The sequence below is a fragment of the Epinephelus lanceolatus genome, chromosome 24 (assembly GCF_041903045.1).
Source record: "Epinephelus lanceolatus isolate andai-2023 chromosome 24, ASM4190304v1, whole genome shotgun sequence".
NCBI lineage: Eukaryota > Metazoa > Chordata > Actinopteri > Perciformes > Serranidae > Epinephelus > Epinephelus lanceolatus.
In genome coordinates, this window is record NC_135757.1 from 18,338,153 (window position 1) to 18,389,447 (window position 51,295).

Genomic DNA, 51,295 nt, shown 5'->3' on the forward strand with positions numbered 1-51,295 from the left:
GGGCTGAGGACACATACAGTGCATGTGCCTCAGCAAGTATACAGAGAGAGGTTTGTATGCCAGAGGTCATCGTCATTAGAGTACAGTCAGTCCCCAAAACTCTGCCTGGCCTTTTGACCATATCACAACACTTTTCCTTATATACAGCTTTGTTGTCAAGCATTCATGATCTGTTGAAACTGCAGTTATGGATGCTTCATATGATGAGTTATAGTTGTTGACAAATACGTTAAGCTTTGGGAGGAGACACAGCAGCTGAACAGGGTAAAAGTTTAGCTAATATATCACCATGGAACCCAAGTTGATTACTTACATTAAGACAATTCATTTTTATATTATCAGTTTTCTGAAATTTTATGTTTAATATCAGGGTTCCCACAGTTATGGAAAACCTGGAATTTCACAATCATATTTTCTTTTGATTAGTCTGAAGAAGATGTTATGGAAGCAAATTCTCAAATTTGCCTAGTGCATGAAAAATTTTGTTTTCACATCCGTAAATCTGTTTACAGCTAGAGTTGTTTTGATACCAATACTAGAATCAAAAAAGCCTCCGATACTGCCTAAAATGCTGGATTACCTATTGCACCGATCCAATACCACGTAAATTATTCTTAAACTCTTAAGTAGTTTGACGCCTGAACGAAACAGCTGCTTTCCTGGAAATCAGTTCTCTAGTGTAGTAGCCATGCAGCCACTGGCTACTACTGTTTGAAAGCAGCAAAGAAGAACTGACATCTGGTAAATAGTGTAACATTAGCTGTTAGCAAAATATCAGTAATTTGATGATATTTTACACTGAGAAGGCACCATGTTCAGTAAGCAAGGCTTCAGTTTGGAGGGGTTGCACTTTAATCTTTTTTAGAGGAAATATTTATTCCTGAGCTTTTATTTCATTGTTTTAAATCACTGACAAATTAGACAATAAAAGATGGAACTCATTCTTTGTATGTATTTGTTCATGCAATGCCATACAAGAATGAGAACAACAATTGCACGTTCATACAAGGTTGGTAGTGTACAGCTGTTATTATTATTTTTAAATGCAATTGTGTCAGATTTGTACTCGGTATTGGCTAACACAAGTTTAGGTATCAGAACTTGTATCTGAAAGGGAAAAAAGATATCATTACATTCAGTGTCATTGCATTTCATTTCATTTTATTTGACTCATGACCATATCACATGGTATGGAGTACAAACATTACGTACATAACAAAACAATGGCACACGGCGTGGCTAAAGTACAACCAATGTTACCTAAACAAAGGAAGGACATTCTTTAAAAAAGCACCTAGTTTATAAATGACATCACAGAGGTTATAGAGCCGGTCAGATCATAACATATCTGTTTACAAATGAAGCTCTTGCAAAAGTTCAGTCACATGATCACAAATAATTTCCCTTTAGCGCTAAAGACTTTTGTTGAATCTCATCAGTACAAATCATCTGTTAATCTATACACTTACATTTCATCTTTATTTCATTATTCTGTCTCTCCTGATTGAACTGAAGTAGGCCATAAATCATCTATTAGTGGATCATATGCTGCTATACTAAAAGGGTGGCTAAAATAAAGTGTTATGTCAAATACTGTCAGATATGATGCATATGATGCAACTTTTCTAACACTAAATGACACCCAAATTTAGCTGCAAACTTTCATTAATTCCACTTTGTGCTTTGATATTCTGTCCTTGAAAAATAACCTCTTAGAACAGGCCACATATTTGAACCCCAATCAGTGACACAAGCAGTGACATAAACCACTAACTACGCAATCACTGTATGTAACGCTGCACTTCATCCAGCCTAATTTTGGAAGATGGCAGCAGCCTGTTAAAAAGAAAGAAAAGCTGCCAACACTGTACTGTCCTCTCATCCTATTTTATCTTATGTTATAAAACTTAAGCCAATAATTTCACAACTGTCTCTAAATCCAAAATGCATATTCCTAAAGCAGGAAAGTGTAGAATGACTGTAATTTTGGTTCTACACTGGTTTCTTATCAGCTGAATCAGGTCCCTGAAGGCATCCCCATGTTCATTTTTCAGGCTTTGATAATGAATGAGTGCACTGTTTAGTGTTTGGCTTTGATTATACTTAATTAAGGCCCCCTTTGCTTGGACTACTGATTAGATAAGTAGAGGCAGTGAGCACAGGGGTTGGAAAAGTAATTCATCATCTGATTAGTGGGCCTGCATAAAATGAAGTCACACTTACAGCAACTTAACAGCTGGATTATGTGTTTATTCCGAGCTAAAATGTTTTAAATCATGATGTGTAACATTTTTTATTTAATGCCACACTGCAGGAGTTCATACGGATAAGAAAACTAGCTCTCATGCGTGCACAGTTAACCAACCAGTGCAACGTGCAACATCGCACTGAATGGAAATGTTTACCAAATTACAGTACATAAATCCTTACATGGAAATGTTCACATCACAAGTCCCAAATGGAAAAATGCTTATGCGTGTGTTTTTTTGTATGTGTGTGTGTGTGTGTGTGTGTGTGTGTGCCCGAGTGTGAGTGTGTTTGTTTGCTGCCTAGCAACAAGTGATGCATGTGCAAATTAGGAAAGTTCTTGCTTTATTTGCCCATGCAAATGTTTGTGAAGTATCTGTTATGGAGCCACAGCATTACGTATTCCCCAGTGAAACACAAATAAAGACCTGCTGAAAAGTGCTCTCCTAATGTGTCGAGTTAATGCGTGGGTTTACAGTCCAGAAGTTGAGGTTATATGCTGATGTCAGCATTACACTATTCACTGACATTACTGTTTTTCCGGCTACAAAGTTCATGCCTTCTAGGAATAGGCATTTCAGGTCACAGTGGCTCTCTACTATTTCCATGAAAACGGGAAACGACATTTTGCAAACAGGCTTGGTTTAATCTGCTGTATTTCTACTTTCTTCAGCTATAACACACACACTCCTCGGCAAACCAGCTACCCAGCTCTGTTTTTTATTGGTGCCATGACTCGGATATGGTTTGACCAGGTTGGTAAATTTGACAGCTGGTATTTATTAAAAATCTCAGCCACCACGAAGCCTGTGCTTGGGTCTTAAAAGCTGGGAGGCACAAAAGATCTGGTATTCGCCTCTGATGAGTCTTCAGGCTGTCTAAAAGAACAAAACACTGTTATGTCAACCACTCATGCATGGTGCAGCTGCTCGCTTTTATAACATGGGAATGGTTGGATGGATTCAGTGTCTTTGCTGGTGGTAGTAAGGACTCAGTTTGACGTTTTCATTCGCTCTCATGTTGTCATGTGTGTTTACATTGTGAAATGTGGGATCCTTGCTAGAGTGCACCACCCAGTGGCCACCTGCAGGAACTAGTCAAAAGCAGCACCATCAACCTAAAAGACAAAGCTGCACAGAAATGTACTGATTTAGTGTGATTTTCAAGTTTCAAGTTCTTTATTATTAATTGCATGGATGGATTATGAGACAATGGGCCCCTGGGCACAGATATGCAAAAGGCCCTACCACTTCTCTCATAGGAGCAAGACACACAGACTTTGTGGTTGTTTTGTTTGTCTGTGAGGCATTTTGTGTCTTTTTTTGGTCATTTTGTGTCCTCTTGTTGTTGTTTTTTCTTTTCTGTAGTCATTTTGTGTCTCTTGTTAAGTCATTATGTGTGTCTTTTGGTCATTTTGTGTCGTTTTGAAGTCATTCTGTGTCTTCTTGTGGTTGTTTTGCCCATTTTTGCACTTATTTTGTGTCTCTTTGCAGTTCTTTTGTATATATTTGCGGTCATTTTGTGTCTCCTTGTGGTTGTTTTTGTCTTTCTGTTGTCATTTTATGTCTCTTTTCAAGTCATTTTGTGTCTCTGAGTTAAGTTTGTGTGTGATTGAGGTCATTTTGTATCACTTTGTAGTCATTTTATGTCTCCTTGTGGATGTTTTTGTCTTTCTGTAATTGTGTGTCTCTTTTCAAGTCATTTTGTGTCTCTGAGGTAATTTTGTCTATGATTGCGGTTATTTTGTGTGTCTTTTGGTCATTTTGTGTCTCCTTGTGGTTGTTTTACACATTTCTGTAGTTATTTTGTGTATCTTTGCTGTTCCTTTGTATCTCTTTGAGGTCATTTTGTGTCCCTTTGTGGTGTTTTCTGTGTTTCTGTAGTTGTTTTGTGTCTCTTTTCTAGTCATTTTATGTCCGATTGAGGTTATTTTGTCTGTCTTTTGGTCAGTTTGTGTCGCTTTGAAGTAAATTGTGTCTCATTGTGGTTGTTTTGTGTCTCTGTGAAGTATTTTGGGTCTTTTTTTTTGGTCTTATTGTGTCTCCTTGTGGTTGTTTTTGTCTTTATGTAGTCATTTTGTGTCTCAATTCAAGACATTTTGTGTCTCTGAGGTAATTTTGTGTGTGACTGAGGTCACTTTGTGTCTCCTTGTGGTTGTTTTACACATTTTAGTAGCTATTTTGTGTCTCTTTGCAGTTCCTTTGTATCTCTTTGTGTTCATTTTGTTTCTCCTTGTGGTTGTTTTTGTCTGTCTGTAGTCAATTTGTGTCTGAGTTAATTTTGTGTGTGTCTGAGGTCATTTTGTATCACTTTGTAGTCATTTTATGTCTCCTTGTGGATGTTTTTGTCTTTCTGTAATTGCTGTGTGTCTCTTTTCAAGTCATGTTGTGTCTCTGAGGTAATTTTGTGTCTGAATAAGGTCATTTTGTGTGTCTTTTGGTCACTTTGTGTTGCTCTGAAGTCATCAGAACAAGATATAACATGCTGGTGAATACAAGATGAAATAAAGTAATATAAATTTGCTAAATAATGCTAAAGTCTGAGATTTTATATGATTATAGCCATACATTGTCTAACGTGACAGCATTTGTCAATCAGTTTTGATGAGTAAGGAGGAGAGAAAAACACTAATTAAAGGGCATTCTCTGAGTTTACATAAGCTAGTTTCTCCTCCTTGTGTCTTTTAAGCAGTGGGAGATAAAGCTCTAACTATATGCAACAATTAAATAAATTAAAAACTGCAATTTCATATTTTATTTGACAGTTCAGCTGAGGGAGAGGAGAGGCTGCGACTTATTCTGAGTGACAATCCTTTTGGTCTATCGGGGCCACCATAGAGGCTTCAGGCAAGCTGTCATGTGACGAAAAAAAAGTCAACATCACCGTGCACAGTGCAACGAAACCAATGAATTTACCCCGGAAAATTTGTTTTTCTTCATGTACAAAAATGAACACGTTTTAATACTGCTCTGTGAAAGTAAAACTGTATGCTAGGTATCCATTTTGGGGCTGTCACTGCACAGGTACGTCGCTTTTAGCTTCGCTACCAGGAAATTGGTTAGCTAGTTTACATTAGCTGAGCTATCGTTAGCTGCAGTGAGGGCAGAGTTCTGTTGCTAATGTTAGCTATGACTTCAATGACACTTACACGAATAAAGGTGACACGCTAAAATTGTTATATACTATAGAGGGAATATGTTTCTTTTCTGTCGATGTATTTTCGTGCTAATAGTAACGTTATGTCTTGTTTGAAACGTTTTAGGATGGCTGCACCTCACAGTGGCCAGTCCTCCCTTGTACACAGCTTGGCCACACTGCTCCGAAATGATGGTATGTTACAGTCAGATACAGTTCACTCTCACTTTTCCTTAAGTGTAGTTAAATACTAATTTATTTTGGGGACTAAAGGGTTGTGCAAAGTGTGCCAATTCAGCCAAAACAACAGCAGGGTGCTGTGTGTCAGTGGTTGTCTTCACTCAGACTTAAGACAACGTGAACTACAGACTATCCAGATTTCCTTTGTGGGAAAGCCTGATATGGGAAAGAGTCTTTCTTTGTACTTGTGAAAATCTGATTTTGTTGTGCTTTGGTCCTTTGATCATGCTCAGACATATCTGATCAGATATGGATTTATGTGATACTGTATGTATAAATGGAAGGTGAATGAAATGATTCCTGAGTGGGTTTGATTTTGATGCCCACCTTCATTCAGTTGAACACTAAGTGACACTATTGCTGAGTGCACTTGTTTGCCCAACTTTTGAAGACTAACTTAAATTTATTTGTTCTATCAAAATTGCACAGGGATAGTTTTTACATAGGTAAATTTGCACAGGGTACACTCAGTATATATTTAGTAGTGACTGTTGCCTCTGTGTCAACTCAGAGTTTTGCTTGTGCATGGTTATGGTGTTGAATTTATTCAATTTAAAGGGTAAGTTCAGTATATTCTTACCTGGACCCTATTTTCCCAAGTTTTTGTGTCTAAGTGACTAATGGGAACAACAGTTTCTGAAACTGTACTGACCAAGTGTGCTGCAACCAACAGCAGTGAAACAGGCTGCAGTTTAACCACTCGGGGCATGTTTGCACCATTGATTTATGTCCTCTTAAAGCGTTTGTTTTCGCCACTGACGGGCTCAGATTGTTATTGTAAGTGTCTGACAACATTATGGAAGGTTCCCTACAGAGATAGACCTTTTTGCTTAAGGGTAAGATCCTTTTTCTTCAACAAGAAACACTCTGAAATCACCGACACAAATTTTACCAGAGTCCATTTAAATAAACAGTAATTTTATCATGTATAGAGTCAGTGTATTTTCACATCTAACCGGGTGAATTGAGGGTTTATTTCAACCAAACCAGAGTTGTCAATTGTCAGAACAGTGGAAAGACAAACCAAGACATTTTTTGTAAGTTTTATTTTGTTTCTGTCGACTTTGAACGAAGTGTGTTTTACAGTGGAGTCTGGTGGAATTGTCATTTTGCAATTTCAGGGCTGTTTCTTAAACAAAAAGGATCTTACTCTGAAACAAAGAGGTCTATCTCTGGAGGGATCCTTTCAATAATGTTGTCAGACATTAGAATAACAATCTGAGCCTTTCAGTGGCAAAAACAAGCACTCTTAGTGGACGCACATTGACGGTGCAAATATGCACTGAATTGGTCATTTAGACACAAAAACTTGGGGGGAAAGGGTCCAGGTTGAAGATTGTTGATGGAATTGTGCAGTTAGCTTGATCTTGTCATTTAGCTTAACACTTCGTATATTTAGCTGTGGATTAAAATTGGATTCTTAAGAGTTAAATGCCTTGTCTCTCCCAACCTCCAGGCGACTTGGTGCTGGGCGGCACCAGCACTCTGACCTTGCCTGCGGCCAGCTTGCAGCAGCTCACCAGGCTGTTTGAACAGCACTTGCTGTCCAGGAGCCAGCAGCATGGCTTCCTTGCGCTGCCCTCCCACCCTGCTGACACTGATTCTCTGCTACAGCTGCAGTTCCTGTTTGACATCCTGCAGAAGACCATCTCCCTTAAGGTGAGCAAGGGTGCCTAAAATTGGGTCTGGTGTTTTCCATGTGTTTTCCAAGTGTGTTTGTCAGCAGGTGTGAATAGTGGTGACAGTTGCTTACTCCCTGGCCTGGAGTTCTTACTTATGACATGTTGTGTGTCTTGATTTGTCAACGCAGCTCATCAACCCACCAGGGGCAAGACTTCAGTCTGTGGTGAAAATCTTCCCGTTCAAGTCTTTAAAGTGTTTGGAGGTAACTGCAATCCTTCATTGCTTCTTCAGTCTCTTTTATTCCATCCCTGCTTCTTCCTCTATTTCCACCACTTCAACCTTTCCATCTATCTGTCCTAAAAACAGGAACATTATATGCTTTTTTTGGTGTCTCTCTTCCTCACCAGCTGAAGCGAGTGCCTCCACACTGTCTTGAGGGACTCCGCGGAGTTTACTCCCAGTTGGAGGTCTTTACATGCTCAAAGAGCCTCAGCTCCCTGGAGGTACTGTCACTGAGTGTATTTAGGCCATGTCTTCCCTTAAAGAGTCAAATGCAGCGTTATGTATGTCTGTGTCTGTTTTTTAGGAGCTGCTTTCCCTGTGTGGAGGTGACCTGAGCTCTGCACTGCCTTGGCTTGAACTGCACACCCTCAACTTTAGCTACAACTCCATTGTTTGCCTTGACCAGTCACTAGTGAGGAAAACACACACAGATGCATCATTCAATTTCCTCAAATTAAACAGTGATAAAACAGAAATGTTAATAATTGGCTCTAAATCCACTCTCAACAAATCCAATAACTTCACCATTCCATTCGACCACTCCTCCATCTCCCCTTCCCCTCAGGTAAAGAGTCTGGGTGTCATCCTCCACAGCACACTCTCCTTTACAGCACACATTAACAACATAACCCGGTCTGCCTACTTCCACCTCCGAAACATCAACCGCCTCCGCCCCTCTCTCACCCCTCACTCCACCGCCATTCTGGTTCACAGTTTAGTCACCTCCAGACTTGACTATTGCAATTCCCTTCTGTTTGGCCTCCCCCAGAAAACCCTCCATAAACTTCAACTGGTACAGAATTCAGCAGCTCGCATCATTTCAAGAACACCATCCACTCACCACATCACACCCATCCTGCAGCAGCTCCACTGGCTCCCCATCACATACCGCATTCAATACAAAATCCTACTCCATACATACAGAGCCATCCACAGTCTTGCCCCTCCATACCTCTCTGACCTCATTAATATCTCTGTACCTACCCGTACCCTCCGATCCTCTTCCTCCATCCATCTCTCTGTCCCCTCTGCTCGCCTCGTCACCATGGGGGGCCGAGCATTCAGCCGCTCGTAGAACCCTTCTAAGATTGTACCGGTTTATTATTATTATTATTATTATTATTGTTATTAGGGTTCTAACCCCGAAGCGGTAGAACCCTTCTAAGATTGTACCGGTTTATTAGGGTTCTAACCCCGAAGGGGTAGAACCCTTCTAAGATTGTAGCGGTTTATTATTATTATTATTATTATTATTATTATTATTTTTTGTTGTCTGCCGCTTGAGCTCAAATTCCCGTGAGCTGGAATAAGCCAGAAACCTGAAACTTGGCCCAATGATTGGAAATGATGTGCATCAACTTTTATTAAAATATGAGCCCATTCGGCCACATGGTGGCGCTGTAATTAAGGCTTAAAAATGACTTTTTTGGGAGGCCACGCCCCTCACACCATAAGTCTGATTGACTTGAAATTTGACACACAGGTCCAGCTCAATGTGCTCTACAAAAAAGCCTCTGGGACCATTAAGCTCCGTCTGACTAGATTTTTTGCTAATTTGCATAATTTGAAAAACAGTAAAGTGACATAAACTTTTACAATTTTGACTCCATCAACACCAAATTTGGTACACGGCTTTAGGGGATGACAAGACACATTTCTATTATAAATGAGCCAGATTGGTCAAAAAACATGGCCGCCACGGACCAATGAATCTTTGCTGTGGGCGGAGCTTAGAATTGATTGGCCATAACTCCCACACCCTTTGACCTATCATCACCAAACTTGGTGGGTAGGTCCACAATGAGACTTGGAAGCTGCCTACCAAAGCATTTTGAGCTCAGCCTATAGGGGGCGCTATAAATGCCACACATCTGTATCTCAAAGACCATTGGATGGAATTTCACCAAATTTGGTATGCATGCTCTAGGGGTGGCTATTAACTCATATCTTGAGTGCCATGTTGATAGGTGAAAGTGGGCGTGGCCTATTCATCATTAACCGTCATAATTTGCGTTTTATTAATTTATGACCAGCTGGAAGGACCTAGGGACATGAAACGTGGTACATGGACTATAAATGACATCCAAATACTGCTCAAAAAATTTGGTCCCAATCGGCCTTATGGGGGCGCTATAACATAGAGTGTAAAGCTTGAAAGGCTCTGCCCGCCGCACCACAAGTGCTATTGACTTGAAATTTTGCACACACATCCTCCTGATAGTCCTCTACAAAAAAGCCTCTTGCACCATGAATGCCACCCTTACAGAATTTTTGCTAATTTTAATAATGTTAAAAACAGTAAAATGAATAAGCTTTTGAAATATTTGTGCTATCAACACCAAACTTGGTATGAGGCATCGGGGGACCGAGACACTCATTTCTATTATAAATGAGCAAGATCGGACGAAAAACACGGCTGCCGTCAAGCAAAGTGTCCTTGGAAAGGGCGGGGCTTAGCGAATATCGGCTGTAAAATGTTAACCGTTTTTCCGATCGTCACAAAACTGGGTAAATATCATCAGAAGGGGACCAAGAACACACCCAAAAAAAGATTTTGAGATTGGCACATAGGGGGCGCCACCGCCAAACCATTTTCTCCATTGAAAATGAATTACGGAATCTTCAAAAATCACAAAATTTCAAACGGTAACTACGGATTCATACTTTCAGCTAGAAACTCCATTCAAACTGGAAAATATTCAGCAATTCCTTGACTTTTTACATATGATTCAACTTTTCAATCCCATTTAAACTTTCCAAAATATTCAGTGTTTTCTGAAACTTGGTTATAATGGAAGTCAATGAGAAAATCCTTCAAACTCACTCATCTTCACCCACACTTCACGAACTCATACATTCACGTAGGAACTCCATTCCAACTCTGAAATGTTGACATTGCCATCGACTTTCAGTGACTGATTCATATTTTCCATATCTCTTTTAGTTTTTCTACACCAGCTGTTTAAAAATCATGAAATTTTCAGCCCTTCTCAGAATTTATAATGGGTGTGTATTGCGTGGAATGTTGAGAGTTAGAGTGGGTGATGTCATCGCTAGAGTGCACAGCACCTCTGAAATCATCAAGAAATTTTCTCTTAAACTCACTGGTGCGGCCACATTGTTCACTCTACATACACAAATTGTACACCAAATTGTAGGAAAAGCCGTTCCGGTCGCAGAGGTGTGACCGCTGAAGAAAATGGATTTAGGGTTTTGGCTGCAGGTGGTCTAAAAGGACAACAAGTCCAACCAACTGCCCCATTCACTCCCATGTTAAGTGAGAGCCCAAATTTCTGGAAGAAAGCAGACCATTCCACTTATGTCCATCATGGCTCTGGCCTCATTTTTCACACCACAGAAATGAAATTTACACCTTTGTGATCCGCATCCTGTCCTCTCACTCACGGTGTGCTTTTTGTAGCTGTAGCACTTACGGTTTTTCATTAAACAGTTGGAGTTTGAGAGGAACTTTTGGCTCAGTTTCTGCCTTTTCTTGGTGTATTTAAATTTGACTGTGCCATTGCCAACTGGTGATTGGCTGAATCAACTCCAGCCGTTCGGCCAATCGTCTGTGTGTCACAGCACAGTCAAATTTGAATATTTCAGCAACCTGACTTCTTTGCAGTTAAAGCCTCATCATACAGAGGTAATTACATATGTGTCAGTCTGCCTGTCTGGGTCTGTCTGTCTCTGTCTTTCTGTGTCCATCTTGGACATTTTAGACTGCAGTCTTTTTTAGCTGTTAAGTTAAGCTGTTTTTTCTATCTGTAAGTGGACATACACACAGACAGACAAACAGACTCACACATACACAAACGCGGCGACAGCACGTGAACATACACACATTCAGGCATGCACACACACACAGACACACAGTGATACATTTACTGCTATTAATAATTAGCGTATTGGTATGGGGATACTAGTTGGCAGCCAGCATCAGGCACACTCAAAATTTAATGTGAAATTTTCTAGTTCATTCATTCACTCATTCATTCATTCTTGAAAATGAAAATTTCATTCATGAAAATTTCAAATGCTCTGCAGAGACCAGATGAAGGCCACAGGATTTGTTTAAAGCCAATTTCCCAATTGCATATTTGAACCTAGCAACAGCTTTCTTTTTAATTTCACTCTCAGGTCCATGCGTTGATTTACCAGCGATAACCCAATTTTTAAAAGCTTCTCTGGCTTGCTGGTGGAGTTCATCCACATACTCATTCCAGCCTGGCCTGAAGCTGTACTTCTTTGCTTTTCTCTGAATGAGTGGTTTACTAGCCTCATTCAGACCCTGCACAATTCTGTCATATATTACACATACAGTGCCCTCCAAAAGTATTGGAACAGTGAGGCCAATTCCTTTATTTTTGTTGTAGACTGAAAATATTTGGGTTTGACATCAAAAGATGAATATGGGACAAGAGATCAACGTTTCAGCTTTTATTTCCAGGTATTTACATCTGGATCTGATACACAACTTAGAAGATAGCACCTTTTGTTTGAACCCACCCATTTTTCATGACAGCAAAAGTATTGGAACATGTGACTGACAGGTGTGTTTTGTTGCCCAGGTGTCTCCCAATTACATTGATTATTCAAACAATAAATAGCACTGGATGTCTGAGCTCAGTTTCAGATTGGGTACGATAGGTTTTGCCTGTGCAGACTGCATTTAGAGGTGGAACCAACATGAAAACCAGAGAGCTGTCTATGGGTGAAAAAGAAGCAATTGTGAATCTGAGAGAAGATGGACAATCAATCAGAGCCATTGCACAAACATTGGCCATAGCCAGTACAACCATTTGGAATGTCCTGAAGAAGAAAAAAACCACTGGTGTACTAAGCAACAGACGTCGAACAGGTACACCAAGGAAAACATCAGCAGTTGATGACAGAAACATTGTGAGAGCTGTAAAGAAAGACCCTAAAACAACTGTTAGTGACATCAGCAACAACCTCCAGAGGGCAGGAGTGAAGGTATCACAATCTACTGTTCGCAGAAGACTTCATGAACAAAAGTACAGAGGCTACACCAGAAGATGCAAACCACTCATTAGCAAGAAGAATAGGAATAGGAGGCTGGAATTTGCCAAAAGGTACAGAGATGAGCCTCAAAAATTCTGGGAAAAAGTTTTATGGACTGATGAGAAAAAGATTAACTTTTTCCAAAGTGATGGTAAGGCGAAAGTTTGGAGAAAGAAAGGATCTGCTCATGATCCCAAACATACAAGCTCATCTGTGAAACACGGTGGAGGTAATGTCATGGCTTGGGCTTGCATGGCTTCTTCTGGGACGGACTCTTTCATCTTCATTGATGATGTAACACATGATGGCAGCAGCAAAATGAACTCAGAAGTCTACAGAAACATTTTGTCTGCTAATTTAAAGAAAGATCCAACCAAACTGATTGGGAGATCCTTCATCATGCAGCAAGATAACGACCCAAAACACACTGCCAAAACAACAAAGGAGTTCATCAGGTGCAAGAAGTGGAAGGTTTTAGACTGGCCAAGTCAGTCTCCAGACTTAAACCCAATAGAGCATGCATTTTACCTGCTGAAGAGGAGACTGAAGGGAGTAACCCCCCAAAACAAACAACAACTGAAAGAGGCTGTGGTGAAAGCCTAGAAAAGCATCACAAAAGAAGAATGCAAAAGTTTGGTGATGTCAGTGGGTCACAGGCTTGATGCAGTTATTGAAAGCAAAGGATTTGCAACTAAATATTAAGTCTCATTCACTTTAATCTATTTTAAGTTTATATGTTCCAATATTTTTGGTCACCTAAAAATTTTGTGTTCCATTACAAATAATGCTATCTTCTAAGTTGTGTATCAGATCCAGATGTAAATACCTGGAAATAAAAGCTGAAATGTTGATCTCTTGTCTCATATTCATCTTTTGATGTCAAACCCAAATGTTTTCAGTCTACAACAAAAGTAAACAAATTGGACTGACTGTTCCAATACTTTTGGAGGGCACTGTAGCTCTTCTTTCTGATTTGGCATACCACAGTTGAAATTATCACACATTATAGCATCATATGGAATTTCAGTGTTACCTATGGTCTTCTCAGTCAAGTCATGATAATGTAGCAGGTCGTTCTCTGAGAGTTTAGCCCACTTAATTTTCCTACCATGATTAACCTGATTATCATCCGTGGTCATTGTAGGTAGGTTTTCTACATTGAGCATAATGGAGACAGGCATGTGGTCCATTGTTGCAAACCCATACAAAATCTCAACTTTATCCACACATTCATGGGCATCAGCTGTGCTTCCACAATGATCTAGCCAGGATGTTGTATTCCAAGCCTCACTGACATATGTATAGCTATCTGTTGGCAAATGGATCTTACTTGTTAACAAGAGCTTATTATCATGACAAAATTCAACTAGGTATCGGCCAAACACAGACTTCCTATCAGAGATATCTGCATTCAAATCACCCATTACATAAATACGGGTACATTCATTTTCCTCAATAAAAGAGCCAATAAAAGCAAGCTTTTGAAGATATTGGTCCTCGTTACTGGAACATTCATAAGGTGTGTAAACATTCAAAATGATAAGAACATTACCATTATAAGAAACTTTTATTGCAACACACCAGTCTACTCTCAATCTAATCACACTGAGCAGAGGGTCATATTTTTTATGCCACATAATGGCCACACCTCCAGGTATTCTGCCTTGAACCAACCCCAAGCTCAAATCTGTGGTTGACTCCCCCACCCCATGGAAGTTACTATGAACAGAGTTAAGCTTGTCCAGGTCCTGTTTAGCAAGAAAAGTTTCTTGTAGACAAAGAATGTCAGTTTCCTCAAGGAGTTTGTCAACAACAAGTCGCCGTGCCTTATCCGCTGCATTGTGTCCTAGACGCAGGCCGCGTGTGTTATATGACACAATTCTCATGAGAAGTAGACAAATCTTATGCATGTCACCCAAGTAAGCAGCGATGGACGAAATGATTACTGCATGTCATTTACCCAAGCTTTCTCTTTACATCAGATTTCTCTCCACTCTCCTTTCTGCTTACATGTATAACTCCTTGTATGTTCACACAGTTGATCCTGGGTTCCAACTCCAATGTAGTTACTCAGTCTTGTTAATCATTAATGATATGGTGCAGATTTTAAGTTTAATACTATTATGGCCAGGACAGCCTGACAGACTGACAAACAGACATTGCAGGTCTCTCTCACTCTGTGAGTTTTGCTAATATTTGATGACTTCCCATCCTACAACATAAGTGAAACAAACATGATGTCAGGACATTTTTTAGCCTTGAAGAGGGCGGCACATGTAGGCCTATTTTAGATTTAGTAAAATGCCACAGATTAGCCTATGTTTTTGGAACTTCACCTGGTTGAACAATATGGTAAATAGGCCTACTATCATTTTGATTTCATTTGATTTGGAAACATAAAACATTACATAACATTTTTATACACTAGTGGTTGTTCAGGTGGGGTTAAGAAAGATAAACACAAAAAGCAATGTTGTAGGAATTGAGCAGAGAGAAAACAATGACATAGAGTACTGGGCCTATCCTATTTGTACCTAGCTAATGCATCTGGGTCTCGTTTCAATTTGGTTTTTCCGTAATTTGGTTTTGAAAGAGAAAACGGGAAAACGGAAGCACTTTCGTTATTTCGTTTTGTGTCTCAAAACGGAATAACGGGAAAACGGCCATATTTCCGTAAATCCGTTTCATTTTGAAAACAAAATATCAAACTATCAAAAGGTACACGGACCCTCACTACCACATAATACCACTTCATGCAAATGAAGCTATTATGTCATGTTTGAATAAAAAAGCCTGCATGTGCACATGTTGCTATAGTTATGTGACTTTTGAGGTCACATGAATATATTTAGAATGGTTTGATAATTTGACACTTAGACCATGGGGAGGAGACCAGCTGAGTAAACTGATCTGTGGATGAGAAACTTGCAACTGAAGTAGTTACCCCCACCCCCCGGCCTAGACACTGGGGAAGGTAGGGAATCTTGAGGTCACCGGATGAGGGAACTTCTCGGTTGAAGATCCAGATTAAGATGGTCTGTATCTTGATGGAGGTGGTGCAGGGGTGGAGGTGGGCTGGGAGTTTTGCTGAAATGACAGCTGGATGACAGCAGAGAGAGAAATTTGACAGCTAATGACGGATTGGTAGAGAACAGGGAGAGGCTGGCAGACTGTGACTTGTTGAAATATGTGAAGAAGAGTGGAGCAAGAGGATAGTGGGAAAACAGAGAAGTGGCTTTGAGGTATACTTACGTAAAGAGATGATCTTCCTGTCTGAACTTTCACTTACCTTCATTTAGGTAAAATCATAATAGTACACTCACATCTGTGTCTTTAGCCTTACAGAATATTTTACAGCCTCTCCCATACACATCCATTATTATCTCCAGATTTCTCTCAAAATTATCATGATCATGGAACTGTGATTGCTTAAACATTAAAATACCTATTGAAACTTTGAAATACGCATCAATAGGTAAAATTTCAATTTATGTTTTGATGTTCAAATGGAGTCTCTATGTGAAAGTATACCACAAATGTTATTAGCATGTAGGCTAGCTGAAAACCCGATTTCAAGAAATGTGTGACTTGGAAAGAGTATGTATTGCTTGGAGCTTTCAGGGACAGAGTGGGGAACGTCTTGCACTACGGCAGATGAGGGTCACGGTGAGTGGTGAGGGTCACGGTGGCTGGTTTGGGGCAGAACAGGTTAGAACCCGCAGATTGCCGCTCGCGGCTATATTTTATTGTTTGTTTTTATCCCTGTTTTTATGCACTTCTGTACTTTTGTAAGGTGACCTTGAGTGCCATGAAAGGCGCCCTTAAATAAAATGTATTATTATTATTATTATTATTATTATTATTACTGATTCACTGGTTGATGTTATCATCACCTGACTTCAATCGTCTCTTCTCTTTCTTTCACAGAGTTTACTGAACGTCCTGAAGTCTTTAGATTTAAGCCATAACAAGATTCAGGAGTGTGCTGAGTTTCTCAAGGTGTCTGTTTTTTTCATTATAATTCATCTCAATTAAAAAAATATTTCCCTGCCGGTGACAACACCTTGTTCTGCCTCTGGCGATGTCTCATTTCCTCATTGCTTCCTCTCAGCCCTTGAGTGAACTGGCACACTTGAACCTGGGCTACAATTGCCTGCAGAGGGCGCCAACGCTGGGCCTGAGTGCCAGAGCCAAACTCCTCACACTCATCCTCAAGAACAACGAGCTGGAGACCATTAACGGTAAAGTCAACTGATAAAGATATCTACAGATATTCTCATATTGTTATTTGAACACAGGGGATCAGTCCCTGGTTGTAGTCGGCCAATAAAATCACAGATCTCAGGGAGGAGTGAGCCACAAAACTTAAAAACTTGAAAAACAGGAAGCTGATCACTGTGCGGTGAGTCCCACCTCCAACTGTTTTGGGAGTCCTTCTGTTTGTCTTGGATGTTGTTTATCATCACACAGTGAAGCATTAGATAACCTTACACCTGCCTGTTTGTTATGTCTTTTGGATGAGAGGGGAGAGAAGCATGAGAATCAAGTTAGGTTTGTTTTATGTAGACGTATTTATGCTCTTGTTATGCTGTCTTATTCAACAGGTGTGGAGCAGTTGTCCTCACTCCAGCACTTAGACCTGGCCTACAACCTCCTGTTGGAGCACTCCCAGCTGGCTCCTCTCTCCCTGCTGCACTGCCTCAACACAGTAAGGAAACACATGCACACAGATGCAGAAGTATATATTTTGTGGACACATTTATTCTCATAACATATTTTTGCTTGACAAATTGTTTATGAGACTCTTTAAAAAGTTACATCTTCTTTTAGCTTAGCCTGGAGGGCAACCCGCTGTACTTCCAGAAGACCCACCGCACCTGCACCGTCCGACATCTCTCCCCAAAGGCTGCAAACCTCAGAGTGAGTCATGATTCTAGCTAGACATGTGAGCCATGAAACACTGAAAAACAATTCTAAAAGTGTCCTGCGTGGACATTGGTCTCAGACATCAAGGCAGCAGTGTAGTATATAATATACAGTACAACGCAGCAGCTGAAGACAGAAGCGGATCACATAATGTTCTGGTCCAAAAGCATAAAATAGAAATGGAAAAAGTTTTGGGAAGATGTTCAAGTTCCGAGGTAGCCTGTGATGTTCAAACATACTGTTCCCATAATAGCAGCTGTTGGCTCATCTTTGTATCAACAAAGGCATTATATTGTATGTCTTGATTTATCTGAAAGCACAGCTTCTCTAAACATACAGAACTGCTCCAAAACAGCTTCCTGTCTGTCGACCATTGTGAACTCCAAGGTGTTTCTTTCTTACATAACTACACTTTTTGTGTGTGTGTGTGTGTGTGTGTGTTTGTCTTTTCAGCTTAAACTCGATGGTTCCCCACTGTCCTCATATGAATTATCAGTAAGTTTCTGTTATTTTTTTCATATATATATTTTTTATTTTTTTACCAATATGATCTGACTAGCGATCGGAGCCGATAAATTAACTAAAGACAAAAGCCAAGTGTCAGTGGATTTCTGTCCAGTGGGAATAGTCTAATATTAGACCACTCTTGTCTGCAGGTTCTGCCAAAACCAGGCCAGCTGATCGCCCAGGTACAGACTGCACCTCCTGTTGCCATGCCACCAGAACGGGGTAACCAGGAAGGGTCCAGTGGTGCAGGGGAGCTCAGTGACAGCATGTCAGTTGAAGTGGGAGTCTCACGCATTCGGAGGAGGAAGGTAAGAGAGCTGCTCTGTGATGTGAAATATGTCCTATATGTAAAAGCTACATTTTAAAAGGATTTGAACTCACAAAATGGTTTTCTTTACAGATCTATCTCGACAGGTGAATACTGACAAACTGAATGCTGTGGCACATTTTTCTGATCTCAAACCGTTTTGTGTTTCAGAGTAAGGTGAAAGTGCGGAGGGCCAGCATATCCGAGCCCAGTGATACAGATTACGAGCCCAGGCAACTTTCCTCCTCACAGAGTGGGTTTTAAAAGCATCTCTGTCCCATGTGATTTTATATTTGTTTAAAAATTCACATCCTTTTGTTCCTGGCTTCCATTGTTTTATCCAAGTTTTCCACTTGTAGTTTTAACTATTGGCTGCATTTATTGTTGGTGACTTAAACTAAAGTGTACTCAGCTGTTAAATAAATATTTAAAAGATAAATGTTAATATTATTTCTCCACTAGGCCTTGTCCTTCCCCACCAGCAGGAGATTGAGCGCATGTCCAGCTTTAGAGATCAGCTGGGTGAGGACTGGCTGAGGTACCAGCACCATCTCGATGGAGCTCCCTCCTCTACCATCACCACCACTGTCAACACTGACCAACCAGCTTCTCACCCTCAACCCCTCCCCAACGGCCTGAACACCACCACACATCCGTCCATCAGCTCTGGGCGTCAGCTGTCTCCACCGTCCCTGGAAGTCCCAGAGGTCCTCCCCGAACCGCTGCTCTCATCTGAGCCCAGACTAGAGACGTCTGTGGATGCAGAGCTGGAAACAGAGTCTACCCTGCAGTGGCCCGGTCATAGCTCCACCTTGGAGGAGAACACAGTGGATGGAGTAGTGGCGAGCCAGGGAGCGGTGAGCTTACCTGGACCGAGTCCGGAGTCACAAAGGTCGCTGAGAGGGCAGAGCGGAGACACTAAGGAGGAGGAAATGGAGGAGGATCTGGGAGGTAGGGTAGAGAAAAAGCTGTAATATCAGTAGCGTGACAACACAAAGAGACAAGCATTACTCATACATGTATCTCTTTTTCTGCTGTTAGTGGACCTGTGTCACCCCCTACTTGTGGGAGTTTTATCTGACCAAGAGGAAGAAGACGGTGAGGGCCAGGAGGAGAGGAGGAAGAGGAGGAGGGAGGTGTTCCTGTGCATCAAACAGGGCCTGTTGCTAGAGGTGGACACCCAGCGCGGTCGGGAAAGATGCCGCCTGGAGCTCAGCAGCCTGGCTCAGGTGGAGGCCACAGAGGCTGCCTGGACCCGAGGGGTAAGAGGAGGAAGGAGAGGGTGGAGAAAAAGATCCTGGGGTTTAAAGGAACAGTTCACCGAATGTTGCATATTAAAACATCGCCAAATAAACTTTGTATATTGTAATATTGATTTCAAGCGTATTTGTCAGCTTTAAGGGCATAAATGTATAAATAAAAATATTTTCTTTTTTTCTTTCAGGAGACAGAAGAGATGCTTCCAGCTGTGGAGCTTCAGTTCGCCTACATCAGCAGGGAGAAACAGAGGAGACGCTATGTCCTGCTTGATGATGACCCACACCAGGCACTGCAGGTTGATTACAAGTACTTGTACTTGTTTCTATAAGACGGCACACAAAGCTCACACTCTTGCAAAAGACTTAGAAACTAAACCCAGAGATGTTAATCTACACGCCCACATATATGATAGGAACAGAATGCAAGACACTTACAGAGAAGCAAAGCACATCCACGAAAATGAGAACAATACCCACCTTCTGACTCCTAGGACGTCCTGTACAGGTCTGGTCATGCTCACATGCTGCCTTTAACTCAAACCCGGATACCTTTTGTTTTCAAATGTGATGTCACCATCCGGCAGAACACTCTGTACCATGTTTACTATCTTGTTTATGACTTATGTCTTCTTACATTGTGCAACATCAAATCTGTGCCAGATATAATTTTAACACAGAAAGGCATTTCCAGGATGTCTTCAGATTTGTGGTGAGCAGTCAGGGACTGAGGAGTCATGTTTTATAAACAGACACATAGCTAAAGTGAAAAGTGTAAAACCTCAACAAACACCTTCGACTTTACCAGAAACTCTTAGTCATTATGTCAGTACCAGAAATGATTTAATCCTGAAATTATCCTTCAGCTGGACTGATTTTTGGCCCTTTGAGAAGTTCTGTGGAGCTCCTACAGTTTCTAGTTTTTAGCTGTAAAGTTTTGAACATTTAGATAGCTTACTTGTGTACTTGTTACACCAGGAAGCTGGCTCATCAGACTAGCTTCTAAGTCAGCTATGGCCAACTTCTCACAACTGACAACTGTTTTCTCCACAGGCAGTGGTTGACTTTAAAGGAACACAGACAATTCTTTGTGAGTTGAAGTCATAGGGGTCCGCCTTTAACATCAGCAAAACTAAATCAAGACATCCATTACAAACTCTCACAAAACCACTGCAGTATAATACAAGTGTCATTTATCCATCCGTATGTTCAGTACTTCCCTAATAGACAGCCCTTTACAACAGGATATTGAAAAAAAGAAAAAGAAAAAGCCAGACTCCATTGACAGAATCCATAATTTTACACAATAATACAAACAAACTGATCAAGGCAGTGGCAGATCAGCAGATCCTGTGTTCTGCGAGTTAAAAATACTGTTTTTGTCAATGGAGTCTGGCTTTGCAGAGAGCGTCGGTAAGTTTCACTTTTAGTTCAGTTCCTTGTAAGAAAAGGGCGATCTGTTTGGGAAGAACTGAGCATAAGTTATGTGAGAGTTTTTAAACAGATGTTTTGATGTAGTTTCAGTGTTGTTAAAGGTGGACCCTTATGACTTTAGTTCATCAAGAATTTTCTCCATTTTTGGATTCTTCGTTCACTGGGGAGGCTTGCAAAAAAAAAACAAAGTTTTCTCTCTGAATTTAACATAACACAGGCTGAGGAATTAATATCCAACTGGTCATTTGGGGAGGTGAACTATGCCTTTAAAAACATTACTTTTTGCTGACTAGGCTCTGACTGACGTGCTGACTCCTGTGGCGGAGGAAAACCAGCAGCGTGACTTTGAGCTCCGCCCCAGCTGCGTTCGCCTGCAGTGCCTTCGCTGCAGGTCAGAGTTCACGCTTAAGGGAGAGGGCAGTGAAGAGGAGGCAGGAGGGAGAGGGAGGAGGAGGAGAGGGGCTGCACTGCTACCAGAAGGTGTGGAGGAACAGAATGAGGAGGAGCTGACGGAGGTCAATGATGACAGCAAAGGTGAGAGTGATGAAAGAGGAATTTACAGCAACACTTGGACAAATGTTGCTCTGTTTTCGCTTTTAAAAACTTGTGTGTTAATTTCAAATGTATTTATTTGGTGGGATCAGGGCCAACTAATTAACTATTAAACTAATTTACATCTGTAGAGCCCGGCACCCTAAAAAGTAAAGTGACATAACAAAGTGATTATACCCTAAAGAAAACATACCTATGACACACTGGACCTTTAAACACAGCTCATAGGTGAAAAAACTCCCAAGCAACGTGATGTTTGGCTTTAGTTTATATCTGAAACTGTCAAAGCATCCCACACAAATGCCACAGCCTTGACTTTGAAAATCCTTTTTCTGATTCATACTCATACTGAGTCACGCACCGTTTCAGATGAGTCATGCTTAGGCTCACCATCCCAAAAAAATAAAGCACCACACGCATTTAAAATTTTTCCACTTAAATCAGTACTTTCACCCTCAAACATCAGCTGGGTTTGTGAAAATTGAAGATAAGGGAGAAAAAACACAAAACAAGGTCACACATTACACCTGGACTGCTGTCACAGTCATGCAAAAAAAGTTTATCGTTTGACATCAAAACATGACAGCTCCTAAACTATCAGGTTCCCAGTGGTAATTTGCACCAGGCTGCATATTTCCCAAAACAAACTTCGGGGTTCAGATGAGCCCCAGTGAAGCATCCCAGGAGTTATCTCCTCTATTTCATTGCCGAGCGGGCCGCTGCGCTCAGTTCCCACCTCTATAGTTAGCAGCAGATAGATAATACCCTTCGCTCCAGCAGCCGCCTCCCAGTGCTACGGCCAAACCTAATATTAAGACCTGCTCCGGCACGCACAGGCTGCGCACAGGCTTTGTTTGACAGATGTTTTTGGGATTTCTTGGATCCATGCTCCCTTTGTTAGTGTTCATGTTAGTGTTTGAGGGAACAAATACCTTTTTTCATTCGCACGTGTCTGACGTTAGGCATTTGTTTGCCTGTGGGTGACGGAAATACATGCCCTGCAGATACAAACAAATGTTTCCTCCTCATATGAAACGTGTTAGGAATGAAGGCACGTGTGTTTTCTGTCTCTCTCACAATGTAGGTCATTTGGTTGTCAAAATGATCAAACTGTCCTCATTGTTGTCACGCAACCTTCATATATATTCTCACATACACTCACCGTCCACTTTATAAGGTACACCTTGCTAGTACCAGGTTTGACCCCCTTTTCCTTCACACCTGCCCTTATTCTTTGTGGTAACGATTCAACAAGGTACTTTAAACATTCCTCAGAGATTTTTGTCCATATTGACATGATAGCATCACTGCAGATTTTTAGCTGCACATCCATGATGCCAATTTCCCGTTCCACCACATCCCAAAGGTGCTCTATACTGTGTGATTGAGATCTGGGTCCCCATTTTAGACACTTCCTTAGTCTGGAATCCTATTTTATCTTAGGATAGGAATTGAGCGATTACAGAACCGTCCTACCTTTGGAATTTCCCAAGTTAGGAATCCCAAGTTAAGTCGGCATCAACCCTGTCCTAAATTCAAAATAACTCCCCAAAATTTGTCAAGTGTCGTTAGTTTGGATTTCTTAAGTTACAATAAGATAGGAGAGGAGAGGAGATGTTACAGGGCACAGCCGTGAGTTTAGGAATTGCATATGTAATAGTAAGATGGGGGTTTTTTCTATCTTTTGTACTTATTAAAGATAGGGAAAGCAGTCCCTGGTGACTGAGGGGGGCCATTTAAATACATAACTTATTGTTATGTTCAAGAAGCCAGTGTGAGATGATTTGAGCTTTGTGATGTGGTGTGTTATTCTGCTGGATGTAGCCATCAGCAGATGGGTACACTGTGGTCATAAAGGAATAAACATGGTCAGCAAGAATAATCAATAATCTGTGGCATTTAAATTATGTTCAGCTTGTTTTTAAGGGGCCCAAAGTGTGCCAAGAAAATATCCCCCACACCAGTACACCACCACCACCAGCAGGCTGTACCTTTGATACAAGGCAGGATGGGTCCATGCTTTCATGTTGCTTTCACCAAATTCTGACCCGACCTATTTAATGTTACAGTAGAAACGTTTTTTGAATCTTTGCCAATTGTAACCTCAGTTTCCTGTTGTTAGCTGACAGGAGTGGCACCCGGTGTGGTCTTCTGCTGCTGTAGCCCATCTGCTTCAAGGTTCGACATTTAGACATGCTCCTCTGCATACTCTGGTTTTAAAAAGTGGTTGTTTGAGTAGTGTTGCGATTCTATCAGCTCAAACCAGTCTGGCCATCAACATCACCCAAGGAACTGCTGCTCATGGCATATTTTTTTCTTTTTCAGACCATTCTCTGTAAACTCTAGAGATGGCTGTAGATCAGCAGTTTCTGAAATACTTAAACCAGCCCGTCTGGCACCAACGACCATGCCACTTTCAAAGTCACTTAAATCACCTTTCTTCCCCATTCTGATGTGTACCTAATAAAGTGGCCAGTGAGCATGTGTTTTAATTTCACACACAGTATACGTTTTATTTTTCTATTTCTAAATTTCCTTACCTTAAAGACTGCCAAATAATTTTATGTCATGGATGACAAAACCTTAAACTAGGAGTTGAACAGTCACTAACGTCAACATATATCTTAATGAAAGACATAAAAGGTTTCCACACCGTAACAGGTTTGGTAGTTATCATATTCCTGTTGCTATTACCGATTAAGGCCATGAGGGGGAGCACCTTCTATTTGTAGCTGATGATGGAGATGTTTCCACCATCACTAATATGTAGCTTTTTGGAACTAACGTCCTGAATTTATGTATTTATTTTTTCCAGGTAATATTTGTCCTGAATGTGGTAGTGATCATGTGGTCCAGCTGGCTGGCCAATCCACTCCCTACTGCAGTACGCCCATCAAGCGCTCATCAGGACCGGAGAGTGAGGACGATCATCTTGATATAAACCAGAGCACTCCGAGTGCCAATAAGGTCTTTTCTAACCAATAAAAAAACCTTCTCCTCTGTCTGTTTTCCCTTTTGCTGTAATTTATTCCCAAAATTGCTCAACCAGAATCTCATCATGTCCACTTTTCATCTCTATCACAACAGGATGATTACACGGATGGCAGTATCAGCAGTAGTCCCATCATCGAAACTGCTGCTACTACACAAGACCCCACCTTCATCACTGCCCAGGGAAGCTCCTTCTTCATCGGGGATGGTCAGGGTGATGATTCGTCCAACCTGACCTACAACATAGAGTGCCAAAGTAAAGAAGATCTGGCTGGGAGCTACCGATACACCCCGACTGGTGCTACGCCACCTGAAGTCACAGCCCAGCCTGCAGGAAGATCCACTCCAAATGGTGGGTTTTTACTCTCTCAACACCTTTGTCAGGGTATCTGCAGGTATTTAAAAGTCTTAAAAAGCAATTAATTCAGTTTGCTTAAATAGAGGCAGTAGTCTCACAAAGTCTTAAATATTTAACATTTTTGATGAAACCATTAATCCATCTTCTGCTTCTTCTCTGGGTCAGAGAAGGTCTCATGAATTTGATAAATTATATTATTGTTATATTCTGCCAGCATATTGTGAAAACAATGTTATTTAATTATGAACAATTCTAGGCCATGTGGTCCCTACACGTTTTCCATCTTACTTTAATACAGGGTGTCTACAGGTCCTGAAAAAAGGATTAAGATGTCTTAAATTAAGTTTTCTTAATATAATGCCTTAAAAAGTCTTGAAATGTCTCACATTAAGTTTTCTTAATATAAGGCCTTAAAAAGTCTTAAATTGTCTTAAATCAAGTTTTGTCAATATGAGCCCTTAAAAAGTCTTGAAATGTCTTAAATCGAGTTTTCTAAATATAAGGCCTTAAAAAGTCTTAAAGTGTCTCACATTAAGTTTTCTTAATATAAGGCCTTAAAAAGTGTGGAATTGTCTTAAATTAAGCTTTCTTAATGTAAGGCCTTAAAAAGTCTTAAATTGTCTTCCAATAAGTTTTTTTAATATAAGGCCTCAAAAAGGTCTTAAATTGTCTTAAATCAAGTTTTGTCAATATGAGGCCTTAAAAAGTCTTTAAATGTCTTAAAGTAAGTATTCTTAACATAAGACCTAAAAAAGTCTTAAAATGTCTCAAATTAGATTTTCTTAATATAAGGCCTTAAAAAGTCTTAAATTGTTTTAAATTCAGATTCGATGGGTCTTTAGTATTTTCAGAATTGCAATAATTAATAGCATTTATGACAGTGATGAGGTTTTGTTATATACATATTAAATTGTTGCAGGTTTGATCTTAAATTTCATATAAGGTGGTATTAAAAAGGTCTAAAAAGTCTTGAATTGAACTTGGTGAGCCCTGCAGGAGCTCTGTTTTTTTAGGACAGCAACTTTTTTTTTGGGTTGATATTTTTCAACAAAGCGTTAAGTGCAGTGGCTCCAAACAGAGGCAGCCTCAGGGTCCAAATTTTTCCTTAGACATCAGGTCATGGCCCACTCACAGAAAAATTCAGCATCCATCAGTTAATTTCCATTCATCCTTTCTACCTGTCAGTACATTTAAACACAGCCCCTTCTTACTGTGGGGCAGAGGTGAGGGACTTGAGTCAGACACAAGTTGCAAATTTGAGGACTTGAGACTTTGACTCGGTATCCATGACTTGAGACTTGACTTAGACTTGATTCAGATGACTCGAAAAGGGCTTAGCTTTTTGTAAAATTAAATATTTGCATTTTCCTAGGTATTTAGAACATTTTGTTGTTGAAATATGATTGGGGGATTTTTAGTGCAATGCTCACAAACTTGGCAACCTGCTAGGACATGGCAGACCAGTAGAGGCCAATGCACGAGGCAGCTGTTATAGAGGGGGCTAGTCCAAAAATAATAACATTTGGATTCAAGGATTGTGTTGATGAAGTCGGTAAAAAGAAAACAGCGGTATGTAAGGTCTGTGGTGACACAGCCATTATATTATCCAACCTTATCAGTCACTACATGATTTTCAGCGACATAAAACACAGGAAAGCAGCAAATCCTCACATTTTAAAAGCTGGAACAAACTGCAACAGTTAATGAATCTGCTGAAATGAGCAAATCATATCAGCCATACACTTTTTACATCCAAAATAACATTGTAATGTTGGCAGGACTGTTTATTGGAGGAGAGCCCAAACAGCAGTAAAATATAAATGATATTTTATTACTTGATTTGAATTCTGCAGTTCAAATGGTCACTGAAAAACACATCGACTGGCGTGTGGTGTAAACTGTTTACGTCAGCTCCACCGCCTTTTCCTAAAGATATATTTAAGTCTTAATTGAAAGTGAGCAGCGATGGGAAGTATTTGGATCTTGCGGATATTGTGCGGCGCAGAAATCCTTGGAGGCGCTCTGTATCTGTGTGACAGCATCCGATTTCCCCTCCACATCTGTCTGCCATTTTTAGATGAACCACATGGTAACAGTGCAACAAGACAGATTGGAATCATTACTGGAAGTGATGGGAGAGGAATGAAAGCCTTAGAGAGGGAGGACTGAGTCGTAATAATAGCTTTCTGTATCTTTTCTTTTTTGGATTACTGTAGTTGCACTGCCAATACCATGTCATCTGTCCTTCTGAAACCACAGTCTCACACTGGAGACGCTGTACTCATCCTAGAATGCTGACTGACACTGAATATAGTATCTTTTTTCAGTTACACAGTGAACCCATTGTTGTGGAGCAGAGGCTCTAATTTTCTCTGAAGAAGTGCTTTGTCTCTAAAGATAAATCAGCGTGTGTGTGGGTCTGTGTGTGTGGTTGTGTGTGTGTGCCCCTTTCACCTTTACTTTAAAGGACACATCTGAAGGTTCAAAAGCCTTTTTAATCTGATCACTGTTTGCACTTAAAATGAATGACGCTGGGTTTGTTTTGGCCTCAGGTCCGTGCCCTGTCATTTTTGATTAGCTGTAACCATCCATCAGAGTTCGAATAACCTCCATTGCTGTTCATTGGTGGATTTATTGCTCTTAAATGCCTTTCTGCGTGAGGGCTGTTGGCTAATGCTACAGTCTGCTGCAGTAAAAATCTGCCATAGCTTTCATAAAAGCCAAGAAATATGTTAGTCTTCACGCTGCTGCCAGGAAACTATGGCTTTACTATTATTGCAAGATATCATTTGAGCAAATCAATAAAGTAGGCATCAAAGATTTATTCATTTTGAGTGAGTTTATTTTATGTGTCTGCGCCAGCGACAGCCGTGGCCAGAGGCATGTTTTTAGGTTGTCCGTCTGTCCGTCTCATTCTCACGAACACGATATCTCAAGAACGCTGTGAGGGAATTTCCTTAAATTTGGCATGAACATCCACTTGGACTTAACGATGAACTGACTACATTTTGGTGATCATAGGTCAAAGGTCAAGGTCACTGTGTCCTCATCTGTCTTATTCTTGTAACTGCAACATGTCATGAACACCTGAAGGGAATATTTAAATTTGGCACAAACATCCACTTTGACTCAAAGATGAACTAAATAGATTTTGGCGTACAAAGTTCAAAGGCACTTTTTGCATTCTTGTGAAGGCAATATCTCACAACACCTTAAGGGAATTTCTTCAACTATGGCACAAATGTCAACTTTTCAATGATAGGCTGATTAGCATTTGGTAGTCAAAGGTAAAGGTTACTGCTACCTTCTGTGTGTCTCACTCTTGTGAACAGGATATCTCAAGATAGCAGAGCGGGAATTTCCTTCAATTTGGCAGAAACATCCACTGGGACTGAAGGATAAACTGATTTAGAATATGGTAGTTGAAGGTCAAAGGTCAAGGTCACTGTGACCTCACAAACCATGTTTTTTTTTTGCCATAATTCAAGAATTTATGCACTCATGACAGCATTTCATACACACGTCTAATAGCATATAATGATTCAGTGGTAACATTTTATATCCAAAAGGTCAAAGGTCAGCTTCACCGTGACATTATAATGTTTTGCACAAAACACTTTTCTGGCCATTATTCAATGTCATATCTCAGGAACAGAGGGGGAGACATTTGGTCAGATACTGAATTGGTGACACTTACCTTGGGTGCCCACCTTGAAACTGAGCTGATTATACAGATCTTCTGTGTGGTGCTAGTTCTAGGTATAAACTGTATTTTAGCCTTGATGCATTAAGTTTTGTTATGTTTAGTGCTAGAAAAGGCAAACCTTAACAAGACTGGATGTTAGCTTTAACTGCTCTCAAACACCATCTTTGGTTTCTTCATGTTAGACCAACAATTTTAAGGTTTACCAACTGTCCATGTCTTTCCAGATGATTTGGACCTGCTGTCTGAGGACTACGAGGCGGTGGACCATCGGCTACAGCTTTTCCTGGATGTGGAAGTGTTTGAGGAGGAAGAGGAGCTTCACTCTTTCCTCAAGGTATTAAAGCCCCTGAAAACTTGTTTTTTCTAATCTGAAGTACAATAACATAAAATATTCATGACTACAAAAGCAACAGTCAAAGTTAAAGGAATCATTTGGTCGGACATGAACTAGCCATTAGCTGTTAGCAGGTAGAGAAACATATCAACAGGGAAACAGTCTTTGACCCAACACTGGAACTAAAACAGAGGTTGCATTGAGTTACATATGATGCATTCAAGCTCTTCTCAGTAAAAATGAGAATGGGGGGAGGTAAATTAAAACGTTTTCATGATTTGTTTAAATGCAGTCTTGTAAAATTTAGTATTTGGGGAGAAAGTTGATGAAATACAGTTGTTTGAGGGAGACATTTGTTGATGTTTTCATACAACACGAAATTGATATTATAGATGGAATTATTATTTATTCAATATATAGTTAAAAAGCTTTTGAAGTAGCTTTTAAAAGTAGGTTATTTAAAGGTTGTTTTTATTTTATTATTTCATTTTATTTATCTATTTATTTAGCCTTTATTTGACCAGGTATAGTCCCACTGAAATTCAAAATCTCTTTTTCAAGGCAGCATGACGAAGAAGAACAGAGTAAAAATACAACATCAAAACGTTCAAACAAGCTGCATAAAAATTCACAAATAATTAATAATCGGTAGGACTGAATTTGTGCTCATTCACTGGTAATGTAAGCAAGGACTGATGAAGATTTCTTTGTTTCCCTGGCAAAATTGGGAATAATTAACAACATAAACAAAATAAACAACAACAAAACAAGCTGTTTCCCCCTGTTTCCAGTCTTTATGCTAAGCTAAGCTAACCAGCTGTTGGCTATGGCTTTATATTTAACAGAGAGACGTGAGAGCTGAAAAGAATCTCCAGATTCTCCCATCTAACTTGAGGCAAGAAAGCAAATAAGTGTATTTTCCAAAATAAAAGTCATTTTTTTAAGTTTAATCCTAATAAGTGCTGTCTGTGTGGGTGTGGTTGGATAAGGTTTGACTGACATTGCTGGCGACATACACTAACAACCCAATTACTGTCATCATATTTTGATTCACATGTTGTAAAAGTCTGATTTTCTTCCAACCGAGCCCTGCCTTGTTATACAACAAACAGAAACTCAAAAATCTCTCATGCGAAATAACCAAAACCCGTCTCACTTTGATAGAAAATAATGTGTTCATGTAGGACTCTATTGCTCACAATATGAAGCAGATTTAGAAAACAGGTTTTCAGAGCTTTTAACTCTTCAGTGGAGCTGATATTAAGTATTATTACCAGACTCTGCTGCCTAAGCAGAATTTTGCCTGTGACTGATCGCTCAAATTTAGCAGTGTAATGTTTTTATGTTGCTGTGATTGTTTCTTTTGTGATCGCGGTTTTAAACAGTCCTCCAACACATCTCCCCAATGGCCAAAAAGCTTCCAGCTTAATGGGTGGTGACAGCTTTAAGACCTGCAACACTTCAGCTGCGGCTTCATCCAAGTCAGCCAAGATGAGCGCAGTCAGTAAATCTCCCGGGAGCCCATTCAACCCACGATCTTCTTCTTCTGTAGCCTCTTTGACGAGCTTTACGCCCCCCCGCCGTCACTCAGCGTTCTCTGAGACCTCTTTTAATATGCATTGCATCCTGGGAGCTCTTCAAATCAGCAGGAGATTGCTTTTCTCTGTCAGACACCTGGACGAGGAGCAAAGAGCGGAACAGGACCAAGCAAACCACAGCTGGAAACAGGAGGTCCTGCTCCATTCATCTTAGTTGTGTTTATTTATTCAGTGACAGGGGCTGCTCGCGGTTTCAATTGTGCCTTTTACTTTTTGTGTTGTTTTAGAGGACATTAAGCAAGACCTTGGTCTAGAGGTTTGAATTTAAACCTTGACAGAGCTTGTGAAAAACCAGTGTCAGTATTGAGTTCATAGCCCTGTGATGCTCATTATTATGCAGGGGACTGTATCAATGAGTATTGTCCTGCTTTATGTGATGTGTCCTTTTTTTCTATGTACCTTCAGATGTCAGCTGTCAAATTTGGGGAGCCAGGCGAAGTTCCATCGTTGTTGGTGGTGTCAAACAAGCAAATCTATATCTTGGAATTGACATCTGAAACCCAGTGAGTAGGGCAACTTTACACAAAGTACATCCTCAGTATGAGAAACTTAATTGCAAGAGTGTGCTCCCCAGAAGGAGAGAAAAAATGATACATAAAGAGAGACAGAGGCAAATATATATGTATATGTATGTGACAATAATAATCATGTGTATCATAGTAAAAATATGACTAGTAATAACAGCAGTAGTAGTCGGCATCAGGCAGGGCCACATGCAGCAGCTCAACCACGACCTGTGATCCAGGCATAGCCGCGATTCCAGGCAACCTGTGAGACAGTGGAGCACAAAGGCTGCAGAGAACAAGCCATGTTAGAGACGTGCAGTAACAGGACATAATTGTTAGCAAATAAAGAAGCACCAGCTTTTCAGAATCTGAGAGAGGAGGAGAGAGAAGGTACTTCAAAACAAGTTTACAAACTTGAAATGTTTGCGAGTCCATTAAGAATGGACACATGACCCACTTTACCATGACCCACCAGTTGGGAACCACTGGCCTAGAAAAAAGGCTCTACACCCAGCGACTTCCTATGCAGCCACTTAAAGCAATTCCAGTTGAAAATCGTAACATTTTTCAGAACGGCACTCATGTCGTCATGTTCCAGCAGGAATACAGTCCAAATTCGGGAAGAAATTAACAACATCTGCAACCAAGATCACATGTTTACCTGACGTTAGCATTTACCTACATGAGCAGTGTACATGTAGCGGGAAATGACTGTGGAGAGCAGTGCTTCCTCCTATAAAAAATCAATCATAACAGCTTCAAAATACAGCGGGACACGTTCCAACAAGAGTATAATCTGAAATCTGGGAGAAATAAGCAACATCAGCATACTAGTTTACATGTTTCCTTGATATTAGCATGTAGCTACATGTAGCAGTATAGTGCTGGTGCGTAGTTCCCCACCCTCTCCGTTTAGGATTTGGATTATATTGCATAACCTGCCCAGGTTTCTGGGTCACATCTTGAGAACACATTGACCTTGCAGTGTCTGTGGGACTGTGGAGTCTTTTTCTCCTTTGGCCAGGCCTAGACCCTTTGTTATTTTTTCCCTCTTGTCTGTTGCACAAATGAAAAGCTTTTCTTCTCACATCAAAACAAGATCTGTGCCCCTCAGACAGGAGCGCATGCTGTGTGTGTGTTTGCTGTGGCAAAATGACTACAAAGTTCCCTCTCTTTTTCTTGGCACTGTGCAAGAAGCCAAATTATTATTTTGACCTTATATCTTAATCCTTGAAAAATGAGGTGTTGCATAAGTTATTGCCGTGATTATACTGAGTAAACTTTGGCTTTAGCAAACACATTTTAAAGTGTTGTTCTGGCAGTCACACCTCCAAGAGTCAGAGATCAAGTAAACCATTTAATCCATCTCACTGTGACGGTGCTTTTGCTGCATTTTCTGATGCCTCACATCGTTTCCTCCCAGCAGAGGCCAGCTCTCCGATTGGCTGCAGAAGAAGGACAGCCACCCAATCATGGAGCTCAGCTACCTGGAGGTGGGACTGGGCTCTCAGAGCATCCACATGGAGTTTGGTGAGGGGGGAGTGGCCTACACTCTCCTCGTGAGGGACAGTTTACGCTGCAAACGCTTTTTTGGCCTCTTGACAGGTAAAAAGAAACGCTGCCAAATAGAAGCAAGGTGGAAAATGGTTTCTGTTTAATGTATGGAAAAACATATAAAAGGACGTCTTATTTTAGTCAGAGTGAAAGAAACTCACTGACCCTGCTGTTTTTGTGCTTACTGGTTACACTGGTTTCAGCACTTTCCTCAGGGCGCTCTGAGGGAAGATGCTGCAAAATAAACTGTGGACTAATTTAGATTTTAAAAACAGCTTCAGAGCTCTGTTGGATCCCCAAGGCAGGTATTGGAACAGCATGTTCCTCTCACAGGCATTGTGCCACAGAAACCCAACCTACTCCCCTCACAAACTAATACTATACCATATGTGTGCTACGTGACGCAAATCTCTGCCCCCCCTCGGTATTGGGTTCACTCAGACTGAGCACATCCTGCCCAGACCAGCATGTCTGCAAGGGAGGACCAGCGGCTGAGAGGAAAACCTTTTATTAGACGGGGGCTCCTCGGGCTTGGAATGTCTGGAAAAATATGGAAAATGAATTTGACAATCCACAGCCCTTAAACGTGCACAGAAAACAGGAAAACATCTTGGCACTTACGGAGAAGCTGCTCAGTACACATAATTTGACATTTTGGAAAATTTGTAACAGACAGTGTGACGTATGAAAGTATTTTCCCCTAATTACTGTTTCATATTACCAATTTCAGGGTACAAGATACCAAACACAGTGAAAAAAACCCCACTTCATATTCAGCCAACAGACATGCTGATTAGAAGAGCAGTCCCACTTTTTCCACAACTCTCTGCCTCCAGCTGCTGTCTGATGGTGTTTCCGTTCAGCTTTCACTCATACACAATCAAGCAAGAATATTTTTGGAAGTACATGAAAAGTGTTGTTTCATAAATAATCTTCTAGCATCTCATAAACTTTTTTTTTAAGTTCCAATTCATTCATTTTTTTCTTGATTTAATGGGGTACAAACTTGTCTGTTTTGGAAAAGAGATCTGGCCAAGAAGGCAGCATAAAAAACATTGTTACAGCAATAAATACAAACAACTGACAGGGAGTTAGAAAAGATTGTAGGCCATATTTGTAAGAATATGCTGCTTCTTTCTTTACTCGGAGTAATGTTATAAAGAGAGCAAGCGAATTAACACATGGGTGTTCATAACTTATCCCAAAGTTACATTTGAACCACCTGCATCAAGTGACATTTAGATGCATTTCCCACTTTTTCCATCACATACTTTTTCTTTTCTCTCTCACTCTTTCTTGAGTGTACCCTCTGTCCTCTTACTCTCTCTTACTTTTTCTTTCTGTCTACTTCCAGCAGATTGTCCAAGACAGATTAGACAAGTGAAAAAAAAAGAATAATGATTTGCCTCCAGTTGCATCCTAAAAAAGATTTATAAAGAGGAGCTATTACGCACATTTCAGGTTCATATTTCTGTCTTGGATTTCAACTAGAACATTAAACACTTTATTTTCCTCATACTGTCTGTGCTAGAAACACCTGTATTCACCCTCTGTCTGACACGCTATAATTTACGTTTCCACTCAAAAAGGTCTGCTCTGATCATATCTGGGCCTTCTACATCTCAGCACCATCATTGCAGCCCAAGCCCCCAGGATTAGTGCCTCACAAATAGCTTCTACCCTCAAGCTACTGTAATCCTAAATGAAGACACTGCCTTAGGTGGCCAAACAGTGGAATTACAACTTCAAGGTTTGTCACGTGATGCCATGGGGCCCAAAATACCTTTTCCCATAGACTTACATTGTAAAACAGACGGCAACTTCTGCAAACCACATGACCACAAAAGTCGTATGTTCATACATCTGAATACGACCCTAAGGAGCTTTTCCTAAATTAGCACACCTACCTGCACATCCATGATGCCAATCTCCCGTTCCACCACATCCCAAAGGTGCTCTATGGGATTGAGATCTGGCAGGATCAAGGCAGGATGGACCTGTGCCTTCATGTTGTTCACACCAAATTCTGACCCTACCATCTGAATGTTGCAGCAGAAATCGAGACTCATCAGACCAGGCGACGTTTCTCCAACCTTCTATTTTCCAATTTTGGTGAGCCTGTGTGAATTGTAGCCTCAGTTTCCTGTTCTTAGCTGACAGGAGTGGCACCTGGTGTGGTCTTCTGCTGCTGTAGTCCATCTGCTTCAAGGTTCAACATGTTGTTGGTTCAGAGATGGTCTTCTGCAGACCTTGGTTGTAATGAGTGGTTATTTGAGTTACTGTTGCCTTTCTATCATCTTGAACAAGTCTGACCATTCTCCTCTGACCTCTGGCATCAACAAGACATTTTCACCCAAAGAACTGCTGCTCACTGGATAGTTCTCTTTTTCGAACCATCCTCTGTAAACCCTAGAGATGGTTGTGCATGAAAATCCCAGTAAATTAGCAGTTTCTTAAATACTGGCACCAACAACCATGCCACATTCTGAGTCACTTTAATCACCTTTCTGATGCTCAGTTTGAACTTCACCAGGTTGACCATGTCTACATGCCTACATGCGTTGAGTTGCTGCCACGTGATTGGCTATTTCCATTACCAAGCAGTTGAACAGTGTACTTAATAAAGTGGCTGGTGATCGTATATAAGGAAAAGCATAATAGGTCCCCTTTAAGTGCCAAACACTGGCACGTAAAGTATATGATGTTTATATTTTCTTTGATCCTTGAAGGAAAAGATACTTTTCCTGATGCCAGATTAACCCCAAAACAGCTGTTGCAATATTCTGTCAGAAGACGTACGGAAAAGCTTAACCATAACAAACCCCATCTATCGTCCAAGCTGGCTCCCATCATGTGGACAAAGATGAAAACCACAACTGGAATGACGGAGAAGTTGCTGGCTGGAAGAGAGAGAGAAAGAAAGAGAGGATGTGGTTATAACGGCACAGATTTCTAGAGCTCAGAAACTAAGCGAGTCTGACACAGCTTCATTGAAACAGGAGAGATAACACGAGACCTCTGGAATCTGCAGCCAAAAGAGACAAAAACGAGTCACTGATCTGCCCTTTTTGTCGGCCAGTTGTTTTCTCTCACTTTGGAGGAATTTGTCAGTTTTCATTGTTGGAGTCAAAATGTGTTACAGGAGATTTCACTTGAGGTTTCGGTAGTAGCAAGAAGGAACGTGGTCTGGGATGAAATGCACCTTTTAGCCGTGTTTTAAACTGCAAGACAAAACAGTAACCTGTCCCCTTTTCATACTGCCCTGCCTCAGCTGTCCGACATATCAAGCACTGGTATGGTATTTGATTTCATGTGAAAATCATCAGGGGCATTGTTGTTGGTGGTGAAAGCAGCCAAGGAGTCTGGGACTGAAACAAGAGGAAGCAGAAATATTGACACAAACCAGAGCACCAACTAAAGTCCATCCGCTGCAACACGCCCAGCCCGTCACCTTTGCTTACTTGTGATTGCGATCTTGGATGGCACCTCACTAAATCTGTCCATGTTAACGCGATATTTAAACTTTTGGTCAGTCTGACGCTCAACTGTTTCTACTCAACATTTAAATATGTTTCGCCAACAATGTGGGAGACTTTGACTCAAGTCCAATGCAAATTTCCATGACACTGATAAAGCCACCATCTGTCATTTTTGCCCAAAAAAACTTTCCAAAAAGGCTTTTTGCTGAATATTTTACTTTCAGATGAAATTATCACAAAGTTGATTACAGAAATGAATCTGATTCAAACTGACTAGTGTTTTGCTGAGTATTTAAAAGCATTCGAGACATAACAAAGAACAGGGCAAGAATATTATATTTTCATCCAACAACAACATCGTTTGATTAACTTTAGAATATTTTACAATCAACAGTTTAAGATTTAACAACCAAATATGATTTTTAGGAAAGAGAAAAGGTTTCCAGTGCAAAAGAGCTTGGTCAAGTAGTGCAAATGTTGTTTTTGGCTATTAGCAGGTACTAATATCTTCCAGTGCATACAGTATGTATAGATTCATTTTCTGTTACATTGACGAATCATATTCCCATCTAATATAAGACTTAAAGATATAATATGTAATATGTCTGCACTGAAATGTCAAAACTAGACCTGTGTTAAATATTTTGTTGTGTTGTGTACTTAAATTATCGCAAATGTCTCCAACAATATTTAAACCCAGAGAAATCTGGCACTGTATTCAAGGTAACAGTGTGTTTAACTTGGTCATCTGTCAATGGTGTCATAAAACCACTACCCCCAACACAGCAAACACCAGACAATAAATCATTAAAAATCATACAGTAACAGTACAGATTACTGTTTTGAAAATCCTGTCCCACATCAACCAAAGTTAGCAACAGTCTCACAGATGCAGCGTGGGTTAGTTTTGCTACTCCCTTTGCCAAGTGGTTTAACCTCATGATTAAATTTGCTACATAAAGGTAGCTGCAGTGGCTGTATGGGTAGTTGACACATTATTATGGATCCCACTGTTTTTCTTGGCAAGTCCTGCCCTGCTGCATCGTGATTGGCTGGTACTCACCCTAACCATGACCTCTTTGCCCTAACTGCCGCCAACCATGATGTGTTGTGCCAGCCAATCACAGCAAAGGAGGTTGGGACTTGCAAAGAAAAGCAGTAGGTCGACTCATCTAATGGTAAGTTAATTTTAATCTTGCGTTAGCTAACGTTACCTTGCAGCTGTTTTAGTAGCATTAAATGAGTAACATGAAAGTAACATAAATAAAACTTAAATACTTTTCTCGTCCGTGAACATGATTTCTGTCGGAGCCATGTTAGATAGATTTTTATTGGCAATGGTGGTTTTTTTAGTAATGAAGACAACAACCCCCATGATCCCTGGCAACTTCACGATGTCACCAATGTCCGTTTTTTGCAATTGTTTTGACAGAGAGACCCCTAGTGGCAAAAATTAAATACTGTGCATTCAAGGTTATTAAACCCCAGATAATTCATGGTCACGACCCCTTAAATTAATCTTGCAACCCCTAGTAGGAGTCACCAGACCCACAGTAGGCAACCACTGAATATGTGCATAAAGTAAGTCACGTCTGTAGATGTTTTATGTCTTTATGTTGAGTAACATACATGGAAATATTAGTAAAATACAACAAATCCAAAGAAACTACAGCAGTTACACAATCATGTCTTTTGCCCCTTTACACACTGATGTACACACTCCTGGGAGTTTGTGATTTTGTAAAACGTGTGACCCATGTGGGAAAATGATATTGACGAGACTTTTCTGCTCCCTTTACCTTCCTCAAAAGAAGGATATTGATAAGGCAGGATTTGTTTCATCATTTTCCTCCACTGTAAACCCAGTGTTGCCCTCTTTCTTCCCCTCTCCTCCTCAGTGTCCCTTTAAATCCTTTTGAAATCCGTCTATTCAAACTTGACTGCAAAGCCACACTACAGATATCCTGTCTGCCCTGCATTGTTGTCACACTCAATGACACGCTACAATTCGTGAATGCGAGCGTGACCCAGCGCATTGTGTTCCCAACGTTTTCTCACCCGCGGATTCTGTGGGGCTGAAATCTTACACCTGCAACCAGAGACCTTTTGGCTTTCTTATCCGAGTTACAATAGCAGAAGAAGTAGTCTCAGATTGAGTTTGGCTTTTGTGTTCAGTCTTCTTTGCATGAATGTTTGGGTGTGAGATTTTTAGGCTGCTCTACCTTTTCTGTGTCACAGTGTGTTGCACTGATACATGTTTACCCTGCACAAATCTGTAACTGTTATCTTTTATCAAACTGTTAACTATGACAGTCAAATCCAAGAAGTCAGTGCTTGCATGCTCTGTTTCCTCCCAAACGTCTGATGTTAGTGAGCAGGGAGATGCTTCAGTTGGAGTTGTGGTTGACATCTGGTATTTGAACAGTTTCACACAGCCATTTACCTTCACAGCTGTTTCAACAAGCTCAGAGCTGAAACACGTCTTTGGTTGGCTGATAAGTTCTCAGGGATTGAATCCATCCCCCTTCCTTGTGCTCTTTTGTTTTGATTTTTTTTAAACCTTTGGCAGTTAGATATTTCAGTTAACAAGTATGACTTACTTTTTATTTATGCAAAAAAAAACAAAATAGTAGTGCTTTTCAGGTACAACAATGATAAGAAGGGATACAAATTTCAAAGTACAGACAAAGAAAACAAGGGGACATACAGAGCTTGACATGCAGGGGTGTGGACTTGAGTCACATGACTTGGACTCCGGTCAGACTCAAGTCACAAATGATGACTTTAGACTCAAGTGACAAAAAAAGACATGCAGCTGGACTTGGACTTTAACACCAATGACTTGTGACTTAACTTGGACTTTGGCCTTTTGACTTGAAAATACTTGATACCTTCTCCAAAACCCCAAAATTAAAAAAGTATGTTTTTTACAAAGTGTGCCACAAATCAATTCATTTTATGACTCAACTCGACACATAATTTTCCAGATGATCCACTTTGTCTGAACCAATCCAACAGCATCCGATCAAGTCGCAGGACAGAACCGTGAAGAACTTACAGTACGTTGATTAAATCAGTTCAGTTCAATTCAGTAGAACTGCATTTATCCCGAAGGACATTTTTGTGCCACAGAATGCTTCAAATTACAGTAACACTAAGTACAGTAACCACAATTTAACGTTCAACAACCAGTAACAACCACTGGGTTCCTCGGGTCAGGATCACTCACTGGGCCCAGTTTTAAAATAATAGAGTATTAAATATCTGGCAAAATATACAAGCTAAGAAGTGCTTTCAAGGACCAAAGCAAAAAACAGTGTCTAATCGAGTAACAATAGGAATATGATGAGTACAAGAGTTAATAAAAATGAACTAAAATGGTGGAAAAAACAGACTGAACTAATTTTGTTCAACTTAAAGTCCAAACCCAGAGATATGCAATGCAATTTTATTTACTGTTGGATAGTTTCATCTACAGCAGTGCATCATTTTCTATAAGACAATCATATGTTGGTAGTGTGACTGTCCTGTGAGAACTAAAATGTTTTCATGGTGTCAGAAAACAGCCCTGTCTTCAGAGTGTAAGTACAAGTACCTCAAAATAATAATAATAATATTTCTGTTGTTATTTCCTCAGGAATAGTGCGAGAGATGGCCCACAAATCAGACAGCAAGCTGAACTCCATCTCCACCACAAGACTCACCGCTCAGCACCATCTCTGGTACGCTCCGCTTCATCCCCATCTCCAGCTGCAGGGAGAAAATGGCAGACATCTTTGACTTTTATTTGTTTACATGCAGAAAAATGTGGTCTGAATAGTGTCGTGCACATATGTATGCAGTCAGGGAGGTGTGAGTTAAGACTGCCTGTTTCTGTCACATCTTTAGTTGATTACAATCAGCTTTTTTTAGACATCATTTTGTAAAACTGCGCCGCTAAATTAGCTGGTAAACCACATCTTAATTTGGAACATGTGTTGCGCTACAAATCCTGAGTCATGTGGTGTAGTTTGTTATCACCTCAAGAAGTTTTTCTACACCTTTTTTTTGTATGTTTCTCTCTGAAACAGGAGATAGTAGCTTTCTCTAGGCTCTCACCGGAGAGGAATGTGGTTATCATATTGAAAATGTTATTTCAGTGGAGGAAATGGCTAACGTTTCTCACGAACAAGTGCAAAATGGGCAAAAAGCATGCAGTGAATAATAAAAATAAACATTTCAGTGATACAGAGTGTTTGAAGCAGTTTGGAAAACCTTGAAAATGTGCTTTTCCGACTAGCAGAAGTCAAATAAATAGCACATTTCCTTCAGTTTGGATGAGGAAATGATAAACGGTGCATTTTCTGTGACATGTGCCAAGACTTACCTTCGTCATGAGGAGCAGATATCCACGTACCAACGCTCACTTATACCTCAGATCTCACAATTTGCCGTTTGTCCTCAGGCACCAGACTCCACAGCTCAATAGTCAACAAATACAGACAAATCAGAGCAGCCCCTTCATGTGTTGCGAGGCAGCTAACCACAGTCTCAGAACACACTCGCAGTGTTTTCACAATCCAAGCTCTGTCAGCCATTATTATGTCAATTATCCCCTTTGCTTCACAGTTACTGTGAAATTCACCCCGTGATGCTCAAGTGCTTCCATCTGAGACAGCACCTGTCAGCCAGAAGCCTCAACAACACTGCTATCTTTATAAAAACAGTGTCTGTGCTGTTAGCTACACAGCAGCCAGGTTATGTGTGATGTGCATGGAATAATGTTCATTTCTTGTGCTCTGTTAGGCCTCTGGTGTGTGACGACATCCAGGCAGATGTGGAGGACGGCCAGCTGCAGTTTTTCTACATTCTGGCTTTTGTTCTGCAAGGTGACATTTCTGTTAATTCTGCAAAAACATGCACTGTAATCTTTATTCTGCGTCTGCTACCTAAATCTCTCTGATATCAGTCAAGGGTTCTGCCTTCATCTGCGTTCCTCCTTTGCGCTGATCCTGACCGAGTTCTCTATATGTTCACGTTATACAAGTAAGATCAGATTTCAAGACTCAACATGTCATGTGTAATGAGGTCTGAAGATGTAAAGATCAGTGCTGTCAGGGGTTTATTACTTTTGAGGCTGTTATGTTCCTGTCATCTTTCCTGGTGGTGCTCTGTATGTACACACACAACTAGATATTTCTCATTTGTATTTATCAGGGAATTTAGCTAACAGTCTCGAGGAAAAAACAAATAAGCAAGATCATAACATTTATTTTAACCAGCTGGAAAACAGCCGAGGGTAAATGCTACAATAAAAGTCTGTATAATATTCCTGCGACACCAGAAATATATAAGAGACATGCCTGGGAGTAATGCTAAATGAGACAAACAATAACAAAATAGATACAAGATTATTGACTTCTTAAAACAAATTAGGCTGGACTAATTATTCAGTACTGTACCTCCTGTACATACAGGGATGGAGGAAAGGAAGGAAGGGAAGGAAACAAAGAATGGAGGGAGCGAAAAGAAAAGGAAGGAAAGAAAGGAGATAGGGAGGGAAAGGAAGACAGTGAAGAAAGCAAAAAGGGATGGGAGGAATGGATGGAAGGAAAAAAGGGAGGGTGGAAAAAGAAAGGAAGAAAGTGAAGAAAGTAAGGGAGGAATGGAAAAGGAAAATGGAAAGGAGGGAGGTAAGGAAAGGAAAAAAGTAAAAGAAGGATGGAAATAGAGGAAGGAGGAAGGAAGGGATTGAGGGAGTGAAAGATGAAAAGGAAGAAATGGAGGGAGAGAGAGAAAGGAAGAAAGTGAGGAAAGTACAAGAGGGATAGAAGGGAAGGAAGGAATGCATGAAGGGAGGGAGGGAAAGTAAGCAACAGAATGAAGTAAAGGAGGAATAGAAGGAGAGGAAGAATTTGAAGTAAGAAGGAAAGGAAGGAGGTAAGAAAGTGAAAGAAGGAAAGGAATTAAGGGAAAAAGGAAGAGTGGAAAAGGAAGAAAGTTAAGGAGGGCTGGTAAAAAGTGAAGGAAGAAAATGAGGAAGGGACAGGAGGGAGGGAAAGTAAGAAAGAATGAAGTAAAGAAGGGATGGAAGGAAGGGAGGAAAAGGAAGTAATGATGGAACGGTAGGAGGTAGGGAAAGGAAGAAAGTGAAAGACAGGATGGGAAAGGGGAAGAATGGAAAAAAGGGAGAGAGGGAGAGAAAGGAAGAAAGTGAGGAAAGTAAAACAGGGATAGAAGGAAAGGAAGGAAGGAAAACAGGAAGCTTGGAAAAGAAAGAAAGTGAAGGAGGGCTGGTAAAAAGTGAAGGAAAAGAGGAAGGGAGGGAGAGAAAGTAAGAGAAGGAAATAAAGAAGGGATGGAAGGAAAGTGCGTAGGAAAGGAAGAAACAGAAGGAATAAAGTATCTTTAAGATAAACCAAACTTTGGCAGGAAGAGAAAATATGGAAGAGAAGAATGATGCATTGGAAGCAGCTGACGTGTGGTACCTGTTAAAGATCTCTTCACCTTTGCCCTATAATGAGTCAGGAATCTGTTGTTGTGACCCAGCTAAATGACTGGAGACTGATAGGTATGCATGTCGTCCGTACATGTGCTCCGCTGCTACAGGATGCCTCACTGTCTGTGCTTCAGCACACATAAAGCCAAGGTAGCTGCAGGCTACACACAGCTGTGCACACCCGTGGAATTTCAAGTGCTGTAATTTTGGCGTGCCTAGATCTGCCTTTACCTCTGCTGAAGATGGAGCGTTATGACAATACTGTAATGCTGAAACTCATCTCTGTAGCAGAATGGTAATTTGTAAAGCTTTTAAAGGTTGGGATTCAAGACTGTCAACAAAAGTACAGTACTAAATCAGGCTAAAACCAACACTTGAAGACAGCTTTACCTTTTTCTTAGAACTACATAGGGTGGGGAAAGAGGGCAAAGTTCACTTATCATGTGGCCTTTTTTGAATATGTTGGAGCTAGATGGCACTTGGCTTATTTTATTCATTTAACCTTTATTTAACCAGGAAGTCCCATTGAGACGGAACATCTCTTTACCAAGAGAGACCTGGGCGAGGTAGCAGCCAGTCAAAACACAGTGAACTGTCTCTTTGAATACTTCAAACTACAATCATGAGGGAAAATTAAATGATGAAAAGGCCATTTAAAGAATGTGACACAGCTCCTATTTTTCTTTCAGAGGACCTTTGGACTCCACTGACAGTCCTGGCAACCCGGGAAACCCTGTACCTGCTCAGAGAAGACCACCAGTGGAGGAAAACCTCAATTGACCCGACAGTGAATGAAAGCAAAGAACCGAGCAGCGGGAGCGTTACCATTTTAGAAACGCTGCCAATCAGCTGCGTGAGCTCAGTCCACCTTTGGCCTTCAGATCAGTGCAGGATGGATATTAAGCTTTACGATGAGGTGAGTGTGCAAGTGCGGTTTGGGGGCTTTCTTAAGGATCAAGAAAAGATTCACAGTCTTTTGACAGTTTGTGCTGAATTTTTACATCCACCTGTTTTCGTGCGCACTAAGCTCAGTCCTGTGTCTGTGAATAAATCCATGTCAGCTGTTATTTGCATCATGATAGAAGAACAAAAACAAGCAGATTAGTCTTGTTGATTGTAGTCTTGTATGCAAACACTCAGCAGCAGCAGCCTGTTGCAGTTTGTTGTGTTGTCAAGTTTCCCTGGGATTAACTGCTTTAATTTCTAAAGTTTGTCTCGCTGTGCTTTTTCCCCCACAGACGGTGAAACAGGAGAAGACGTGGTGTGTGCGCTCGGAGAGCACCGAGCTCCTCCAGGGTCTGTTGGCCTGGGTCAGAGCACAGTGGGAGACCATGTTTGGAGTGAAACTGCACACAACCCTGCAAGACAAAGCAGCATGATGGGGGAGGGCATGAAAAAAGTTACAGACTGTGTGTGTTTTGTGAGCATGAATCTGTGTGTTGGTACGGGCGATTGTTTAGTGAGCGTGAGCAAGTTTTTCTTTATTTTCTCTCTGCGCAGTCTGCACTCAGTCTGGTCCCATTACGCTCGTTGCTTTCATCGTCTTTTCAGCCAAGAACTTGGAAATGATTGCACTCATTCATGTGGCACACGAGCCTGTAAAAGCGCTGGTTGCATAATTCTTTATCCTCCATATACCATCCTGCTTTGTCTACAGCTGAAATGGAGTGTGCCTTGTTTTGTGTTTTTAACGGCTACCATGTTTTCATGTTGAAATGCACCTTAATGCATCTCGTTTTGTTCCTCAGTCACTGTAGCATCGGGCTGAGGCGGAGCAGATTTGAGGTTTGGGAACTAAGAGGGCATTTGTTTGGGGGTTTGCAAGAAGCTGAGCCTAAAATATGTCACCCCCCCCCTCATTAAGTTGGACAGAGCCCTTTCTTGCCGTCTTAGGGTGCAGTGTGTTGTAACATCACGCACTCAACACGAGGTTGGGGGTGCTTCTAAAAGGTCATGGTTCAAGATGGTGTCATTGAGGGTAAATGGATACCAGAAGTGCAAATGTGCAGAAATTTGGTGAACTTCTCAGAGATGAGCAGTAGCAGATCTTTCCTTTAAAACTGGGGAACATAATTTGTTTTATTAATTTGCAACCTTGGTGTATTTTTTGTTTACTTTCTGCTAAGCTCTGTCATCATTCAGTAAGTGCAGTGGATTTATATTACTGAGTAAATCAACTAAATCCTTATGTTGAAGGGACAGTTCACCCCAAAATCAGAAATACGTATTACCTGTAGTGCTGCTTATCAATCTAGATTGTTTGCTGTGAGTTTCCGAGCGTTGGAGATATCAGCCGTAAAGATGTCTGTCTTCTCTCCAATATAATGGAACTAGATAGCACTCAGCTTGTGGTACTAAAAGCACTAAAAAATACATTTAAAAAACTCAACAGCGACGTCTCTTTCCAGAAATCATGACCCAGTTACTCAAGATAATCCACAGACCTTGTTGTGAGCAGTTTCATGTAGGAACTATTTTCTTTTTACTAAATTACACCCACCAAGTGTATCACTGTGCAGAAGGAAGCATGCATCTACTGCTAGCTAACTTAGCACCACCATGCTAGCAAACATCACAGCTCAGCTAATGAGGACACCATTAATGTTTATATGTCACACTGTCACAAGCACAAGCCTCTCGTCTATGAGTAGATGCACATTTCCTTCTGCAAGGTGATACAGGTGGCAGGAGTAGTTTGCTAGAAATAGTTCCTTCATGAAACTGCTCACAACAAGGTCTGTGGATTATCTTGAGTAACTGGATCATGATTTCTGGAAAGAGACATTTGGAGGCCGCAAGTCACTGCCCAAGCGGCGGATTTCGATGACTTCGGAGTGAGACTGGATTGGAGGGCCTGGAGTTGGATAGGTCAAGCAAATTCAGAACTTTCACCTGGGAGCCCATTTCCCATGTGACACCGAAAGTCAGTCAAGTTATTTTCATAACAACATAGTGTGCTAGTATGTGTAGTATACGACGCTAGTTACGTATGTCACGTGACGTTACATTACATTGGTAACACATGTAGTTACAAACCATGATGCTTTTTTCTAAGTTTATCTAGACTGATAAACAGCACACCAGGTGAGAAAAAAATTATCTATTTTTGATTTAGGGAACTGTCCCTTTAATTCAGCTCATCTATCACTTTAAATGCTGTGTGCATTACGTATGTAGCTGCTACAATGTGATTGTGTACACATTGTCATCATGCACAGATGCAGTAAAGATCAAATGGAGCTCAGCACTGTTAATTTAGTGTAACCACTCTAACGTAACTTATTTCTTTATTGGCATTTTTTCATGATGGGTTAATGCAACAAAAGTCTTTTATTTTTATATAAATATGGAAAAAAGATCTCATGTATGATGTGTATAATTGAATATAAAAGTAATGTGTTCTTTTGTGGCTTTTTTGTGTGGTTTCCTTTTTCCTTTTTCAAGTCAAAATCAGAATTTCACCAGGGCAATGTAGCGTCATTGTAAATGTTCAGAATCAACCAGCAGAAACTTGTGAATGAGATCATTTTAACTTTTATTTTGCGGATTGTTTGATTCCTTCACTGGTGCTAAATAACAGCCGTGGAGCTGCTGTCTTCACCAGCCACTTCTCCTTTATTGGGTCAGCTTAATCACTACAGTATTTCTGGCTCCAGTTAAAAGCAGCAGCAGCGAAGGAATGCCACAAAGCTGCAGAAGAAGTCTGGAATTTTTGATTATTGGATAAAACTTGTGGTGTTTTGGTTGTGCAGCGTTCTCTTTGCCACTCAGCACCAAACACCCCCCAAAGCGAAGCTCTCTTACAGTCCAGGCTCAGCTGTGTAAAGGTATGTTAACCAATTTCACAGTGTAAATATTTCTTCAGCCACTGGTGCTGTACATGTGCTGTGCACATGCTTGTCGGAGACCTGGATCACCTTCAATTGCGCCCACGTGGCTGACAAATCCCCGATCCCCAAACCAGTGAGCAGGAGCAGGTTTACACACAAATGTCTGGTAACTGCTCAGCCGCTTCCTCGTGCGGCCTGGTTTTAATGTTCCTCACATAAATCTGATTCAGACAGTAAACAACAGAACATTTGGTGGCTGATTTTCACTTTCCATTTCTTGTCCCTGCAGAAGCAAGTCAAAGGTCAGAGCCCTTTGAGCTGATCTGGATAAACTGTCCTGCTGACAGACACTGCAGTGGGGGTGTTTGTTGCCCCAACGATTTGAACCCCTAAATCTCCAGAAAAAAAGGGGGTTAGGGTTTCTGTTGACACTTTACAGCTCTTTCTATGGGAGCGATACCAGAGGAGCCAAAGGAAATATGGGATATATGCGGAAAAATCGACAAAGCTTTCATATTAAGAAGTCATGCGTTACAGCTGCAGTTCCCCTTGTTTGGATTTTAGGATTTCATCTTGGATATAAGTTAACAATACATAACATTAACTGTTTGCATTGGAATCAAAAACTATTTCTAACTATGGGTGGATTATGACACAGTGGGCCCCTGGGCACAGACACGCAAAAGACCCCAGCACCTCTCCACAGGAAACAGACACATAGACACTGTGGAGGTTTTGCCTCTTTCATTTTTTCATTTTTGTTGTTTTGTGTCTATTTGGTCATTTTGTGCCTCGTTGTCATTGTTTTGTGTCTCTCTGTGGTAGTTTTGTGTCTCTTTGAAGTAAGTTTGTGTCGTTAATTGTAATTTTATTTCTCTTTGTAGTCGTGACTCTTTAAAGTGCTTTTGAGGGGGTTTTTTTGGTCATTTTGTGTCTCCATGTTGTTGTTCTGTGTCTCTTTGTGGTTGTGTCTCTGTGGGGTAATTTTGTGTCTGTTTGTGGTTGTTTTGTGTCTCTTTGAAGTAAGTTTGTGTCCTTTTTTTCTTGTTTTGTTTCTCTTTGTAATCATTTGTGTCTCTTGAAAGCATTTTCTGTCTTTATTGGTTATTTTGTGTCTCCTTGTGGTTGTACTTTGTCCCCTTGTAGTCTTTTTGTGTCTCTTTATTCTCGTTCTGTGTCCATCCATCCATCCATTTTCATCATCTTATATAGGGGCTCGAGGGGGCAGTAGGCCGAGCAAAGCGCCCCAGACATCCCTCTCCCTAGCAACGCTTTGCAGCTCCACCTGGATGAGATATGCAATCCCTCCAGCATGTCCTGGGTTTACCCTGGGGCCTCACACCAGGGGGACATGCCCGAAACACCTACAACAGGAGGCGCCCAGGAGGATCCTGATCAGATGCCTGACCCACCTTAACTGACTCTTTTCGACGAGAAGGAGCAGCTGCTCTACTCCAAGCTCCCTGCGGATGTCTCTTTGGGGTAATTTGGAGTCTTTTTGGTCATTTTGTTTTTCTATGTAGCCTAATCATTTGTGTCTCCTTGTGGTTGTTTTCTGTCTCTTTGTAGTTGCTTGTGTCTCCTTGTGGTTGTTTTCTGTCTCTTTGTAGTTGCTTGTGTCTCCTTGTGATTCTTTTCTGTCTCTTTGTAGTTGTTTGTGTCTCTTTAAAGTAATTTTGAGTCTTTTTTTGGCATTTTGTGTCTGTTTGTGGTTGATTTGTGTCTCTTTGTTGTCATTCTGTATCTCCTTGTGTATGTTTTGTGTCTTTTTGAGGTTGATTTATGTCTCTGTGTTTGTTTTGTGTCTCCTTGTATTCGGTTTGTGTCCCTCCGTAGTTGTTAAGGCCCTTTTTGTAGTTACTTTGTGTTTCTTTGCATCTCTTTCTGGTCTTTCTGTGGCCGTTATTAATCTCTTTATGCTCTGTGTGTGTTAATTTGAGTGACCTTTGCAGGTGAAGGCCAGAGAGCCCCCCTGACACTCTGGGCCTCTGGGCCCGTTTAGTAATCCATCCATGCTTTTAACCAGCAGAATGCGCACCACGTGCATCGCACTTATATGGAGAAGGGTGGGTTTGTTTGATTAGATAAGTCAGTTGATTATTTGGGAACAAAAATGTGCATTGTTCATATAGTAATGAGGTCTCATAATGATATTTAGGTCTGTTTTCTGTCTATGTTGGAAGCTGAGAATTAGAGAAGTTCCTAAAAGAGCTATTTTCCCCCTACAAAGTGGTTTACATGAAAGCAAAGACGGCATGTACATAAAACTGAGTTAATGGTGAAGTATATTATACATCATTAGTTCTATTTTATAGATCTGATATGGCATCTGGGACCATTTTCCTCACTCTCACATGCCCATTATTACGCCATGCATTTTAGATTTTTATTATCCTTCTCCATGTGTTAATTGTTCATTTTCTGTCGTATTTTCTGTAAATGTTTCAGAGCCTCATCTGTCCTGCCAGGATGCCTTTTGTTTTTGGCCTAAAATATGCTCAAAATTAATGAGCCCAGAAACTCAGCCTTAAAAAATCCATGAGTCATAACAATCGCACGCCATCAATTTATGTCACAAAGTTTTATGTAAGGGGAGGAAATAAGCAATCGGGCCTGGTACTAAAACATGACCGCAACATTTGTACATTCAGTATGAAAAGGCAGGTTGGCAGAAATCAAAAGGGCTCCATACCAGTGCCCTTGTTCAAGTAATTGATATATTCCCTGCAGGGTGTAGGGTGACAGTGTGAAGCCCAAGACAGACTCACCCACACATAATTCAATTTTTGCATAAATGACATCATCAGTGTCTTATGTTTTTTAGCCATGGGGCTCTAATTGTCACACATTTCACTCCTCAACCACACTAATTCAGTCGCATTTAATATGGCTACCAGGCGCCAATGTGAAAAAAAGGCTGATTCTCACACGAGTCCATGAGTGAAATTTAAAAATTAAGATGCTTGTAAGATGCCAAGAGATTAATTACTTTGTCTGTGAGGGTAAAAAGGTGCAGGTGAATGAGTTCATGCCTCACTTGGATCAGATCTGAGAAGCAGGGAGGATAGTTATGAGAGGAAGCTGGGTTGCAGCCATGGCGATTTGGCCGGGCGCAGACATCTGGCCTGACTCGACTTCCCACAGCCTCCTCCAAACATTTCGGGTCCTCTGGTAAATCAGGAGCACTACAGCTGCACTGTGCATGACAGCAAGAAATCTGTTGTTTTGTTGAATGCTCGAGTCAACCAAATTCTTGGATGGTGGGCCTCCTCGTCTAAAAGCTGTAGTCACGCAGTGCTCTGTCAGGCCGCTGGGCTGCCAAACTGTGGTCCACAGGGGGATAACACGGGGTCCTCAGCAGAAATGGGGATGATTAGATTATGGTGTTGTTGCACTCAGTGTACTTTTAAGCATTAAAAAAACAAAAATGTAAACAGATAGGTTTCTAACTGCATAAATCTTTTCAGGTGGAGTTCCTCTGGACATGGGAGTGTTTAAAGGGGAAGTCCGCTCATTTGAGACATCAAAATTAGATCATTTTGGAGGGTGTAGTTTGTGAATGCTTTGTCCATCCAATTAATATCAGAGGGTAAATATTAGAAACACATTGCAGTCTCATGAAATACAGTGCAACAGCAAATGTTGATTCAACACCTCTGCAAATCAGAAACTGAACATTATAACTGTCATGAAGCAGTGTTGGACTAGAACAATAGCTTTCATGCTTTTAAGAGATTTTAGCGTTTTGTTCGATGCCATAAAATACATCAGTTAATACTCCACTGCTGGATTTTGAAGTCTAGGTGTGTTGAAAAAGCCGAGCATTGCTTAACAACCTTGAATAAAATACATTAGAAAATATATTAGACAGACTTGTTTGTGCTTTATTTCATTTAGAAGCATGGTTATGTGCTAAAATAAACTACAGGCACTTTTAGAGCCAGTAACGCCTTGCAAGTGACTTTAAAGTTCATTTGCAAATTTGCACATATGGTTGTTCAGGGGCATCGTAGGCAGGGGCGAAATGAGAGTAGAATAGAAAAGCCTGGAATAGAAAGTTTGGCTTTGTTTGCAGTATTTTTCTAATTAATTTGTAATAACTAAATTAAAATTGGCTAAAAACACAAGTTGAGAGAACTTAACATAAAAAGTAGTGGAAGCTCTCTGAGGCTCCTTTCACCCCTTAACTAAAATATTCCAAAGGAGTGTGAGAGAGATATGGTTCAAGAGAGGATGGGTGGGGGCCCACAGAGACCACTTGAGCACAGTGTCAAAAATTTGGTGCTACACCCCTACTGTATTCTGTATTATCTAAGATGTTTTTTTTGTACTGATTCCTTGTGAGCTCTTGTTCCTGTTTGGGAGCATGATTATGGGCTAAAATAAGGTATAGGCACTGTTTGAGCCAGTGAGTGCATTTACATGGACAGTTTAATTCCCTTTTCATTCCGAATGAAAGTTCATAAAAGTGATCTTGTAAACGCCTAATTCGGAATGAAAATGGCCAATGCGATTGAAAATTCAATCCGATGTAAGGGGCTGGAATATTAGGTTTCTAATTCCGAATGAAAGAATTTCTCGCACTTGTATACACTCATTCCTCTTTAAGTTCATTCCAGTCTTTCTGCGCATTCTTGTTTCCTTGCCCTTCTGGCGCGATGACGTATACAGCGTGCGCACGACTTGTTGCACGAACCAGTTTCCATTCACCAAAGCACAGTCTTCTATCTCCCTTCTTCGATCTTCTACCTCCCTTCTCCTCCTCAACAGAGGAAGCATTAGCAGAACAAGGTTACTGCTGCTTCAAGAATATAAGTAAAACAAGTCTGAAAAAGGCACTGAGAATGACAACGTCAAGCATCTTGTTATCCGGAATGAGGACTACAGTGTTTTCCGGCAAACATAAACACGTAACATCCACCCCGCC

At 40.7% G+C, this 51,295-nt stretch overlaps 1 protein-coding gene across 2 annotated transcripts; it reads left to right on the top strand.

The window, feature by feature from the left end:
• The first annotated feature begins 5,093 nt into the window (after positions 1-5,093).
• On the top strand, positions 5,094-45,943 carry stk11ip (serine/threonine kinase 11 interacting protein). Of its 2 annotated transcripts, none has more exons than XM_033616293.2 (26): positions 5,094-5,270; positions 5,510-5,577; positions 7,079-7,281; positions 7,433-7,507; positions 7,653-7,748; positions 7,832-7,939; positions 16,480-16,551; positions 16,664-16,793; positions 17,157-17,260; positions 17,383-17,472; positions 17,932-17,973; positions 18,135-18,293; positions 18,464-18,545; positions 18,755-19,243; positions 19,334-19,554; positions 19,737-19,847; positions 21,276-21,516; positions 24,350-24,501; positions 24,622-24,877; positions 28,814-28,923; positions 30,927-31,024; positions 32,451-32,632; positions 39,698-39,782; positions 40,846-40,928; positions 43,228-43,454; positions 43,777-45,943. In XM_033616293.2, the coding sequence occupies exons 2-26, from the start codon at positions 5,511-5,513 to the stop codon at positions 43,915-43,917; spliced, it is 3,624 nt and encodes a 1,207-aa protein (XP_033472184.1). In that variant the 5' UTR covers positions 5,094-5,270; position 5,510; the 3' UTR covers positions 43,918-45,943. The 2 variants fall into 2 exon arrangements, with proteins under 2 accessions (XP_033472184.1, XP_033472185.1); XM_033616294.2 differs by having other exon boundaries at positions 32,454-32,632.
• Positions 45,944-51,295: the final 5,352 nt, after the last annotated feature.

Coding starts and splice junctions, on each gene's coding strand:
- stk11ip (XM_033616293.2), top strand. CDS start 5,511: ATGGCTGCACCTCACAGTGGCCAGTCCTCCCTTGTACACAGCTTGGCC. Junction 7,508..7,652: donor AGTCTTTAAAGTGTTTGGAG/GTAACTGCAATC, acceptor CTTCCTCACCAG/CTGAAGCGAGTGCCTCCACA. Junction 31,025..32,450: donor GAATTGACATCTGAAACCCA/GTGAGTAGGGCA, acceptor GTTTCCTCCCAG/CAGAGGCCAGCTCTCCGATT.